The sequence below is a fragment of the Saccoglossus kowalevskii genome, chromosome 4, assembly GCF_978046115.1.
Source record: "Saccoglossus kowalevskii chromosome 4, keSacKowa6.1, whole genome shotgun sequence".
NCBI lineage: Eukaryota > Metazoa > Hemichordata > Enteropneusta > Harrimaniidae > Saccoglossus > Saccoglossus kowalevskii.
This window is the reverse complement of record NC_140644.1, coordinates 19295273-19367361: the sequence shown is the minus strand read 5'-3', so window position 1 is coordinate 19367361 and position 72089 is coordinate 19295273. Positions and strand designations below refer to the sequence as shown.

The following is a 72089-nucleotide window of genomic DNA, read 5'->3' as shown; positions in this document are numbered from 1 at the left end:
CACTTGCGCACGCACGGGAATTTAGTCTCAAGTTAAAGTGGGAGAGTCTTCACTTGCGCACGCGCGGGAATTTAGTCCCAAGCGACGATAACACACGCTAAAAAGGCTCATGGGTAGACGCATGTTTGTAAACAATGACACGCTATGGCCAATTGACGCATGCGCAGGTGACGACTCCCCCGCTTTAATTAAAGTAACACACGTAGTCGTGTTCAACGAACACTTTCGAACTGACATTCCAGATAAAGTAAGCCTGCCAAAACGACTTTGAAGCAAAGAAGTTGTCACAAATTAAAATAAATATTGTTTGCATAAACGACCCAACCTATAATATCCGACATTCGATCAAACTAGTGAACGTGTTACGTTTCGTCCAGCGTGACCTGTTGTACATTTAAAATTACCTTACTTTAATCTAAAATTTGGCTGTGAGCGAGTATCATTCAGTTTAAAATTACAACACGTCCAATCTAACGTTCTACGAATAAGTCCAAGAAAAAAATTTTGTACCCCGAAAATATGAGTGCAATTCACTTACCATGTCAACTATAGAAAGGGTACCATACGCAAACACAATTGCGTTAGGCGGCGTTGCTACTGGCAACATAAATGCAAACGAGCATGCAACCGTAGCTGGCACCATGAAATAAAACGGGTGTACACCAATGCTCGTTCCCTGAAAACAAAATCGTCGGGAGTTAATATGTTTAATATGGGAGGGGCACGGGAATAGAGAACAATTGAGACCGCTTTTGAAGGCACGTTGCGCAATGGCATATTTCCAAAAAGTTTCAATATTATTTTAATGGCGAATAGGAATCTCTCGTTTGACGTGAAATTTATAAATATTTATGAAAATTAAGGGAGTTGATTTGTTGTTTCTATAGTATATAATAATGAAAAAATAACAACATTCAACAGAATATCACACATCGAGAAAGCGTCTAGAGAGAAAACATATTTGGGAACACGTGTTGATTGGTTGAACGCACATTAGTAAAATACTTACAAGCTGACCGAGAATCGGTAAAAATATCGACGCAGTTGACGTATTGCTAGTAATCTCGGTAAACATGGCGATGATGACAGTGATTATTAAGACCATGGCGGCCGGTGGTATGACAGCAAGTACTACAAACTGAGAGCCAAGCCATTCAGATAGCCCAGATTCCTAGGAAACAAGAATTACGATGATATTGGGGCATATGAGCGTACGATTTCGTTGAGCAGCGATGAGTCGTATTATCGTATTATGCAACTATTATAAACGGTAATATATAACGACGCAAAGTCATAGGGGCTAGATACTGAAATGATGACGGTACGTGTGTATCCTCATATTGCTTTAATTTGATATCGGTTCTCATTTGAAAGTACAATTTCGAGTTTAATTGTCGTCATCTTACGATACTCACCTTACAGGCCTCAGCCAGTGCGAATCCACCGCCCAATAAGATCACAACATTCCACGGTAGCTTTGTATTCACTGTATGCCAGTCCAATAACGCTTGCTTTGGACCTGCTACCGAATCATCTGAAAACAACAACGCAACACATAACTACACATGCAGAACAACTACCGAACAACTTTGATGTAGCAAACAACGTACGTCGAATAGTTGTGTCATAGTATTCAACGATTACATGTATCAACTTTAATATCGCGGCAAAATCTTTGACCCTATAAAGGTGGACGTATAGGTTGGCGTCTTGTGAGTCAGTGTTCGAAATTACCAATGGTCTTGTGCCCAAAACATCGCATACTCAGTTTGAACCACAAGATTTACCTTTCAAATATTCCAGATTTTCAAATGCATGCAACTTGAGAAACATTTTGGACTGTGACTCGGATGGTGCGGCTGACAGTGTTGGTCAATGGCAGAGAGTTAGTACGAGATTGTGCGCAGAATTTATCTGATTCGTTGACAAATCACGTCAGAGAACTGCCGAGCGTGATCTACATAGATATCTCGTCAGATCTAAGACAACCCCTGAGGTCATATGTAGGGGGGGGGGGGCAAACCGGTGATCGCAGATTGAAAGCAACTAGAGCCACTACCGAAATCAGAGTGTATTAGAATTGGCCATTCATGATAATTACCAACCGTGGATGGCATACCATACCATGGGCAGGAAAACCGTACTGCGGCATACATGTGACAGGCTACACATTCACGTCAGCGACCTACCTTGACGCATTCTAAGACAACCGAAGTTTGGAGGACGGGCAGGAAAACAAAATAGTAAAATCGAGACAAACACGCCTGCAGTAGAATCGGTAACATACCTGAAATACGATAAAACATTGACATTATATGTATATGCATGAGTATTCCAGTCCTAGTTCGGATAATAGCTATATTCATATTTGTAATGACTTTTATGAGTATCTTACAAACAATCGAACTTGATTGAATTGATTCAGCGCACTTAAAGAAAAATAAATCCGTAAAAGGTAACGCTAGAGAAACAAAACAATGACAGTCATTAATTTTTTTAAAAACGTACACAACTTACCCGGGTATAAAAGCCGACACCCAACCAGGGGCAAATTTTGGGTCACGTGACAACCATAGAAACGCTAAAAGAATGAAGTGACCAAGTACAGCTTTTTCAGCCCACCTAAAATTTAATGAAGAAATGGTTATGGTATGTTGGGTCACATGACTGGGATATTTAAAGTGTCGGGTAGAGGTTTTGAGTACCAGTCTAGACCAGTCTCACCACAGTACAGTTTGCAATTTAATTTGTTTGAAATTATGTTATTTTATTTGTCGCCTTCCCTGGGCACGCCACCCAACAGTGCGACGGGTGCAGGTTTCCAGAAATGTTTTGTCAAAATTCATTTAGAAAAGGATCTTTTCATTCCCATTTTTCCCTATTCGGACGGCGTGCTAGAACAGGAGCTTTTTATTTTTGTAATGATTGTGTGATGAATGTGTTTACGCGTACCTGTTAATCGACTTATTTAGCTGATTACTAGCGAATGACTGTGTTATGTCTGTCATCGTTTAGACTCATGCGAGGTCCTGGATGGAACTCGACTCAGTGATTTGGAACTAATTGCGATATAACCGTCGCTATTCGAACTACTATTTCTAACAGTTGGTATTCGCAGTTACTAATATAGTGAACGATTAATCAAAAGATATGACGTATTCAGTACTTAGTGTGATTGGCTGTATGATTGAAGGTTACGCCCTAGAGTCTTTTAACTGCTTTGTAATTGGTTAAGGTTTTAAAAGTAAATAAAGTTGTTTTAGTTGGTCTTGGCGAGTACACCAGTTTAAGGCAGTCTAAGGGCAGTCTTGGGCTAGTCTTGGGTCAGCCTTGCTATAGTCTTGGGGACTTTTCCCCAGGGCGCTGTGTCTTATAGAGTGCTCGATAGATCGACTAAGACGAGAGTTGAAACATATTTCGCTGTGTGTGTCTTATTCGACTGTAAAGCTTAAGTGACGTTTCCGATCCCGTACCTCAAGGGGACGCGATAGAGAGACGAGACGAGATTCCCCCCTGGCAAGTGTGGAGAACCCTAGAAGAGAAGAATTTCCCCCCTCATAATTGCATCGTAATTTGTTTCCGTTATTTCTTTCCCTAATAATGTTAGTTGCATTGGCCGAGTGCCAGTGTTAAATTTTTCACACCCCATGTCGGCTTTTTCAGTGTTCAGAATTTTTTTTCCATTTAGTTTTTCTTTCAAGTAGTATATCTGACCAGAGGCGACGGAACGAAATTTTTCTGCTTACCAACCTCGCGCCGAAGACGAGACCTTACTAGGGGCCCGAGGACATGCTCCCCCTTAAACATTTTGAAATCCAGACCCTCTGAAACGCTATTTCCTGCATTTTGAAAGGCAAATTTTGCTGACACAAAGGATTTCAGCGTGATTTTGGAGTAGCGACGCCCCCAACATGTTTTCGAGGGGACCGCCCCCTCTGCTCTCTGCCCGTCCCCGTGCCGCCGCACTGCTGACGAAAGACAAATGCGCTCTCAGACGACAGCTAAAGTCCCAGTTGTTGATATTAGGCTGAGGGCGAACATCACTGGAAAACGAAACAATAAACTCTCATAAATAAAACGTCACACTTACGTCATCGGTCCAAGCTCATCATATTGTTTTTGTATAACAGCAGTAACGGGGTCATCTGCTTTTCCTTCTGTTCTTTTTTTACAGCAGCAGCAATTGCAAGAACACGCTTGCCGACAGCACTGACCTATTTGGCCATGGACACACTGGCTAAACCATCCACGAAGAATTTGTCTGGAAACAAGTGTATTGCAAATGCTTGTTTAACACGATCTTATACGTCTCTATATACATCTTATCAATTGGCGATTAATTCGATGGTATTATATAAAAGGATGGTTCAATTTTATCGATTTTTATTTGAGATACAATTTGAAAAACCATAGTTCTTCTGTGTCAATAACATCCCAATATCCCAAACTTGACAACAACTTTAGGGACACGAAATGCATCAAAAATTACTAAAATACCACTACTGTAATTGCTATCCAATTATCTGGGCGGACATCCGGGCATTTTTACCGCCTGGCACTGGCACCATCACTGCGAAAACAAAGGCCGAAAACTCCCAGAAATCTGTACTTGAACACTTCAAAATAACTTGAAGTGTTCAATCAGCCAATGGGGTGATCGGTATTGAATTGCACTTTGTGTATTTGTTTGTTGAGGGTCAACAACTTACTCACCTCAGGTTCAAGTAAACAACTCCTAACCACAACCATGCTAGAAATAGGCACACCAGCATACCAGGGAAAGCATACATGAACCACGAACCAAAGTCAATAACCGCGTCGGGTCCGTACAGACTGTGTGTAAGAAATTAAATTTAGTTAGCATAGTGACGATAAGTGGGGACAGGGACGATCAGCTTTGCCGTTGAATAGCATAAAAGTACCCATTAAATACCCAGAAGTATATAGATCCAAATAACCAACATTGGTCTTTGGTCTGAATACAATATGGGTATATGATTGATATATACCTATGTTTCTTATACTTCATGGTTGTATATGGTTAATATACCATATATGAATATATTCTTCATAACATTTTTGGTGCGTGATTCATGTACCATATATATGGATCTACGGTCATACCAGATACCGCACTGGTGAATGAACGTTCTGTTTACTAAATGTATCGATACAATGCGACACGGATAAATCCGACTGACCAAACCAAACGACCTGCCTTTCCACCTGTCCACTGATGACTAAGTTAGGACCAGTTCCAGTGAGTGTAGCTGTACCACCGATATTAGCAGCATACGCGATGCATAACGTTATGCCCTTAGCAAACTTTTTTTCCTCTTCTGACATCGTATCTAGAAAATCAGTCTTCCCGATCTTCTCTTCTTCGTCCGTTTCCGTTTCCTTCAGTCGTCTTGAATGACAAAATGCACACTCGATTAATTGATGGAAATGAATATTGCACAACAAAAAAACAACATTTCTCATACGCCGTCACGCGGCGCGGATTCGAATTCCACGCAGACAGTATATTATACACACGTTGTACGCGTCGCGTAGGACCCGTGTCGAACACGACCAGTGCGACGTTTTTAAACTGCAGGAATAATTCAAGCACTAATACACAATATATTCGATTGTCAGTAATTACAAATACACTCACTCGTCTACTTCGTCGGTATTCTTCAGTTCAATCTCTTCGAATTTCTCGACATCGTTGTTGGTCTCATCGTGGCGCTCTTTCTCGTTTAATAACTCCTCCCCAGCAGCTCCCGATTCCAACTACGTGATTCAAACCAAAACAATTACATATGATGCACACTCCGTTCTTAAACATAGTGCCCTTCGATTGTGAGTTCAATGGTATATAAACACAGCACATTTAAAATCTCCTTTTTTGAAAACTTTCAGGTCGACGATCAAAATGACGACCTAATTATTCAAATTTAGGCACTGGTCGTGAAATGCAGGATAACCGTTCATTGGTTCGTGACATTGTTGTATTTTTGTTGTTGTGAATAAGGTGTCAACGTGTACGACTCCCAACAAAAAGAAGTAGGTGAATGTTTATAGACAGCATATACACTTCAGCGGTATGTTTTAATGTTTTACTGAATAATCAATATACCATTTTCCGTTCATTGCGAGATCCCGCGTCCTGCGTGAAATTGAACGGAAAAATCAGGACAACCAAAAGCCATGATGGCGTCGTAGTGGTACTAAAACATCGCATGGGATTTGATAAATGCGATGATGGTCAATTTTGGTGAGATAGGAGTATCTCATTACCATATTCCTCTCCCCTCGCAGTGAATCACATTAGGCTACGGAAATTCACATAATGCAAAAAACAATAAAACTAGTAGCCGGAAAATGAGGAATCAAATGAAAACAAATACTGTAAAACATGTTGAAATAGCTACATGACATTTTAGCGAATTTGACTCCATGCATGAATTAACAGAATCTTAATTTAGCTAAAGTGTTAAAAATCTCATTGTGAGAATATACTTTATTTTAAATTATCTACATCTTGAATTAGCGAAATTACAGATTAGCTAAATCAGATAAAATAACATGCTAGATAAAAAGACATGTTTTATAGTACTACGTAAATGTATATATTTGTCAATGTTCTGGTAAAAGCACAAAACAAATCACAGTTTATATCCCCCACTTTCTCTGTCATGATACAAGTTATACTTTTTTGGATACTTACCTGTCGTTTCTTTTCCAGTAGTTCGACGATCACGGCATGCGCTATGGGCACCATCATGGCGGTGGTGGCGGTATTACTCATCCACATCGAAAGAAATGCCGTCGTTGACATGAATCCAAACATCAACCTGTAAATACAACTCTGTGCACGTGAGTGTCATAAATTCCCTAGGCTGCGCAATGCAATCTATTTAATGCGAGGGAGACGGCCTGCAGCCGAATTCGATTACCCAACTGGCGGATTTATGTGAACACCAATCTGGCACACTAAAATGGCCGCCAATCGGTCACCTCCAATCAACTTGCAAAACATTCTGGCGTGCATCCGTTAGTAGCGCACATCGTGCGTGATACATTCATACTTAGATGCTACGACTAAATGCACAGCTAGTCGGCCATATTGGATTGCGGCACAACAGAAAATTAGATTTTTTCCATACAGGATTTGAAAGTTACTTTTGTCAATCAAGGTTATTAGACTGGTGTGTCTGAACTTATTTGAAGGAATGTCACCAAGAAAGGAATCCATCACAGATGAGTTCTCGATTGATTTGGATACACTGACCATATTAGCAAAATTTGCCAAGTGTCAAAATAGCGTATTTACCAAGCTGGTTTCGATCCCACCAACAACAACACTCGCAGCGCTATCCTGCGATGTAGGTTCCATTTCTCTACAGCTGTGGCTACAATGAGACCACCAACAAACAACATGTTGGTGTCCTTCAGGTAGTTTGAACACGTCCTCTTGGAGTCCAGCACACCCAGTGTAGGAAATAGAACCATGGGTAGAAGGGCGGTCACCGCCAATGGTATTACCTCAGTCACCCAGTACACGGCCATTATGAGGATAGCATAGGCACATAGTGCAGCCTGGAATGCAGAAACAGTTATAACATTGAAACGCTTAAATTTAGCACGTATCTTCTCATTCATTATAATATCGTATAGACGTGAAATATGTTTACATATGATCAAATATATCCAATAAGTGAATATCAGTTATTTCGTATTAAGTCACACCAGTCGCGCACGTGAGATCGTGCCGTCATGGAACAGTACAGATAGTTGAAATATACGGGAGTTAGCAGTTGCTCAATCTCAGAGGTCAAACTCCTTGCTACATGTTTCTAATATCACTATTCTTATTAAATAGTTTGCGTGTGGACCAGTTCGAAACGTATTGTTTGTTTTGAATCACGGACAATCATATCATTGAGGTCACATTGAATACTTTCCTCTACCATAGAAATCATAATACAGTGTCATATTATATTTTTCTGTATATTTAAGCGATTGCTGATTGGTTGTTTGGGTCGCGTGGTTCGGGGGAGTAGCCAATGACGGTTGTTTTTGCAAGGTCTAACCGAATGGTTAGACTGTTATTTGAGTGAGTGGCATGTGACATTTAACCATTTACCAAAAGTAAAAATTTGCCAATTTCTTTTTTTTTCATTTGATATTATAAGAATAAAGATCATGAATTGAAAATATGAAAATTAATTAATAATATAATACATTTTAGTAGATTTTACTGTTGTTCATATAGAGCAATGGTATATTTGAAAATGGATATATAGTGTTTTAAAAGGTACTATTTGATGTCTAGAAGTATCTAAACAACAATTTAAATTTGTTTTCATTCTGGTCTATGGAAACCGCTGTTGAGATGGCATTTTATGTATATTATTTTACTTAAAAATGAATCGATAGTAAACATACAATTGTTGACTAACACTAAAACGATTAATTGAAGATGAAATTCGACACAAAGTACTGTCCCAGCTATGTGCGCTAAACTAAGTGAACATGTAACGAGTAGCGTTATACCTAAAAGGGCGGTTGTCGTCACGCCGCGCATGCGCAAGATATGCGTCTCATATAAACAAAGATGGCGATTTTGACTGTTGCGCACACCAACTAGTACAAACTGAGAGGTTACTGTGCTTTAATTAGGTATTTTTGGAGTGTTTTGAAGGCATCGAAGAAGTCGTCGGCGGTAATTGGTGCAAGTGGCACCCAAGGCAAAACTAGTACTCGTAAATTCATTAGAAACGCGCATTGGATTATGGAAAAATCAAAATTATCAACACACATGCGCGGCGCAACGACCACACTCCTTTAACTTAATAAACATGTTCAAATGCAGCGATGACGTCACTCAATTGGCACACAGTCGTATTTTAGTTTTGACAATCATCTACTAAAATAACTCTTTCAAACCCGAACAAAAAAATGTTCAGTACCAGTGAAAACGAGCAATTTAATTTACAGAATATATATTTATATACACAACGATATTAGAAGAAAACATTGTACTGGTAGGCATACCTTTCTCTATGGATATGAAATTTATAATGAACAGTGCATGCGTGTTGTAGTGCTAGTTTATGCACGTCAACGACGGTGAAAGAAAAAGGTAAATAGTTCAGAATTTCGTCAACCGTGTACATACCAGGGAACAAAACCCATATATCAATAAATAAAGCTGTCGTTAATTTCTTCGACCTTCCGATTCGGACTACGTGGTGTTTAAATGACCGTATCACTACATGGGTTCAATAATAAAATAAGAATCGACAGGTGAATCATGAAATTACTGAGTGGAAACATTTAGTCCAAGAAAAAAAATGATTTTTAATAATTAGCCACAAGTATAATATTAATCTCCTTGAATACTTTCCGAATAGCACTCTGATTGTTCGCCAGTGCCGATCGTCAATCTTTCCATTCAGGTCCATCATGCTGACAGCGACATTTGTCTAATGCCTTAGCCGGTGACTTACTCAGGGTCAAGAGAGTAACAAAAGAAACAATGCCTTCCACATCTCAATGGCAGTACTGTGGAGACTTCACTTGCAAGGTAATTTATTTGTTGTGGATTTGTTTACAATTAATTCACCAGTATATGTATATGGGTCGCAATGGACATACGGTTCAAGCCATAATGGTGCATTGGTGTCCGACATATATAGTCAATGTGTTATAATATGGCTGTGACTGTAACCTAAGACATGAACTATAAATACAGTTCCGGTTTAATTTGAAAACATTTTACCCAATGCAATCGGACAGTCCTAATAAGCGCCCTTCATTCGCCAGGCGACTAGAACGATGGGGTTGACAGTTATTTATACATCTTGTTCAGTGCGATTCGACGATCACTACAACCGACACTCGGTGACAAGGTCGATGTTCTACCTCTGCGATCGAACTTACCGTATCGTTTACCAGTATAGGCAGCGGTGCCAGCAATAGAGGGGTTGTCACCAGTATTAACGTGGAATTGAACTTCCATATGATTGCCAGGAATTCTCGACAGGACACTCGTACGCACTGCACAGGTGGGAGCGCCATGTTGAAAGTTACTGTCGGGATTTCACTTGAAACTGACAGAAGTTTATAACGTTGGGGGCAGATCCACTCAGTCATGGGAGGTTAAAGGTCAAAGCGGAAAGTTGTTGAACTGCAGAGAGTTTATTTAGGGTGGTCCCCTCAGCCCTAACCGTAACCTTAACGCTCCAGTCCCTCCAATGTAATTCGAGATGCTCCTCCAAATAACTATAAGTGACTCGAAAAGGGGTATATACAATTGAAATGGGAGAGTGACACTGGAGGGGCAGGATTAGGATTGGAGCTTTGGGTGAGGGGGCGCTGAACCACTGAACGTGTACATGTAATAACATATATACTTCACAATAAAACAATATTTCGGGAAAATCAGAATATTTCAAGTTTATTGCAATCATGATACATTGCTTTATCCGACCAACTGTCATTATTGATTGACAGTATTACTTCCATTGAATAACTGAACACAAATCCGGCTATATAAAAATACCTATTTTACCTGACTGTAAATATATATTTATATGAGGTCACCGCTACATGATACAAAATAAAAAAGGCTACACAGTATATGTAAAATAGTCAAGGTTACAATATATATATCTTGTTTGTAATATTATTTCCTTTGCCACGCCTGGCATCGTTTATTGTACAGTCACGGTAGCAGACGGGTCGATTCCTGTGACGTTGTAATATATGCAAGTGGTCAGCATTGGCGATGACGTAGGGGATCCTCCTGCCCAATCAGGATATGTATGCAAATCAAAGATGAGAACACCAAGAGTGTTTATGGTCAGATTCACTATCACGATGCTGGCTAAGTTCATAAGGAAACCGGATTTCGCCTAAAGATGGTAAAACAAATACATAAATAATGTTTCCATAAAATCTGAGGAGTTGGAAATAGGAATGTGTTACATACAAATTCGGTGAAACATTTTACTCATTTTTGTGTATTTGTTCTTTTAATGTTCAACCAGATACTAGTACTATTAGACGTAATTTTCCGATTGTTACAGGTGAACACGGCGAACGGTGACAAAAGTAGACTTTGACATTGAAATGGTTACAGCGCGTTTTCGAATTTCGTGCAAACAATGTATGTTACACACGTTGTATACGTTGCTATGGGTCCCATATCAAACACGACGCGAGGCAGGGTCTGTAACGCTTTAACTGTAGTGAATATATTTAATTCGTCCACCTTTTCCAAATTATGAATTTTATATATTTCGTAAATAATTCATACACAAGAGGGATGATAGTGAACTAGACAAGCCCATAACTATTTTAGAGCGGGTGAGTCGTCACCTGCGCATGCGTCAGATGGCCATAGCGTGTCATTGTTTACAAACAAGCGTCTACCCATGAGCCTTTGCATTTTTAGAGTGTGTTGTTATCGTCGCTTGGGACTCAATTTCCGCGCGTGCGCAGGTGACGACTCTCCTGCTTTAATTCGCCACAGTCCGCAATGAATATTGATATTGAATCATATACAATTCTGTGTATATCAACTATATACTGTAAAACACTTTCTTTCAGTTAGTCTAAGAATTTATTTTGACTGAAAAAACAACATTTTGGATGTTGTGTATGGAGTTTATTTTCACTGATTTCTGCGTCAATGTAAAATAAAGAAAGAGAAATGTTTTTACTGACTGGAATATATTATCGCTGATTCATCTCTTCATCGAAAAAGCAAAAATAAAATAAAGTGAAATTAAAGTACTTTTGAAAGCTTACCATATCTAGCACATTGAGAGTCCCATAGGAGAATGCGATAGCATTTGGTGGTGTTGCTATTGGTAACATAAAAGCAAATGAACTTGCCACAGTAGTAGGAATCATAAGATAGTGAGGGTTTATATCCACACTCTCAGCCTGGGGTAAAAACATCAAGTTTAAAAAGTAAGTTCAAACATTATTCAAAAACGACGAAGAAATAAAGTTCATATCAAGCAACACAGTCGCAGTGCAGCAAAGTAAAGAAACAAATTATTTCATATGTGTGGTGTATTGAATAATATTGGCATGATGCAGACCGGGTCATCTTGTAAACGAAGTAAATATTAGTGAACACCGCGAGGGCGTAATCTGATCTTACCATTTTCGCTATGATCGGTAGGAAGACTGCGGCCGTCGCCGTGTTACTGATGAATTCTGTTAGCACCGCGATAAGTACCGTACATACCAGAACGAGTGTCCATGGTGGTATATTGGCGAAGACAGCGAATTTTTCAGCCAGATAATCGGATAGCCCCGAGACCTACAATATAACAGTAGTGTCGGAAGGTAAGTTCATAAGTTCAAGTTTGAGGGCGCTAGAATTATACGATCGGCGTGATGGTAAGAGACCATTTCCTGCATGAAAATGATCACAATTCGGTGACTTTCTTAATCGGAATTCATGAATGAAACTTTAACCAAATTCCGACGTACTTCCTCGATTATTTATGTGTCTACAAAATCTGGTCGCCAGCCCCCCCCCCCAAGTAGCTTGCAAAAGGTTCGTTAAAACTTACGAATTCTTGGCATACCCAAGAAAATATACACGTTCAATTTAAGGCCACCTCTAGTCTATCATTTCCAGATATCTAGAACATTTTAGAGAGTGTTGAACAAAAATTCAATGATTAAATCACTAAAGATGATTACTGTGATTACCTGGAAAGCGTCTGCGATTGCATAGCCAGCCCCCATTAAAAATATAACTTCCCATTTCAGGTTAGATGAAGCACGTCGCCAATCAAGTAAAGTCTCCGATGACGAAGAATTCTCATCATCTGTATCGTACCCACAAAGAGAGATTATTAAAGAATGTTGTAGACACGTCAGTTTTATGTCATATTGAAATTACAGTAATCAAGCAAATATGTGATGCAACTACGTATGCACTGTACTGCTAACAGTACCCGACATCCATGAGCAAAGAAACAACTGCGAATTAAACCTAAATGTGTTCACGAACATCTCCGAAACACGCGGCTACATGGCTGTTACAAGTTCCTCCTATATGAGCTGTTAGGTCAGAGGAGGCGACTGTCTTAGTTTGCCAGTTACAGAACAAACTGGACACAATTACTGAATTCTCCCTATTACTATTTTACACTAATTTATTTGATGGCGAATAGCCAATTACGTCCTCAGCAACTGTTACTAGGTCATTCTTCCTAGTAAGTATGGATGCAGCGATCAATCGCAAATCTATCAATAATTATGTGAGGACCGAAACCAGAGTTTTTCGAGGAACACGCTCTTAATTGCAAGGAATATCCTCCAGCACGGATGTTACCCAATCCCCAGATGAGCTGAAGCACATATATAAGGCAAAATTTGATACGTCAAAAAAACTATCAACAAACAAGCTGTTTTCTGATTGGTCTGATCGTTAGGTGTTAGGGTTGAGTAGGGAAAAATTTGTAAGTAACTTTGCACTGACTTCCCAATTCAAGTGTGTGTTGTGAAAACAATGTGCCTATAGCTATTATGTTATTGTACACCGACCTTGAATAATGTGTGTCGCGCTCCCGTTACCACATTTCAGAAAAGCTGGACGCTTTGCGGGAAAGAGACATAGAGATACGACGACTGCAATGGTGGCTGTGGTCGCTGTGACGTATCTGAGAAAAATAATTGTATGATCGTAAGAATCAGACACCAATCCAAACAAAATCAGACACGATTTGATACGGCGACCCGTTAATATTGTTGCTGGTATCGCCACTAAACATTCAGCACCGATAAACCGCCGAGGATAGGCCGCTGACGTCGTTTTAGTCACTTACCCATGATCGAAGATTGACGCCCAGCCAGGTATAAATCGTGGAGAGTAACTCAGCCACAATAATGACAGCACCACGAAGTGAATGAGTACCACTACTTCAGCCCAACTAACAAATAACAAAATAAAATGTTGAGTATGTGGTCTGATGCAGGTTTTCACATCGCAATGTTTTCACGTTTGTCAAAATATATTCGTTGTCCTCAAACCTAGCCTGGTCAGGGTACCTTGCCTCTTATTTCGTCTCTCTCAATAATAGTCTGGAAATATTGACTAGATTTCGCTCATTAATCATGTAAATTTATTCCAACGTCACTAAAATCAGGGCGGTCACACTTTCGTCTCTGTCATAGCGTCTGTTGATGCAGCGCATGAGAACGTCGTATAACCGTCATCCATAGTTCCGAAAATCAATTATGACTACGCGGGGAACCGAATCCGCTCAAGCCAGGAATCAGTTGTCAATGTTTCCATCCCAGCTATATGAAAACAATACTGTTCTCCTGTTTTAGTGTATCGCGTGCGTCATTTTACTAACAATAACATTACCTTGCACAACATAGTCCGCGATAAAATTCTTCGCATTTACGTTTTTATAAAAGTCAGACATTAATAAATAGTTCGGTTGTCACTTTTTTGTGGGAACATTTTCGGGTGAAACAACTGCGGAACAATGACCGTGCGTAGTTAAGTGTTAAAGGTTGGCTGTGACGGAGGTACTTTTGCGTGAAGCGCACAGACCTACAGGGAGATTGGATCATCCACTTACCGTACGAGCGAAATACAAACAACATGTCCAGACTAAAAAGAAGAAAAGCAGGCTACATCGAACCAGGAAACCAACAAACATGTGATCGGAGCGCATACAGTTATGACGACAAACACCTGAGAACAGTTATTAATTTGATGCACTTGGTGCATATTGATGTTATACCGCGACAATCGTTAAAGTTGCATTTTTAGATCGTAAAATCTTTAAACAGACTATATGGGTTCGTACAAGCGATATATATATGCACGATGCGCGGTTGGCGAAAAATTGGTCCGTAACGACCGCCGATTCGAGTGATTTTTGTTAATGGGTGGACCACTCAATAACAGTAACCGGAGCGAGCGTCCTCGGTGATGCAGTTCAAATGGGATTCTTAGGGGGTCTCAAATTTTGAAACCGAGGCTTGCACCACCAAGTCTACATTCAAAAGACCTTCTTCCAAATTAATATTATGTAACATTGTTCAGACTTACGACATACTGCCCATTGCCTCGTACTGCTCTCGAATCACTAGTTGTGCATCTGACTCCTTCTTTGTAGTCTTACTACAGCAAGTCGAAAATCCACACCGACAATTCTTTAAAATACCTCTGTTTTGGGACAAAAGCGAAAACATATCAATATACAATAATATATGACCCAAGAATAGTACATTCATTAAAAAAATGTCAAATCTCAAATTAAAGTTCAAGTTGGTATCGTGGTACTAATGAACATCTTTATTTCAAGTTTCCAATTTGGGCTTCTTCCGAATTGTATATAACTTGAGTTTTTTTTTTTATGTTGATTGTTATTCTTGCATAGGTTTACGCAATTATGCTGCGCTCTAATACATTTCATACATGAGGTACTCGACTGGCCAACAGCGATGACACGGAAAGTACTTTTAAGGAAAAACAGACAAAATACACATTTTCTATGGACGTACCCACCTTAAGTCTAAAAATCTCCACTGCAGTACAAACCATGCGAATAATAAAATGATTAACTGATTTGGGAAGGCATAAAGAAACCAAGTGCCAAAGTCAATTACGGCCTCGTACCCATACAAGCTGCAAGACATAAAACATTATTTTTTGATGAGAAGAGAACTATTTTGGAACTGAAAAATAAATGTGAGGAAAGTTTACAAGAAATAAACTGCCACCGAACAGGAAAACAATATTGATACTAGAAAATAATTCACCTAACTGTCGGCAGTTCGTACAACGAAATGTAAAAAACGAAAAAACCAACAACAAATAAATTGTGCAAAACGTCCGACAAAGCAGCCAAGCAAAAGTAATGGTTCATTCATGAATATTTTCTACAAAACTCCCCACCAGACACACGAATCAAATTCTACAAAGTAAAGAAACAAACACGAAAATAAATCAATAAAGAACAACTACCTTTCCAGTTGCCCCGTCATAACGATGTTTGACGATGTACCATACAGTGTGGCAGTGCCGCCGATATTAGCTGCATACGCCACACACAGCACCATACCTTTACTGAGACGTGTGAACGCCTCGTCACCTGTTGGGTCGCTGTCACGTGACTTTCTCAGGGCCTCTACCTCCTCTGTGGACTTATCGTAGTCATGGACACTGAACGAAATGAACGTAAAAACGTATATATTCATGGAGACCGTGACATAACGCGTGAAATGCGATATTTACAATCATAATATCCAGCGCCTTTTGCAATTTTCTTCCGATGTACTGCTCTCTGCGTAACATTTATGCTACACCTGCGCACATTTCACGCTGTACAAAACAGCGCCACCTAGTGTCGTAGAACCGACCACTGCGCACACTTAAAGCGGGAGGGTCGTCACCTGCGCACGCGCGGGAATTGAGTCCCAAGCGACGATAACACACGCTAAAAACGCAAAGGTTCATGGGTAGGCGCTTGTTTGAAAACAATGACATGCTATGGCCATCTGACGCACGCACAGGTGACGACCCCCCGTTGCTTTAATGCAAATATACTAGTAATTATAGCTTACGAGTTATATTCTTTGATTTCTATACCCTCTTCAGTTCTTTCAACAATCACAGCACCATTTTCCATTCCTGAATGTTTGGTTTCCTATATCAACATTTCAAACATAGTAAGTAAATGGAATCGCCTTGTGATATCATGCATGTGTACACACGATAAGGGAACGCACTCGCGATTAGCCTGACATGTAGGCGTGAGTAGGCCCTCGCCGGCCGAACGGCATCAGACCTCACTGGTTCCCGCCTCAAGTGTCATGGCGTATCAAGCCACAGGAGGCCGGTAACTAGTAACGGTTGCAGTATTCTGATTGGTCCGTCACTCTCTCGTTGCTTGTTTTATTTCCCTAGGTTACCTGACGTCAGCGCTTAAGCTCGTGACCCTAAAGCAGGGGTTTCCTTTTACTCTCAAAAGTTGGGCAAATATAAAACTGTTTCTTTTGCTATAAACTCACGCGGCCTCGTCAGGCTAACCATAGAGCTAACATGGGCTAACTCGCGATATGCTGGGAACAATACCCCAGGAGGCGTTATGTAATGAAAAGCAAATCAAATATACGGTATAAATACCTTTCTTTTCGTATCAATTTCTTTGAGTATTGCGATGGTCAAAGGAACCATCATTGCTGTTACAACCGAATTGCTCATCCACATAGCCAAGAAACTGGTGGTCGCCATTAAGCCAAACATCAACCTTAAATCAAAATTACGATCATAATATGTCAATTAATCTATTCCTCACAAAATGTCTGGAGAATTTTGAAAATTATTACCCTTTAACACAAGGTATCGGCAATGCACTTATACATTCATACAGTGACAGGATTGCGTCATCACCACAGGAAAACAAATAATTCCAGCAACAATACTGTCAAGTTCAATCGACGTCGTCTGCATCGTGCGGAGGGCACGAGTTGAAATCAGTGGTAGGCTATTTAGGCGCATGCGCGTCCGATGTCTCCGGCATCACGTCGTTACACCTCAACATCGAACGTCGGCATGTCTGTCAACAGCCACTTCCGACTTATTTTTTATAAAGACACCACACACACTGCATGGACAAATAAAAACATTTAAATTGAAAAGCTCAATTTTAACACAGCTGTTCGCTTTTGATTCTTGTCATTTATAAAGTAAAATAATTAAAAATAGAATTACAATTCTGAATATCGTATTATACAGCAATATCATTTATAGGCGCTGTAACCGCAGACTGAATTTCCCCTATTACAAATTTATACATTGATGGCGAATGGCCAATCATGAATACAATGAAACGGACATTGATATCTCAGAGGTTACAAGAGGTTTGAAAATATATCTTGAGACCGGTGTATATATGTGGGTAGGAATTATGCACCAAAGCTGACGTGCAGCAAACAAACTCAAGTCATTCTTATCGCTATCTTAACTAATATGTAACATAGTGTATTGTTTTAAAATGTTAAATGTAATTTATATCGTCGCCAAGCGTTATGCAGAGATTATCTTTTCTCTGTGGTAATGTGATTATTCAAATACTTATTGTTGATTTACGTCTGGTACTATGGGGGAATTGTGTATATTTATTTAAACATTACATATTATCAGAGGTACATAACTTGGGGTTTGCAACTACGGTGACATGATACCAAGATCCCGTTTCAATCTCGCTCTCGCATAAGCGTTCCAACTCAGAAAAATGCGATTGCGCATACCCGAGGTAACTAGAATACTGGGATGTCCAGGTGGATCAAATTAGCTGCTCACGATATGACAGATTACGTTAACTATATTTTCGATGTATTACATTTTTTCACTATGAATGTGGTAATATATCTTTTATTACAAACCGCCTATGTCATGTCAGAAGGTCGTAGCATAAGTCTCGCTATCTACGAGATGAGACTTGAATGGGAACTTGGCATGATGTAATGTACCTCTGATATTATTTATAAAGTTATTTATTTCGATTCAATCATCCCAACAGGAAAAAAACAATTACGGTAGTGATTAACAGTTTACACTTTTTCTGTTCTCGAATTTAACTGAGTTGTCAGACACGTACGTAATTAGTATTCATGTGATACAATATGTGTGTTCATATTCATAGTAGCAATTTGTTAATAAAGGCCGGATTTTTGATATCCAAACAAGGAAATTATACATGCGTGTGCGAGTCCGCTATAGGACAGTAAAGACGCAAAACACTCACCAGCGAGGACTGGACGCAGTGTATAATAGAATCTTCAATGCAAATCGTCGATGCAAGTCCCAATACGCCAACGCATCGGCCACGAAGAAAGCGCCTATCATTGTCATAATTATGTCTTTCATATAGTTTGCAGAGACCCGACTGGAATGCATGATACCAAGTAGAGGAAACAGTAGTACGGGTAGGAGTGCTGTGACCGCCATCGGGAAAACCTCGGCCATCCAGTAAATAGAAATGATGAGTACGGCATAAGCACATGATGCTGCCTACAGGGTGAAACAAAATGAGATATCTTGCAATTCAGAAACAATTTACGTAACTAACTTGATCACGTGACCAAGATGTTACAGCGCGGAAGTTCTATTCTATGGGTCGACCTATCATAGAATATATATCATCAATTCCTGTAGGATTCTAACAGGTATTCCAAAGAAAGAAAAAAAAAACATTTTCCAGCGTGTAATAAGATGGGAATTAAAAAAACACGTTATCTGATAACAATATGTATAACAATAGAACCAAATGTGTGTTAGAATCGTGCCACGAAGACAGAAACGTAATTTGAGAACAATTAAAGTCTGGGACAGTTTTGAAAAAATCTAGATTAAAATCATAATGAACGTCAATCCCACAAAGACCATGATCAAATATGCAGCTGATTGCTTTGTGTGACGTATCCATTTCGCAATTTCACGCGCTAATAATTGTACAATATAAACGTCAATTCATTTAATTTAAAGCTGTGTCATTGTAAACAGTCGTAACTATTGCTATTTTATCGATTCTCGCCAATTCGTTGAACATCTTTGAATATTGCTCTGATGTTGATTTAGTTTGTTCTTTCTATATTGCATTGTTTTTATTTTTGGGTAACGTTCTACCTTAAATGACAACGGGGGGGGGGGGCAGACGATTGTCGTTTGTTCGGGGTTCTGTAATTGTATAGATTTATTTAGGCATGATGTCGCTGTGATGCAACTCGGGGAGGGAAAGTCATTTTGTTGTTGTTATTGGATGGATATTGACATGAAATCAAGATATTACTTGTCATGTGACCGGCAAGACAAATCATGTTGAAGATATCAAAATGCTGCACGACACTGACACCAACACGTGCGTCAATAAATAGATCTCTTGAACGAGATAAAGAAATCAATTGACCTTTCAACAAATATTTACTTCACCTATTGCTGGTGGTATCGTTATTTCAAATAAATAATACACAAATTAACCTTCGCATTTATCTAACTACTTTCACAAAATAGGCTACGCTTTTATTTCATTTATTTTTTTAAATTCACATATGTTAGTATGCAAATCTAATATAACCTGACATGTATATACTATTTCAGCTATATATACAAGATAAGGACTGAGCATTCGAACTGTTCGAGACATTCAGCGTGGGGATGACTCAATATCCCAGAAGGGTCCTGGCTCTGACCACCCCAGCCATCTATAAATATACATTTAGACATTCACGGAAAAAGAATCATACCCCAGTTTTAAAATGGAATATGCTATAACAATCCTATAATTTGTTCTCATAAAATTTGCATATTGAAATTATGGCAGGTGGACTTTGTAGCTGCATAAATAATCAACTTATGAATATCCATGATCTAAATCTAAACATGATGTAATCGAGCCGTGCTGGTTGGTTCTTAATACGGCAACACTTGATCTAGATTTCATTAAAAGCCAAATACAGTTACGCAATCTCTAAAAAGAAAGTCCGAGTACAATTAGTGAGAAGAAATAGATTTGGCCTGCAACGGGAATCATTTTATTTCTGAAAAGAAAATATATTCGCTTGGCATCAGTTTAAAGCGGGGGGAGTCGTCACCTGCGCACGATGAAGACGGTCATAGCGTATCATTGTTTACAAACAAGCGCCTACCCATGAACCTTTGCGTTTTTAGCGTGCGTTGTTATCGTCGCTTGGGTCTCAATTACAGTGCGCAGGTGACGACCCCTCCGCTTTAATTTCCCTCGTGGCGGTAGTCATAATTAGATAATTTGAAAAGTTTCGAGTGATACTAGTAATCAGTCGACAGTATCGGAAATTAAAAATATTGTCCACGGATGTTATCATTCAAAACGGTAACGCATTCTCGCTGGCCGGAATATGTTTCTGCCATGGACCAATTTGGTGCCGCCGCGAGAGGGCGTGGAAAACGACGAACGTGCGATAGCAAATAGTGCAAATTAATGTATATGTCCGTGAACTAATGCAAGTTTAATAAATCCCATTTTACACCTTGCATTTACCTTATTAAGTAACTTTATAAACAAAATTATGTCGAGTTTACAACAGGCCTATATCCGCCATTTTATATAAATATTTAAAAATTTCACGAGTAATATAGAAACGGGACCTCAGGTGGAAAGTGACATCAAGTATAAAAAATGACGATCTGATGTACTCAAATTTGTAAGTGTACGGCTCCTACAACTTCAAAGCCCCAGATGTCCCCAATAACGTCCAGACCCCACTGGGCAAACTGTACAATAAATACTAGTAAGCGAAAACGAACGTGCGTCCGTGTGCATGTGACCATCCAGCACAGTAGATATTTCAAAAATCATGTGCAAATAGCCTCGATTGAACGTTGTAACGACTAATTACTCGGAAGTGATTAGATGTGAATTAATATTAGAATAATAAGCACATAGCTTCACGTACTTTAGGCATGGAGGTACAACTGTATACCTTTAGGTACTTTCGACAATGATACCAACCTCGACCTGAAGTCAATTGTTGCGAATAATAAATAGGAATAATAAAACAATATAAGTTTTATAACGCAAATTCACTGTTTGTCGAGATCAAAATCGACGATTGGCAATGGCTATTCTGGCGGTTGTTACAGACAATATTTTCAGAAATCTGAGTGTATTGTTATAATGAAGCCACATCATATCACAGCAAGTAATTGTACTTATTTTTTTAAATTGTATTGTAGTTAGTATCATTCAGGGGTTACCCATTTAAATTACAAGAAAGGCGCCGGGGAATTACACCGGGAAATTACAGTGGAAATCGAGTCACCTCGAGAGTTCATCACGAGCAGCAGCGTGCAACAATAATAGGAAGCTTGTTAAATGTACAGGCGGTATTGTACAAATGCGATTTTTTTTTGTCAAATGGGTGGTGTCTAGTGTTTATCAACACCTACCGATGGCAAGTGAGAATTCTTGCATTTAGAGTAGTTAATGTCAACTTGAACCATATTTATAATACTCATCGGTTAAAATTATCTCTGATTTTTTTAGTCAGTTAGTGTTACGTCTGAACACTACTTTTATGACTCATTCAGTTAAAACTACAAATACAAAAAATACAAAAGCGTTCACTATTAATCGTCGAACTGCACTGATTATTGCTGTGCATTATTCTGTAAATACTAGTAGTATATTCAAGTTCACAAATACCTGACGAAAATGTTTTATTCACATTTTCCCAATTTCTCTTTCATTATGCAGTCGTCGTATATACTGTAAAACATGTCTTTTTAGCTAGCATGTTATTTTAGCTAATTTAGCTACTGTAAAACGACTAATTTTCAATAGGTTTAAATTTCGCTGACTTACCATTTCAGGCATATTCAGTGGGTTTTAAATTCACGGTTTTATCATTTAAAATGTGTTCTATGCTCAATTTTACATTCACTGGGTTTTAATTTAGCTGCGCTTTTTCCAGACAGCGAAATAAGCAAAATTAAAACCCAGTGAATAATTAATCCTTTTACAGTAATCAATAATTTCGCTATAAAAATTAAAAATTGTAATTGAAGTAAAAATAGGCCTACTATTTGCTGACTAAATCCGCTTGAAAGCAAGTCAGTCAAGCTTGCCGACAGTACTGCCGTGAATTACAGGTCGTCGTTTTTGCTCTATAACTCCTTACAATCGGAGTTTCGTTTAGTTCAGTTTTGTCGACTTGCAGTACGATTGTTATAAAATTATTACCAGCACAAAACAGTTTTCATTTCCAAGAGCTAAGAATGTACGTGTAACTGCTTTGTCTACGAATCACCGATGCGTCACTGAAATTTGAAAGTCAGTCTGCCGTCCCACATGACACAATGGACCTGATTAGTCTATTTTTGACTACCTCGTATTCTTAGCCAATCCGCGTGCATGTGCTATGTTCGAAAGGCCGCATGTGCACCGGAAACTAAAGTGAGATTCCCATCCACAACGAGATTCTTCATAGATATTTATTTTTCCCTTTTTACACCGAGAACATTTACAGTGGTCAGCCAGATTCGAAATCAATATATCCCGGTCGACGAGCCTCGTGTTATTCGCTTCACCGCAAGCGTTACCAGATACTGCAGACTTCGTTGGCGATATTTTTCGTTTCGACATCATGCTCATCCTGTATGTTGATGTTGTGTCGTCAGCCTCCAATGTCAGTATAGTGGTGTCCTCATCGTCAGCATTCGAGGTAGTTACGGTGGTGTCCTCAGTCTCCAGTGCGGTGGAGCAGATGTCACTTGGGTTTTCACTCGACTTGTCTGTTGTCGACTCGTCCGACTTTGTTTCGTAGAGGGACTGTGTTTCGTAGTAAAAAATACGGTTTCTGCTATTCATAAACTTGCAGGTTTCGCCTGTCATTGGAACACTCTTTTTCCAATTTTTTCCCTGTGCCATTTTCAAAATAAACTTGGTCAAAACAAAATAAATGAACAGTAATATACAGTAGAGAAGCGATGCAATGAACTATCAGCAACGAGTGAGTGTATCCAATCATTTGACCGGACGCGTACACGCGATGTTTATTTGCGGGATTAAGCTAATTACAAATGTTATTGTTTTGACTCAGAGGGGCTTAGCTGAAGTGCACATTCCCGGGGTTTCAGTTAATTGTAAATTATTTTTTATTTTTTAAAAAGCCGTTTTTTTCTTGAAATAAAAACGTGATTTAATAAAAAAGCAAGGTCGTATGGCTGCCTATAGGTATAAGTCACCATTTAATGAAAGAAAAAAAATGAAGAAAAAAAATCACCACGAAAGTCTTCTACATCCTTAAGATGTCGCTAATTAGAATAGAGTATATTCTCACAGTATGATTATTGCCACTTTACCGAAATTAAGATTCAGTTAATTCATGCATTGAGTCAAATTCGCTAAAATGATATGTAGCTATTTCAAAGTGTTTTACAGTATTTTTTGTCGCTTCACCCTGGACATTTTTCTTTTAATTTTACCCCTCATTTAAATCTAGCGCTGTTTAGAGACTGTAAGCTGTGAGTATCAAATTAAAGACGATGTGTGTACGATATACTAAGTAACCTATTATTATCAAACGCTCACAGCTTTCTTTGTTCACATGATCCCGAAGGATTTGACTGAACTCGCGCTTGGTTCACATATACGTAACAGGCGGCGTGCTAATTAACATAAACGAGGTCATAAGATCGGTACATGTGACAGACCCTTTCCATATCCATCATCAGCCGACCGTGATCTCGGCCGTGATCAGCTGTTGTCCGATTTCGTTTCGAGCGACACGGGCGCATTTAAAACGGTGGATTCACCTTTGGCATACGTACTGCTTATAGATTCCAATACACTTACCGCTGTTTGCACTTTGATGAGGAGAGGACTGAGTATAACAGGAGTTAGTACCAGTACAATGCGTTTACGCTGATTCCATATAGTCCGGCCTGCAGCTCGAACGGAAGCCATGTTGTTCCGATTCTCTGTATATTCGTCTTATCAAGAGTCTGTCACATCGGTCGATTCTTCCTTACAGCCGGCGGTGAGAACACAGCCACTTCCCCCAACGCTAAAACATGTCTACCTAGAGTACCGGTTTTAATGCTGCGGCAGTAGCCGGGAGTACAGTAGCAAACACGAGGTCAAATGTTACTATGATTTCACGTGTGACGTCTAGTACCCAGGGTATAATTCCTCAGAGATTATCACGCTAATAAAAACTACCGTACCGTTATAATGATTTAGTGGTTATTTATAGTGGGTAACATAACTGACTTGTGATTCCAGTGGCGCTCCTCAGTACAGGCCTTCAGTGAAAAAGCATTTTCCAATCACCATGCATTATTACACACTCACACACCACGCCATCGCAAAAAAGGGACGGTTCAAATTCTATTGCGTGGGCGGGACAAGACCGGGGTACAAGGTAGAATGACGGTTAGCATGACTGTCATTTCGAGTTCAAGGGCAATTCATGCAAAATTCGACCCCCTAGGTTACTGGATTTCAATAGTTTGAAATTTTAATGGTTCTTAACACGTGGGTTCTTAATTTAATTCTTTCCACTTATGTTGACCTTAGTACATGTTTTATCCATTAGAGTAGTCATATTTGACCGTTGATGGCGCTAACTATCACTATTTTTCGATTTAAAAACATCTGTGTTTAACCACAATTAGTAACCGTGGCTTTACTTTCCGAGCTATAAAATTTTAGTTCATTAATTGGCAATTTTAATTTAATTAATTGGCATAATGTTTTTTTGACAAAATGCCTCGCGCCGAATATCAAGTGATTGTACAAACTTGTTATTTTATGTTTTTTTCTTTAAAGCAGCTGTATTATATGGTCAATCTTCATCTTAGTTTATCTGAAATTCATTAAAAATATGAATATATGAAATATCAAGGTATTTTTTAAACAAATCTGAGAGTAAAATCCTGGTTGCATATTATAGACGGTTTGAAGTACTAGAAGGAAACACGATTTTACTCGAGCTTGACAGGAACGAAATAATCCTTATTGTTTAGAAGCCTATATATCCTTATTTTGGCCTTTAAAGACACTTGCAACTAGAAATGGGACTGGGATATGTTATACGCTTACACGTGAAAAACTCAAGCTCCTCCTATACACAATTTTAGATCAAACGCAACACGACAGAGGTCACACGTGTTTGCTTGGTATATACGACTTTATTGTATTTTATGTCAAGATCTCAAATGAGATACGATAGCAATAAAGATTTACTTACTTACTTACGATTTAAATCATACAATCTGTCAGTTGTGATCTCAGTTGCTCTGGATCATTAAAGGTTGACAATAGTGGTAAACATTGTAGCAGTTTACGTTTTTCTTTGTTACCTCCAATTCAGCAGCCAGTGAACAACCTCTGAAATAACTCGTACACACTAGATCCTACAATAGAGGCACATTGCCAGTAAATACCTCTCTTCTTTTTAAGGTAAGGTCAAATTGTTTGGATTTAGAAGGGAATAAATTAAATCACAGAGTGTTCATATTGTTTCGTGGGTCCCCGGGTGTTGTGGTAATGAACAAAACAATATGAAGGCAACCTGGCTGGGCCTTACGTGACGTAAGCAACGCGTACTATACATTGTTTACACGTTAATTAGACGTGCGTCCCGTGACGACTGTGACGCTTCAACGCTTTTTCACGCAAATATTGATATTTCTGGCAGTGGCGGCGGCACAGGGGGCGATCGCTCCCTCGAAAAAGATGTTAGGGAGGGCGTCGCCCCTTCAAAATCGAAATCCTTTGTGTCAGCAACATTTGCCCCTCAAAATGCAGGAAATAGCGTTTCAGAGGGTCAAGATTTAAAAGGTGTAAAATGTAATCAGCTATTTTATTCGTTCGTAATTTGCACAAAGATATTATTTTTTGTAAGCGTATAAAGCATTTTCCTTCTATTAAGGTCGTGCCTTTGGCGCGAGGTTGGTGAGGAGATCTCACCCCTCCATGTAACATTTCGTGCCGCCGCCTCTGTCTTGTCACCATGCGTGTCAGTTAAAATGTGCGTGTCAAGGCTTTTTAAAATGAATTTTCGAGCGCGCTTTGATTTTGAGAACAAATTGGCCGAAAAGTTATTTCTTTGCTTTAAAAGATGAGAGTACTGTAGGAATGGTCAAAGTTTATCTGTCCTAGTACTGATTCCAAAAAGACTAAAAGGATAAAAGACTGACTGTTTCATGCTCAACTGATAGTAAAACCTAATTTCCTGTTCACTTTTTACATCTTTTTATTTAATAAAGTTTTTTTTTTTTGCAATTATTCACTAACACTGAAATGATTTGTGCCGATTTTCATAATTAATTTTATGATATTTAAATAAATAATAACGTCCATGCACAGTCCAACAATTAAATTATTTTGAAATTTAGAAAAAGTTTAAGGAATATATACTCTGATAGAGTAATTCGGCCGCTCATTAAAAGTATATAAATAAATAAATTAAATAAATAAATCACACATCATGTTAATATCAATACACCTTACATTCTCAAATATTCGTTATCTGTACAGCCTGTATGGACAGTATTTCTAATACAGTTGTTAACTTAAATAGTTAAATGCAAACACTAGCTGTATGTGAATTCTGGCTGCGAGTGCAAACAGGGATGATGACTTAAATATGAGTTACAAATTAGTCATAGAGCGATGGATGTTCATGAACATGTGTTAGAAGGTCAAGTACGGGAATAATAAATGATGACCATGAAATGACGATGTAGATTACGCACATCCCCCGCCTTAGTCAGGTTATTAAATAGTTATGCGCTGTGTGTATCCATTTCTTCCTGATTATCATATGTAAAAAATGGTAGATGGTCCTTCAACATATCCAGACTTCTCGGACCCTCGCTTGCCCCACTTACGTGTCGTGTTAGATTTGTCAACAACTAACCAATAAAACATTTATTGTGTGTTGTAAATGTTGAATTGTATTGTATAGCGAAAGTACAATCACCTGTTGAATGATATACATCTCCGACCATTGGCACAAAGCCTTCATTATAATTACCTTTGTCGACAGACTTAACGCAAAGGCTCGTGGGTAGACGCTTGTTTGTATACAATGACACGCTATGGCCATCTGGGGGAAAGGGCAGGTGACGACACCCCAGCTTGGTTCACTGATTCGAAACTTTCCTCGAGTGAAATGTTGTTGGTTGGTTCTGTTGGTCCAGTTATTCACAATTATAATAACCGAATATTGAAAACCACACATATACATCCACCCTTGCCCTGTTGTTTAAACAATATTGAATGAGGAGCAAAGGTATATGATAACATAATGTGTAATACAATGCCGAACACGTTATCACGTCTAGACCGTCATTCGAATCCAATATGGCGCTGTCACCACCTGACTTATAAATTAGTTAAAATTAGTTAATATAATTAAATTTGGGGGCTTCATGTTGAAACGAATTAACTTGCGAATAGGTTTATATTATCGCGTGATAACCTAAAGCAATGACGTCATAAAAACCTCTTATTCTGATATTGGTGATTTATAATACTATACAATGGGCAATGTGGTGCCCTTTATCCCCCAAAGCACAAATGATTTTGCAGTAAATCAATATTTCGATAATAAATTCAGGTTTTTGGCATAATACCACATAAAAAGGAGTTCACTAAATGGGCCTGTTGAATGACTACCGTCTGATTTATTCGGTAAGTGGGTGATAAAATTGGAGCCAACGCCCTCTTGTGCTTGTATTTGAAACTGTTTTATTCATTGTAATAGTTGACCATAAATTTATTGATGGCATTTTAGCTAAAAATGATTCCGAAATGATCAAAAGGGTCAAATGATTAAATATTGCCAATGTGAAGTTGAATCGACTTTTAGTACTTTCAACATATGTGATGATGTTGTGCACTTTTTGACTACTTAACTTTATGGTTTTTATTTTCAAGTTTTAGAATTGTTTGCTATGGGGTCCGATAAGAATTGGGGAACTTATTAACCACTTGCACTGTAGAACATATTAAGAAAGTCGTTAAAAGAATAAACAAATTAGTACCCAAACAAACTAGTATCCATTATTATGCCAGTATATCTAACAATGGATATACTGTTCAACAATATTCACTCTTACGTCAAATTACTTTATATGCATATTATAAGACATAAATATCGTAAATCCACCCAAAATACGGTGCCGATTTAATTTAATTTTTCAAACACTCAATTGAGTAGATGTTAACTATATATAAGGATATTGACTTGAAAAAGTTGGAGATTATCAGCGTGTGATAGTTGTATTTTAGTAAAAGGCAACCATCAGAGTTGTATAACATTTTCATCATTGTCTTCTATCATATAGGTGCTATGTCATATCTCAAATTGTAGGCTGACGTCACGATGTAAAAGGATCGTCTATCGTGACCTATTATTATCCTAAATTATTTCAAAATTCTGTATTTCAAAAAGTGACAGAATCTTTTTTTTAACATTGTGTTCTATGGAATTGTTCTGAACATTTTCGAATAACATTCCACAGATTTTCTCAAAATACAGCATTGTAATGTTGTTTTTTTGTTTTACCATGGAACAAGAGCATCCTAATTATACATGACCAACTTTCCCGAAAACTAAGTGTAGGCTTCTACCTTAAGAAGAACTTTTCAAAATATATGGGCTTTATATTAGAAAACGTGGAGCACGACTTGTTAACTGTGACGTTGGCAGAGACTGAAGCATCAAGAGCAAAATGTTCCCCGTGTCTCGCGTGTGTCGCAATACCTGACATACTCGTTCATTCGCTTTCGATATGGATTGTTTTTTTTTTTTTAATTAGGTCTATGATATAGAACACCACTTGGATCTGTTCCTCAATTTCAGCGATTTTTTTTTAAATTTTATATTGTTTATTTTAACCGAGCGTGTTTTTTTTTTGTTTAAAAAGTGGGTAACTGAATTGTTGAATTAATTTTAATTAACATACATCTTGATAATCGAATTAACGTCAAAATAAATGTTGTTTTGACTGAAAACATTACATTACGTTTTATCTGTATGTATTACATATACCATGGAGGCATGGGTATACCAAGAACGTATTTTAAATTAAGAAAACGAATACTGCATTTATGAACTATTTTAGAACATAGTTAATACTATGAGTTGGATAGTCAAGCTAACCTGGGGGGGGGGAATATGGGATAATTGAATTTAGGCTCAATCGAGCTCAATAGGTTCGGAAACGTTTGGATGCATACATCGTGCTAGGTCGGGATAATGCCTCGTTTAGTCGCGCTTAGATGAGGTAAGGGATGAACCTGGTGGTGGGGTACCACTTAGTTAACAACTTCGGGGATGTCCTTATTCCGGGGTGCGAGTGGTCGGGGCTTATATTGACGAGAGCATTTACATGGTTTAGATATTCGACATAATGGTAGGATAATGTACCGAGAGTACCTCGAGGACCAATTTGTCCGTTTTCATAACGTTGGATGAGAAAGTGTCTGCTTTAAATAATCCATCAAACCGAGTGCTCATTTTTTGTATGTTTAACATTTACACATATGACCCGCAAGACGGCAGCAGAGCATATATTGCGAGAAAAAGAAAAAGGAGCAGGCCGAGCAGCGCTGAACCGCGTGTGTCGAATCCGTTCAGTTTGTTTTCAAAAGAGCGCCCTCATCATTGAAAGTAAACGACACTAAATGACCTCATTTACGTGTAGTCTACACTACAAGCGCAACACAACACAGACACGCAATGCTGGTAAATATTCAGTACCTTCACGGGACGGCTGCTATTTTTTCTTTACGTTGGTAGGGTTTTCTGTCAGAGCAGTACGTCAGGAGTTCCCCTGAGTATACTGAGCGACTGGATATCGTCTTGGGATGTTCCAGTGACGTACTAGGTAAACCCGGTGTACACAGAAGGTCAATTTCGTCGTTGCGACGACTGTCGTTATTATACACTTACATCATGTTGCGGTGTTTGTTTGCCGGCTTTGTGGTCACCATTGCTGCGATCTTTCACCTCTGTTCTGGGTGTAGTCTCACTGGTTTATGGACGAAGCAGACATTTCTAGAACGGGCGTCACAGGCTGATATCATTGTCAACGGTGTAGTGACAAACCTGTATCCAATACCAGAACATCCGACTTCGTTCCCCGACGCGTACGTGGCGGAGTTTGAGATATTGTGTATTTTCAGAGGTATGTACACTTTCATATTTTGGTGAATGTGACACGAATTGATAGTTTTCCTAGATGTCAATATTTAAATGTTGTGCCAGAAATTAGGTTTTATATATACATAACCAATGATACATAGGATGTATTAGTTTCGGAGTTTAATATAATGGTCGTGTTAAAAAAAAAGTGAAACTACTCTACGAAAAAAAAAACAACTCAATAAATCACTCAGAGTTAACATATATTGTCACAGGCATGTCAGATGTCAAAATAATTACTGGAATTGTAACCGGGTCACATTAGCGCGAAACCAGGTCACTCGCGTATTACTCTGACAGCGTTTTTCGCTTAAATTGATACTCCCAAGAAACATATTTCAGTGTGTTCCTTTTTTATTGTAATATAAAATGTTACAGCTATGTTACAATGTATGCACTACATTGTATCACACTACCAAGTACGCTGCTAGTTTGCCATTTCACAATACACGTAAAACACAAACCAATCCGCCTATCCCGTAAGCCATACATCTCCGAAAAGTTCAACGTCGATATTGTGCCTATATCCACACTGTCAACTCAATAAAATAGTAAACGAACTTGTAGTCTTGAATAGATAATAGCACTAAAGGTAACACGTCACGATTTAAAATAAATACTAGGTTTTAAAAAAAAATACAAACGGTCAACCCCCTTATTTGCATTGATCGTTATTGACGCTTTAACACAACAGTGATCGTAAATAGCATCTATAGATAAACGCAGGCCATATATATTTACTGTAATTTCGTATGTGTGACAAAAATGAGTATTACAACATTACCAAGAAAAGCCTTTAAAAGAAAGAAAAAACACTTCATATTACAACACAGCAAACTCAGTTTAAATAAATAAATTATAATGTGCAGTCTGCGCTGTCTTCCAAACACGTAGTTTGCTTTTTGGTAGAAAAATAGCGCCAAAAACAATAAAACGTCAGAATAAACAACAGTGACTTCAATATACGGAAATGTCACTATATTAGATAAAAAAGAATGATTAACTATTATCATTCATTTGACACGCCTTTTAAATCTACTACCCCCTCTACATTTTCTATTTCTATAGGTGTGTTGTTTCCCAAATATTAGTAATGTGCGGGTCTAGGTAATTCAAGTATTGTTTTCACATGCAACAGGTGGTTTGTCATAATCTTGTATCAAATATGATATCTTCTCGGATGGATGCTTTTTTATTGTTTCTCCGTTAGAAACTAGTTTATTATGACTAGGCTAAGTGGCCCCTTAGTGTATGGCGGATGTCGCGTGTCAAGGTGTGCCCACGTGTTCAGAAATACCAAATATTTTTTTTTTTATATTTTGTGGAGCGATATGGCGATGTGGCCTATGAATTGTTTATCATACATGTTTAGTTATTGCTGATTTCTTTTTAATAGACCCCCGTGTCAAATGTCCCGAACGGGAGCCGTACCAGGTGGGCACATGTGTGGAGGAGTGTTCACGTGACAATAACTGCAGTGATAACATGTTGTGTTGCTCCAATGGATGCGGTCATACGTGTCAACCATTTGAAACAGGTAAGCCAATCAGAGATACGGAGAATAACTGCTGTTTTGTAAAGTAGGGGTGTACTTGAACTCATTATAGTCCACGTGAGTCAGCCATAGAATATATGCCCGGTGGGTATACCTGTTAAAAATGATGTACGTCACTCGTGTTTTGAATTGCAGTGGGTCCTTCCAAATTACCCATATTTTAGTTTGCTTTGTGATTTTCTGTAAATCACGTGACTTGTTTTTCACAAATATTTAACGACAAAGCTGAAAAAATAGAGTTGGTCTTCCGGTCGAAAATTGCGACAGCGCGTGTACATTTCGCAACAAATCCAGTCACAGGTCGGGTCGCCTTTGTGATATAGAAATGCAATTGTCAATTAGCTAAACTGGAACGGATACGAATAAAATTTATAAAATAGTGACGTTGCAGAGATGCTGAATTGTTACGAACATCGAGTTACACAAATGACCACGTCCATTTTTTAGAAACCACGCCCACTTATGAGGAACCACGCCATGTTTAATTAACAGTTAACAGAACTTCGAGTTACGAGCAATATATATATATTTTTTTGTTAAACGTAATTTAATGCTAGAAATACAATTCTTGCTACATTCGTTCGACTTAGAATCTGAGAAAATATTTTTTATTCAGCTCCCTGTTTTATAACGTACCACTTCATATATGGGACTAAGTTCAGATCATGCCTATTTATGTGTATGTTCACTAGGCTTGCAACCCGTTATCTTAAGGTAAATACCCAGACATAAATACATGAATACACAGGATTCATTCATTTTTACTCCAAGTGTAAAGATACTAACCTAAATAAGTTGGGGGTCACCAGCCTAATTTTCGAGAACACAGTGATTGTATTTTAGTGATTAGTTGCCATTTTGGCCTTTTCCCTTGTTATGCCATATCTCAAATTGTAACATAAGTAGTAGTTTTAAGTAGTACTGTAGTTTTTGTTGTCCTGAATTATGCAATTTTTTTTCTTGAACAATGCGTTTTTCAAAAAAACATCAACTGTAACACACAAACGAATGTAATTTCATGGTGCAATAACGACTTGATCATACATAATAAACCAATGAACATTGACTAGCTTCTCGTACGCGACTTTTTGTCTTACTGCTGCGGTGAGCCTATTTTTGTTTTTTTAGAGGCTAATCCAAGTGGAACTGTACCTAAATTATAATAGAGTAACATTTGCCCTATACTCAAATATTTCAACATATTTTGGTCAACCTCTTACAAGTGAATACGTAATAAAACAGACTCTTCGATTATGTTATGCAAATGTCTGTCGACCTGTTCCCGTGATCCCTTGCGTGAAACAAGGTGAAAACGTTCCGGACCCGAACATTTGTAATCGAGAATTGAACGTATTAACAACATATACAACACATCGTATATTTTGGGAGAACAACAGAACCTATTCTTATCACAATATACGTTTGCATGACAGAAGGCAAAAATGACAAACTTTTGGAGACATTTGAGTTTCTTGCACTCCGAGGACTGCCGTCTGTCCGCCATCTTTAATCACTACAGTCACGATCCAGGGCGTGATTGTTAGAATTAGCCAATCACGCTCGTGAATGGACGAAACAAACGCGTATCAGGTCTGCGCCACAGAAAGGTTGATTCTCTAGAAATTGTGGCGTAAAAAGAAAAGGTATATGGAGATTTTAAATATATTTGTTTTATATATACAGATACAGATTTGGGAAAGTATGTAAATGTGACATATATGGGGATGTTGCATTCTTGTTCGGCGACCACAGTGGACATATATTATGAATACATTATGTTATTAACAATGAACGATGCTGGGGAGTTAGAACCAGATGAAATCAACTTACAGACAGCTGCATTCGTTGCTGACGAGGAACACTGGCGTGACTTAGGAGTGCTTTGTAACATTGCTACAACGCCCCCAATTGGAGAGCGAACTTGCGACGAGAAAGTAGAATCCCGGCAGATCCAAGTCGTGGATGGATGTTACATGTATTCAGGCAGTGTGTCGACTTATGTTGGTCGTAGTATTGTCGCTTCCCTGTTATTGTTCGTCTTACAAAGCAGCATGGTTTTTTTTAACTAAACATTGCTTGAATATTGCAAATAGTATTTTAATGTGTACATATCTTGTAAATACTTTTACTCAGAGAGTAGCGCAACGGCGTGCGCAGGTTAGTTGGTGTCTAGGGTGTTCTTCTCACCGACTGGATGGAAACTGATCTGCTTCGTTCGGCGCATTTCCTGATTGTTCGCCATGGGATTGAGATATTCACACCTACTGTCACTCAGGTCTTCAGTCAAGGCACTTAGTAGTAAGTTGAATGACAACATTATGTGATTAAGTCAGTGTCTCGATTATTTGACTGAACACAGTGCATGTCTATGACATTCCATAGTGAATTTATGCAATGCATTATACACATATGTCCATTAATATGGTTTGATTTGTTTATTTGTACATTCACTGCTCCACTGTAAGATATAAATAGCCATCTTAACATATTATAACACAGAGCAACATATCTAGATTTTATTCAATATTTTGTGGATCAAATTTAGTCTATATTAACTATATTTTTTATTATCTGGATTTTAATTATTCATCTATAGCAGTTAAGAATTAATATAATGTACACTATGGTTAATGGGTTAATTTTAACTTTGTGTCCCGTGACGAACTGAATATCACAGTCTGTTTAACTGAGGTAGCTTATATGCTGTACGTGTTTTTTTTGGTGGGGGCTTTGATATTTTGTATAATTTTAAAGTGCACTTAAAACAGAATTTTAACAACCAAGATGACAATTTGTACATTTTATATTTTTTCCATAAAGCTGGATATTCGTAAAATTGTAATGTATGATTTGGTTTGAATAAACGGTATGTAAATCTGAAATGGTTGACAGTGATTCTGATAATTATTTGGTCATTCAGTTGGCAAGATTTACTTGCAACTTTTCAAAACACGTTTCTTGTTGTTCAATCTAGCTATGACGGTGCCGTTCAAATTAGTCACGTGCTAGACGAGGGTAAATCGCAGTTTTTCTAAATAATACGCGTTTGTTAGAATACATGAACAGGTTAATTTGTATTGTTATAATATTTCTTGAATCACATACAATGTAGATATTCAAGAAATGAAGGATTGTTATTGAATACGTTGATCAAACTGTCAACATGAAATAGTGAATATCACACAGCACGCTATCAGTCAAATGGTGCCATCAAGGCGAGAATAAAGCAAACGCCGTAGTTTACATGCCATCTTGCTGACTGATTGTGCGAATAATTCTCACTCCGTACCGGTGTGAATCTATTTTGTGTTGATACTTTTGTCGACACGGTTCACGGTATCTGCCATTGCATATTTCAGATTTTTCTCTCCGTTGGGCTTATTATTTACATATTTATTCAGCTCTTGTGAAATTTTGTTTTATTGTTGGGTGTTGTTTTTGGTGAAATAAATTTATTCATTCATGTTTATGTACTTTTAAACTGTGCCATGGAATTCTTCAAGTCATTATTCTGATAATGGCCACCTAGTATAGCCAACCAGTGTCATGACAGATTTAACGTATTGAATATGCCATAATAATCACCGCTAACATTCCGAATCCGTGGCGTTTTTCGGCCAACTGAATAACCAATATAAAATACGATTAAAATAAGCGAATTATCGCACTTGGTTTTTCACTCAGCGTAATTCATCTTGCTAATGAAAACTTTAAAAATTATGTTTTCCCCTCCGACGATAGCGTTTCTCGGCCACATCAATAATCAATTATATATTACTATACATATACTTAATATTAGAGTAATTACCTACTAGTATTTTCAACTCCAATCCACAGAATTCTGTATGGGTTAATATATTACCGTATACTTGAATTTATCCGGCTTGTTGAAAACTTTAAAACATATTTTTCCTCGCCCTCGATAGCGCCACCAAGCGAACTGAATATATATAATATATTCTATACCACAGTCTGTATCTATACTAATTATTTTAATGCAACAGTTTGCCAAATCGAATATATTTCTTTCTACAATGTCTTTGTTAGTTTTGGACCAAATAGATTTAAATTCTTTATTATTTTTGATCCAACGTTAAATAAGCAATTATACATAAATCGATGTCACCATTTTTTCTTCATTATTTGCCAAATTATAGTTATTTAATTTGCATATTATTAAAGCATTAATTTTCTAAAAGTTCTGACTGTTTCAGTTCAGAGGTTTAAAAGCGTTGCAATTTATATTTGCTGTTGTAATTAGTTTTCCATTTTAATTAAAATTATCAAACCGTGTTTTTATTTGAGATTTATTCAGGGACCGATGACAGCATTGCTTATACCGGGAATATTACTGAATGAGGAAGTACCATTTTAACCTATCGTTGCCGCATATAGGCATGAATGCGTTTGATATAATTGTAGATGTTTTTATAAATTTTTAATGACGGCTGAAAACAACTTAGCCAATCACAGTGCAGTAGTAAATGCGTACCACTCGTTTAAATGTTCTTTCCTGTGCCTGGCAGTGAATCTGCCAATAATTGAAGAAAATCTGCCAAGACTCGTAGGGAAACTTGGGCGTTACCGAATGGCTTCCGTATTCTATGCATGGGTTTTCGAGAAAAAAATGTTGAATACGTAGGTACAAAAATTCCACAAACCACCAATGCCTATATGAAGTGTAGTTTCGTTATTACAATTTATTCAAATCTAAAATTAGCCTGTATTCAAAAACCATCAAAATAATGCTGGCAATAGTTTTGTTTTTAATAGAGCGCCATCAACGACAGTGAAAAGAAACTATAAGACCTTGACGACATTCATTACAGGCAAACAAACAAATGTACTTGTATGTGACAGCTTCTTTCTCATTTATGTTCACACGTCCTGTCTCATAGTTGTACTAACCGACCGGACAGCCTCTTGCTACGTACACGGCAGCTTGAGTTGCTGACTGTCGAGGCAACACACACATGTAAGACAATGTTCCGTCATTTGCTTGTCGGTTTCGTGGTCACCATTGTTGTGTTCATTCACCCCTGTTCTGGGTGTACTCCCCTCGATTCGTGGAGGGAACAGACATTTCTGGAGAGGGCGTCACAAGCCGATATCATTGTCAATGGTGTAGTAACAAATCTGTACCCAATACCAGAACATCCGACTTCGTTCCCAGAACAGTACCTAGCAGAATTTGAAATCGGTTGCATTGTCAGAGGTATGTATTTAGGTATTATTAGTTTTATTTATTTCAAGTATAAGTTTGGTTGTCTGTTCTATGATGGTCAGGGTTAGGGTTATCGTAACGCTGTTACGTGCAATACGCTGATATAATTGTAACACACAGTGTTACACACACATCTACTTTACAAAAATACGTGTTTAAAGCGGGAGGGTCGTCACCTGCGCACGCGCGGGAATTGAGTCCCAAGTGACGATAACAACACACGCTAAAAAGCAAAGACTCATGGGTGGACGCTTGTAAACATTGACACGCTATGGCCATCTGACGCATGCGCGGGTGACGACTCCCCGCTTTAAATTACCACTAAGCAGTTGTCAAAAATGCAATATGTATCAATTGATACATTCCACATACGTTTTAGAATTATAATGTATATATCAATGTATCCATGTATCAATATAACCGATATAACGTGGTCTCTTGATTTCTCTTTTTGCAGCAACTGAGCAAATCCCCGCTATCACCAACGTAACGGGCTTTGGAACATACAGTGGATTGTGTACAGCAACTCTCGTGGAAGAAGGGAGCGACTATATATTGTTTTTGCGAGATGATGACGGACAGCTTGCTCAGGATGACATCAACATCCAGTCCAGTGCTGTGCTTGCCACTGATGAAATCCTAGGCGAGACGGCGACTTTGTGTTATATTGATCTCAGATCACCAGAAGGAAGTGAGAGACAGTGTCCAGCTGTATTAGTACGCGATGACGATACAGAAAAATGTTATTCAGGTTCCAGGTCCTACCATGACTTTGCAGTTACTATATTTATACTATTTGTTGTATATTTCTCGCAAACATTGTGAACTTGACGTTGAAGAAGATATGGAATATGAATTCTACATAGAAGCACAACAGTCTTTGCGCAGCGCGTGCTCGAATTTCGAATAAACAATGTATTACACGTATTACACACGTTCAAAGTTGTACTTGTCGCGGACCCCATATCGAGCACGACGCGATACTACGACTGTGGAATTTTAAAATAGCTGTGTTTGGAGTTGGACTATTTATATATTTTTAGACCGTGATGCCAACTACTCTTATCTTGAGATCTGCCATCAGTCAACAACATGCATTCACAGAAAGGTGAATGCCCGGGGAGGGGCGTACTTGCAAAAAATACTGACAGAGGTGTGTGTAGCTGGTTGTTTGAAACCCCTACCTCTTATCAGACAGAAATAAACTCAAATTGCTTACCCCTTTTCAGACAAACTGTGGATATTTAACACCCACTTCTAGACAGTAAGCATAAATGGTATCAAGGAAAAAGCAGACGGACTCCCGGGGATGGGCTTCGACGATCGAAATGAAGTTACAGAAAAAAAAAATCATCTTCATTCTCCTGATTGTTGGATCACTCACGCTCTAGAGACAGTCTTTGGAAAATATGGACCCCTTTTCAGACAGAAATAATGAAAAAAAAACTGAAGGATACCCCTTTTCAGACAGACACAGGGTTAAATAACATACCCGTTTTCAGATAGATGTGGTAAATTTAGGACCCCTTTTGGCGACACATATACATATAGCACTTCAATGTGAGTACCCCCCTTCCGGGGGGGGGGGGTTAAATGTCACATTTAATGAGTAAATGAGGTGTGTCTGTTCGCACAGCGTGCACAGGCCCGTGCCAGCACTTTAGAATAGGGGGTTCGAAAACAACAATAACATGTTTGACGTGAAACGTGTGAATTTTATAATTTTCAAAAACAAAAAGAGCGGATTCTTTAGTGTCTTAGAGCTATGTTACAGACATTTTTATGTTTTGGGTTTTAAATTATATTGACTTACTTTGTGTAACGTAGTATTAGTCAATTTATGATCATGTAGTTTTACTAGTATTTCAGTACAGGGCCTCAACCAATCGTACAAAATGTAATGGGTAGAAAAGTGCATAACATGTTTTAAAACAATACAACATTCATGTAAACATATGGTACTAATTTAAGCGGGATTCATATTCATCTTGTCGCTTAAAAACGTTTAAAAGATACAGAGCTAGTTGATAAATGGTGGGACAGTTTGTGTAGCGAAAAAGTAATCACAGATTGTCAGTATTTGCATAATTGCATAGGGTTATTGACAAAAGATCAGCCCTTAGATCATTATAAAATGGGTATATAAACACAAAGTGAATTTCATTTTCTACCATACTAAATTCATTACGTATCACTGCAAAAACTAAAAATGTAATGATCTAACGTTGTTTTGTGTGTCTGCCTCAACTCAACATTAAGTTTATGACCAAAACAGCGAAAACTCTTCAGTATATATTTTAGTCTGTAATTGCTTGCCAATAAATTTAAGTATATCTCATGTTCTAATATTAATTTGATTAATACTACACAGCCTGGGTGGTTGTGAAATTGAGGCATGCCATTCAGGCTTGCTGACAACAACCTTTTATTATTTGGGTAAATAGCTCCAAGAAATTTGCAGAGCTCCAACTTGTTTTTTTTAAACCAGACAAGGCCGAAACCATATTTGAACAGGAGATTTTGTATGTGGGTTTTATCGAGTAAGTCTGCCGGTCTCGTCTAAATGTTTAAGCATTATATAACATGTTTTGGGGTTCCAGCTATTTTTTTACTTCAAATAATTGTAACCAAGAATATGAGATACAGCACTTGACAGCCTTCTACATTCATCCAACATTGCTACATTGTTTGTACAACTATTAACGCTAAGTAGATATCTAGATATGTAGTCTGTACCCCCTCGATGATCTCCAAATATTCGTACCCCCATATCTGGCTGACCCATAAAAATATAGTAACTTTTCTAAGACACCAAAAAGAAACATGTCAGGCACTATATATATATCTTTTTCATCATAAGTTACCGAAAAAAAGAGATATTGGGATATATGCTTGCCATATCCCATATTTGTACATGATATATCATTTATGTAAAAATGAAACTGACAATGGTTTGTGTGGCACACTACTCTGATAACGCAGACTTTGGCATATCACACAGTGCATTACATAAGTTATCCTTCTTGGGTGTAAGTTTGCGAACGTATCCAAAACAGGATCAATATCGATTTCTCGATGAATGTGGAGTAAAGCTAGAGATGTCAATCTCTCTTGCCCCATATATGTATTCAACCTTCTCAATGCGGAGAAACTATGCTGATACTTGCAGCTTGTCGCAGATTTTGTAGTACAATATAAAAATGTTTGAAAATTATGATTCATCGCATAGTTTCAGTGCTGAAGCAACACTGTGGCAGTGGCGGATCCAGCAAAATGTATTGGGGGGGGGGGCAAGATTCGCAGAGAAGCTATGCGTTATTCAATCTGATTAAAATCTGATATAGTGTACGGGCTTTAATTATTTTGGCTATAAACTTATTTTAATTTTATTTTTTATTACTTTTGTTATTAATGCCCTTTTATTTTATTATTTTACTTTGATTTTGATTTTGTAATTTTTTTTTAATTCCGCCCTACCTACATCTGATCCGACGCCTATGTAACGAGATTTCAATGAGACCCACTATCGACGATTTTAGTCAACGAATCACAGACCTCCTTCTATAGCGCACATGATGACGTCACCGGGCGGAGTCGGGTGACAAACACACTCAAATAAAATGGCAGATTATACTGACGTTAGCGACCGAGAATAACACGGCTTTTCGATAAGTTTATCATTGTCAAATGCAACGAAAGTCATTTTTATGTTAAAATTGTGGTTCGAATGGTTCGACTTTAGATCGTTATTTTGCATAGTTATTCTGGGAGTGACGATTTTGTTTCCACCGTTTCGACCGAACACCAGTGTCTTTTTCCAGTCGCCTGCCCTGGAGACGGGTGATGTTTTGTTGACGATCGGGCCAACATCGTCTACGGCATTGAAGCAGTAGCTGTAAATATTCATCAAATTGTATCAACATTTTGTACATTATAAAATAACTCTTTATTAAAGTAATTGAGCTGATTTGGACTGGAATAAAATATTTTTTATTGGAACACAACGCAATTGATCAGGAAATATTTTTTGCTCCAATTTTCTGCGTCGATGCCGTGGGCCGGTGACCGTTATACAATTTAAAATCAGTTTGCATTGTTTACTATAGCTGTTTACAGTGTTCTAATCATTACGATTTACTTATTTTTTTGCTTCCATTCTAGATAATTATGCTCAGTGATGTAAAATTGAAGCGATGACTCAGTGAATGAACGAACCTTGGCTGGCGAAGATGTATCTGGAAGTGTACACATTTGTTGGAAGTGAAAAAAATATTCAATGTAATGACAAAAATTGTAAAATGCTGTGGAATTTCTTTTGCAAATAAAAATATACTAGCAATTTTCTATTAATGGTTTATTCAAGTGGGCAAAATATAATGTACAAAAAGATTGCCCATAGAGTGTCGCTACACTGAAAAGTAAGCAACCGACAGCCTGTATAAAAGGGGGGCTGTGATTGGCTGTTACTTACGCGAGATTTGAACCACAGGGAGCCCAGGAACTATAATCAACTGTAGTACGCAGTGTTTATGAGCGGGGGGGGGGGGGGTTATCGGCTGGTATCTAGTGTAAGAAATAGACAAGGGATGAAGGCTCCAGCCAGCTCACATTTTTTAAACTCGAAAAAAAAAACAGACGAAAAGAATGAAAGATAAAATCTAAAAAAAATACCAGGTTGAAGAATATTAGTTGCTCCTTCAAATTTCGCCAAAGCCTTGCCTACATTTTACCGATATCTGCAGAATAAATCAAGAAAACTACACAAATTGACTCCATTTAGGAATTCCTAACGGTTTGCCCGAACGCACGGCAAAGTTTGGAGGCGTGGCCTGTAAGCATTTGGCAACAACCAATCACAAAACTGGTTACGAACCACATCGAGGTCACGACTCGGTTAGCCTTGCTCAACCGATGGCATCTTTAGAGGTGTTTACATTCTATATTTTTCCGTCTCCGTACGGTTGTCTGTTGTCGTGAGCGATCGGTTAATAAAACGAGATAAGCGGGTTTTTTTGCTGTTTTCACAGACTTGTTCGAGTCTTGTTGGTCACTAGTAGGGTCATGGTTCAGGGTCGTCGTAACATTATTGTCGGTAAATGGATAATGTAAAATGTTTATTTCTTTATTTAAAGCGGGAGGGTCGTCACCTGCGCACGCGCGGGGATTGAGTCCCAAGCGACGATAACAACACACACTAAAAACGCAAAGGCTCATGGGTAGACGCTTGTTTGTAAACATTTACACGTTATGGCCATCTGACTCCCGCTTTAATATGTTCATAACAAAATTACTGTTTTCTTCCTTGTATGCAGGGACAACCATACGAAAGTATGTGAATATAACAAATATGGGGTATCTGACGTCATGTTCAAGGACCCTCGTTGACAATGGAACTGAATACATCATATTGTTAAGAATGAACGACGCTGGGGAGTTAGAACCAGATGAAATCAATATACAGACAGCTGCATTCGTTGCTGACGAGGAACACTGGAGTGACTTAGGGGCGTTATGTAACATTACCGCAGCGCCCCCAGTCGGAGAGCAGAGTTGTTCACCGAACGTAGAATCCAAGCACATACAAGTCGTAGACAGGTGTTATTCAGGCACTATGTCGACATATCTTGGCCATAGTGTTATTTTCCTATTAATATCATCATTTACCGTGAATATTCAGCTGAATATTACTTGAATATTAGAGTAGTGGTGACATTTGTAAATATTGTTTGAATTTGTAAAAAAAAATGTCTACATGTTTTAATATTGTAAATATCAAGTTGTTTGTAAATAAATCTCTGGTATTTGTAATACGCAGATCGCGACCTCTATTGACAGACTTTCATATGTACGTCATCAATAAAAAGAATGCTATTGAGAGATTTAGTATATGCCCTCGTGCTGTGACGTCATTTGTTTTCATTTTTGTCAACCAGCATACCAAAAATAATTATGTCTGATAACAAATACCGCTCACTGATCAGCACTAGGTCATGATCTGCTGTTACAACATTGCCCATAATTTGTCTTATTAACATCATCACTTACATGTTATTTATATTTGATAGCGAAAGGGTTGTTTTATTTTTCGGGTGAGAATGACCGGCTCTTGTCAACCAGTCACTGCACTCGCCCAAGAACGCAAAACGTAACTTGAAGAATTCAAAACTAATGAACTAAACTATGAAAGTACATTGTCGTGTTGTGCTTGAAAATTACGGGACCGATCAATCCCGTTCGATCCCACACTTTACTAACTGAGCGAACACTAGCACAAGACAAACGGACCTATTCAGGGTCACCACATCCTTCAGAGAGTGACTACCATTACATTATTGTTTCAATGTTGCTTTAATATTTAACATCAGCTGCTTGAACGCGATCTTCATTACACCATCGCGGAATCACCGAATAAAAGCTTGCCCATTTATAACAATCTTTTTTAAATGGCTGCTATTTAGCTGAGACGGCGTAACTTTAAGATTGACATTTAAGCTCGTTGCCACCAAATTGCTCATTACTATGCAATGACAATTTGATTTATTATAATATCGTCCGGGATATTAATACCAGTGACATTTTATTATATTTTCGAATGCGGTATGTAGCGAATATACTGTAAGTACACAGTCATGTCAGGTTATAATAATACTAATAAAATATAATAATAATATATATTATTATTATTATTATTATTATTATTATTATTATTATTATTATTATTATTATTATTATTATTATTATTATTATTATTATTATTAATAAGTTAATTAGTAAGGTAAAGAGAATAACAAGACAAGAATAAACACATGTATTAAAACAAACAATAAAAAAAAAACTCTGGTTTATCATTATCAATTTGAGAACGCAAATTTTTGAGTATTTACCAGTACTCATTTTGGTTTGATTTATTCATTTTCTCAAGTTCATTAACCACTGACTGCTTGAATTTTTCTTTTTTATCTTTTATAGTGTGTTTATAAGTTTTTTTAACATGAAAATATCTCTGTTTGTCAAAATTGTTGTTTGGTCGTTTTGTGAATAATTCGGAGGCCATAATCAAATCTTTTTTCAGATCATTACATGATCTGTCAAACCAAGGCTGTTTATAATTCTTTTTAAATTTATAACTAACAGCTTCGCGGTAAGTGGCTTTTGCGTTAAGTGGGTTTCGCGTTAAGTGGGTTTAGTATTGGGTGGGTCTTGCGGGGAATAGGGCTTTGTCGCAGTAACTGTTCCTTTCATCGTTGTTGAGAATTAAAGTTTTATGTTTCTTTAACAACTCACGCTATTCTGGGAATACCATCCTTAGAAGCTATTAATCTGCCTTCATGGTTTGTACAGTTGCTCTGGCAAGAGTTCCAAAATACGACCCATTACATTGTCATTATGATCTTATTGGTGTTGCAAAGGATAGTTGAATATTGTTTATTAAAATTAATACTCCCCATAACCGTTTTCCAATATAGATAAACTATAGTACGTAACAAATATATAACCCAGTCTCAACAATGAAATAAAGAAAAGTATATATATATATTTACATTATTACTAATGCATTGCAATACAACTAATTAAAATTGAAAGAAATTGCAATATAAAATATTCCGTCAGTAACACTTCTCAAAGGGGTATTTCACGGTCAGTGTTATTTACGAAAATATTTGTTTATATATAATTTTATAAATTGGCTTGGCAATTCCCACCCCAATTAGTTATAATGTGTACATATTTTAATAAATAAAATTAAAGATACACTAACAAAAATGACAAAATTAATCAATATTTTTCCTTGCTAGAATGATGTGTAACTTCATATGGGAATCCTGATAAAGTTCACAGCTGGCGATTTAGCAATACCCGTATCAGGGATAGTCAACTTCTTGTGATTTTGATTACATAACGTTTTTAGGTTCATGTGCTGCAAGTTACAGAGCACGTACCTAATCGGTCGTTCCTTGGCAAACAATTAAGCCAAGGCAAGGCAATTCTCCGTTTTTACGCAATCTGAGAAGTTCAAATTACTAAAATGAAGTACAGGACGACGAAGCTGAACTTTCCGAGAACGAACACATACCAAAAATCAGAATCTCAAAAATGAATATTTGACATGTAGGTCGTACCGTCACTGATTAGGAAAAAATCCTCGCCCACCACTGCCATTGCAACAGCCAAAAACTGATTTTTGAATGCTTTCGCTCCAAATGTATTACCTCCTACCAGTTTTGTAATAGCTGTGTTCAAATAATCATGCTTTTTATTTTGGCTACTTTGCGCATTAGCTCCGACATTGTTACACTGTATCAACGTAATCCCAACGCAACTTTGAACTTTGAATGAACTGTAAATGCTGCCTTCATTCTAGAAAATATCAAACGGTTGGAAATAATAAATGTAACAGCAGAATACGTCCTAGTAATAAACTAAGTGACTTTTAAAGACTGAATGGTTTTTGCAAACTTCGTATACGGGACCCATTTAGTTATGAACTTATATTATAGCTTCACGTTCATGTCCTACAATGGAAACAGCCACAAACACTTACTTGTCAGTGTCTGACTGTTATATACAGCCCAGAACACGTCAGAATAGTAAAAAAAAAGTCAGAAAATGTCAGTTGCCCGTGCCTTGAGAGCCGTTGAATCAAAACAATCTGTTACCCTTCGCCGCCCACAGCATCGATATAATTTTATATTGCATAGAAAAGAACACTAAATGCAGCTATCCCGGTCAGCAATCGAATGGTCAATCTTCATGATTTATGCAACTGGTATTTCCATCTATTTGCTTAATGGTCTGAACTTTAAAATTGTCAAGTTCGAGAATGTGTTTTTACGTACAGTGACGCGAACATTCAACAACGTGTTATATGTGATTTGAACTTATTATATTTTATTTACTTTTCAAAATTCTTACTAACTTGTTATAGTTTATTTTATTTTTCTGTATTGATTAATATTCCTATTGCTATAAACTGAAAGAAATGTATATTTCTAAAGATGCAATAAACAATTATTATTATATTATTCAACAACGTGTTGAACAAGAAGTACATCTTGGGCTAGTGGCATCCTAAAATTTTAGAGAGTACAGGAAATGCTTCAGTAAGGTATTGTTATGCATATGAAAATCCTTTATTGGAACAGAGCATGTTATATATTCCCCCAAAACAACGTTGCTATGTTTCTAGGCGTACAACGAATTCGAAACAAAAAAGAAATCGTCCAATCCAAACGACCTGCGTCCTTGAGAATCTAGTCTTATAGCATTTCCCTTTGAGCGAAAAAGGTCGAGGCCAAAAACAAGATAGGTTATTTACCAAATCCAAAATTTATCATGAATACCTGCTACCTCAGTTTGATTTTAGTAATCAAAGGTAAAAACCGTGTTCATGCTATGAGAAAGTGCAGATCTTGAACGTACTTTAGTGGAAATAAATATTTGCCTAGCGAACGCAATTTAATGGGAGTGAATTTCCCTAGTTGTAACATAGGGAGCCCAGGAACTATAATCAACTGTAGTACGCAGTCTCTATGAGCGGGGGGGGGGGGTATCGGCTGGTATTTAGTGTAAGAAATAGACAAGGGATGAAGGCTCGAGCCAGCTCACATTTTTTAAACTCGAAAAAACGGACGAAAAGAATGAAAAATAAAATCTAAAAAAATACCAGGTTGAAGAATATTAGTTGCTCCTTCAAATTTCGCCAAAGCATTACCTACATTTTACGATATCTGCAGAACAAATCAAGAAAACTACACAAATTGACTCCATTTAGTTGGAGGCGTGGCCTGTTCAGCATTTTGTCAACAAACAATCACAAGACTGGTTACAAACCAGTTGAGCAAGGCTAACTTATATATAGTGCAAGCTGATCGGCCGGAAACAAGTATTAGTGATTTTCGTTGTTTCGGAGCGTGATGATTAAATTTAATAACATATGCTTGCTTTACATTACTAAACTGTTTTAATTCTATAATTTCTATTATTTTGAGCAAGGACAATGTCCTGTACCGGGACATAGTCGCTCGGTCCCATAGACGTCCATGCGATGAGACGAATAGATCGTCAGGGCCCTGTGCTTCAGCCCTTGTCTATTTCTTACACTAGATACCAGCCGATACCCCCCCCCCCCGCTCATATAGACTGCGTACTACAGGTGATTATAGTTCCTGGGCTCCCTGTGGTTGTAAGCATGTCCAGTATGGCTATCAAGGGGAAAAACATTGTTATGAGTTTTCTCGTCGACAGCTATGTGAATTTGAACCAAAATGTTATCGGCAAGACTCAGAGTAGGACAGCCACAGCCACTGAAACGTTATTGAAGGCAAATGAACACGCCAGGCAAAAAAAGACTGTTCGAGTCCTGGCGTACAATGAAGGCACATACCATTTTGACTCTTGAGGGGAATAGAAATCAGTTGATTTGAGGGTGTCACAATAAGCGAGGTAGTAAATCGTTTTTATGGTACGAAAAAATGCAGACCTTGAACGTACTTTTTGGACTTTAGTACAACGTAATTTTTGTTTGATTACCTAACGTTTTTTAGGTCCATGTGCTGCAATTTACAGAGCACATACCCAAGCGGCCGTCCCTCAGAAAATAATGAAGCAAAAGGCATTTTCGATGCGGAAATCGCGAAATTCGCCGTTTTTACGCAAACTGGGAAGTTCGAATTATTAAACGAAGTACAGGACGACGAAGATGAAATATCCAAGAATCAACACATATCAAAAATTATATCTCAAAAGTGAATATTCGTGGTGTATTTTAAGTCTTACCGGGCCATACATGCTAATGTGCTAGTACTCTAATTATCCAAACATATTTTAGTATTAGGGAGTAATTTTATTAACACTTACACATTCCCCGGAGGGATTGGCAATGGTTACAAAAGTTTAAAAAGGAATAAAAGGTTACAAAACAGAAAATAGATAATAAAAAAAAAAACAAAAAAAACAATCTAAGCTAATACATTACAGATAATAGCTAGTATAAAATTATGATACTACGATAGATAGAAAACAAAATGCAAAACTTAAATAGTGAGAGAAGGTTGTCACTGGGGTTGCTGTCTTATTTCAAAACACTTCTTTAGGTACCTTGCTACGGGGAGTGTTATGCCACTGTTGTTTAGCAAGGCTATGAATTGAGTCTTTAGCGGCAAATTTTTAAAGTTTTGGATTTTGGTTTTTGCTATTTTGAATAGGACATTTCTTTCGGGGGTATATCTTTTACATGACATCATGAGGTGATACTCATCTTCTACTTCATTTTTATCACAAAGGTTGCATAATCTATTAGCAAGGGGTATTCTTTTGTGTCTGCCAGTCTCAATTTTCAAGTTATGGTCACTGAGGCGGAATTTAGTTAAATTTTCGCGCATATCAATGTTTTTCAGGGTAACAAGGTATGTTTCGAAAGCAAAATTGTTTTTTAATTCTCTGTATGTTCTTAATTTATTTTTTTCATTTTGTTTTGATCGATTGTCATTATGTAATTCACTTTTCCAAGTTGATATGAATGATGTTTGTATATTTTTGTTGATTTGTCCTAATTGTCTTGCAGTTAGAGTTTCATCGCTGTCGATCAGGTAAGAATGGTTGATGTTATTTAAAAGGGAATCTATATTGGTGTACCATTTACTATTAATTTCTTTATTTTCTTGGAAAGCTAGTTTTAGTAATGGATTTGACGAGTTCTTTATACGATTAAAATATTTTATCATTTGTTTTTCGATAAAAGTCTCCAATGGGTAACGTCCAAGTTCGCCGTATAAACCCATTGTTGTAGTGTTTTGGGATGTACCCAAAAGAAAACGAAGATAATTTATATGTACATCTTCAATTGGTGATTTTAGTGAAATTTCATCTCCCCATACATCACTACCATATGTGAGAATTGGTCTGATTAGTTTATCAAACAGAGAGAGTGACAGTGGTATACTTAGATTTTTGCCTGTTTTTTCCTTTAAGGAAAATAAGGCCTTTAAAGCTTTTCTTTTTATGCTTTTTAGGCCTTCCTTGAATTTTCCATTAGCGCTTACTATTAATCCTAGGTAATTGGTTGATTTTACAGTAATTAACTCACAACCTTCAAAGAAGGGAGTAATGATGTTTTGAAATAGCGCCCTCACTGAGAGTAATACGATATTGTGACCTCATTTACGTGTTTGTCACAAGACAGTGAAGCATAGCACAGACACAAATACAAGAAACTTGTATGAGACAGCTGCTTTCTTCTTTCTGGTAGTCGTGTTTCCGGTATAATTTATATCAGTGTAGTACGGAGTGGAACCTTGCTGTATTAACCGTCTCTACGGCTTATTTGTGGTCCCCTCGCCGCGGAAAACATATTATTAGTACTCAACGGCGGCGTACACGGCAGCCTGACCTGTAAGTTATATGAGCGGTTGATTGCGACAGACCGGACGCGACACACACAGTAGTTAGTAGATCATGACTCATTATTTGCTTGTCGGTTTTGTGATCACTACTTCTTTCATTCACCTCTGTCCTGGGTGTAGCCCAGCGTATCCATGGAATTCATTAACATTTCTAGAGAGAGCGTCACGAGCCGATACCATTGTCAACGGTGTAGTGACAAACCTGTTTCCAATACCAGAACATCCGACTTCTTTCCCAGAAGCGTACGTTGCAGAGTTTGAGACAGATTGCATCTTTAGAGGTGTGTATTACATTCTATATTTTTCCGTCTCCGTACAAGTGCTGTTTTCACAGACTTGTCCGAGTCTTGTTGGTCACTAGTAGGGTCATGGTTCAGAGTCGTCGTAACATTGTTGTCAGTAAAAGGATAATGTAAAATGTTTATTCATCGGTTTAAAGCGGGAGGGTCGTCACCTGCGCACGCGCGGGAATTGAGTCCCAAGCGATGATAACAACACACACTAAAAACGCAAAGGCTCATGGGTAGACGCTTGTTTGTAAACATTTACACGTTATGGCCATTTGACTCCCGCTTTAATACGTTCATAACAAAATTACCGTTTTCTTCCTTGTATGCAGGGACAACCATACGAAAGTATGTGAATATAACAAATATGGGGTATCTGACGTCATGTTCAAGGACCCTCGTTGACAATGGAACTGAATACATCATATTGTTAAGAATGAACGACGCTGGGGAGTTAGAACCAGATGAAATCAATATACAGACAGCTGCATTCGTTGCTGACGAGGAACACTGGAGTGACTTAGGGGTGTTATGTAACATTACCGCAGCGCCCCCAGTCGGAGAGCAAAGTTGTTCACCGAACGTAGAATCCAAGCACATACAAGTCGTAGACGGGTGTTATTCAGGCACTATGTCGACATATCTTGGCCATAATGTTATTTTCCTATTAATATCATTTATCTTAAATACCGTGAATATGCAGCTGAATATAACTTGAATATTAGAGTAGTGGTGACATTTGTAAATATTATTTGAATTTGTAAAAACAAATTGTCGACATGTTTTAATATTGTAAATATCAAGTTGTTTGTAAATAATTCTCTGGTACTTGTAATACTCAGATCGCGACCTCTATTGACAGACTTTCATATGTACGTCATCAATAAAAAGAATGCTATTGAGAGATTTAGTATATGTCCTCGTGCTGTGACGTCATTTATTTTCATTTTTGTCAACCTGCATACCAAAAAAAATATGTCTGATATTAAACAAATACCGTTCACTGATCAGCACTAGACATGATCTGCTGTTACAACATTGCCCATAATTTGTCTTATTAACATCATCACTTACATGTTACTTATATTTGATAGCGAAGCAGCGAACAACAGGGTTGTTTTATTTTTTGGGCGAGAATGACCGGCTCTTGTCAACCAGTTACTGCACTCGCCCACGAACGCAAAACGTAATGACGACGTAAAATGTGTGAAGGTTGAGGCGGCGGCACGCTATTTCCTGCATTTTGAGAGGCAAATTTTGCTGACACAAAGGTTTTCAGCTTGATTTTCGAGGGGCGACGCCCCCGTGCCGCCGCCACTGGAAGGCCTACTAGTATATTCTATCCGATAATCGACTACACAACCGTCACGTGACATTCGTCGAACGACATTGTGTTCACCCTTACGTTATTCAGTGCCACAGAAACGCTTCCTAGAATATACTACCGGTAGTACATGATATTTCTCAAAGACAGTGTTTATATTGATGGACGACTTCAGGTGAGAAGAGTAGCGGACGTCCTTTCAGCCCTATAGAGGGCGTCGACATCAAAAACGCCACAGCATGGCGATTAAATCAAATGGATATATAAATGTCTCAAACACATTATTTACGTTGATGATTAAAACGTCGTTTTTTTCATTTATCTACTACATCATCTAAGCGCCCTTGTCATCGGGAGACTTATTGAAAAGTTTGTTCGAAACAAAATGTTTTTCTCAGAAATGACATGTGACTCAACTTCTACCCATTTTCCCACGGTCTTGTCAACAGATTTGGGTTCCCACATCAATCTATACTTCCACTGGCCTACAATGATTGAGTGATTGCTAAATGGCCATGGGTCTAAAAAGAGGTTTATTTTTTAAAATACTATTTTAACTTTTATTTTTGCATTTCGTGTCATTTTCTGGATTTTCCAAATGTGTTTGATAAATATATTGTGCCGTGTGTGTCCCCTTTGACCTTTGATTGCGTTCAGATATATGTAGTTTTGATGGAATGCACCCAGAATGCAATGCATACTTGTAAGGTTCAGTACAAAGTATATGTATTTATTAAGATAATTTAGGTCTACTTTTAATATGCCAAGACCGTACTTTGATGTAAAATGGTGTCTGTCTGGCAACTGTTTGGTCTAAGATTGGGTATACATTTTTGGTTCAAATTGGTCTAAAAAGGGCTCTGGGTTTCACAGTGCGTGGTACACACCTATACCATATCGGTATTAACTCCATAATCCGCATACAGTACTATCACGTTTACTAGTATCTAAAAAGTTAGGCCCGTGACGCCATTTCTTCCACAATCACCATGAACAGCAATAAGCAATCTATTCACAAAATATAAATTAAACAAACCCAAAGACGTTCATTAGTGGATTAATTTTCACTTTAATTTTTAGTGGATTAAAAGGACAACAGAACACAATAGACGGAGTTAAAATATTATAAATTAACAAGAAGAACAATTGTATCCCATGATATCGTGATGCAATCTCGGGGATTGAGGAGCCTCGGTTTAAAGTGGCAAGTTGGCACGATAACGGAAATAAACGAATCATTTTTAGCAATAATATCAACAGTACGCCATTACTGGCTTAGTCAAGGGTGTGCTTTCCGCGTATTTCCTATCAGGGACAGCATCAGACTGTAGGGCGTTAAGTGAGCTTCACACCGGGGGAAAACAAATATTGCTTCTGTAACGCAGAAAAATACACATCACATGTATTGCATTCTTTGTTCAAGGATTCACATGTAAACAAAACAAAACATGTATGAAGAAATCAAAAAATATATGTAAATACAATAAAAAAATGTAAGTAAATGTACATCGATGGAAATATAAACGAGACGAGATATACCGAATAAATAAATAAACTAGATGTATATACAAGTACAATAAACGTATTCTTAATAAATGTATACAGATATTTCATTAAATAAAATAGGATTTTGCAATGTACAAAGACTCACCCTGAAAGGACATAAACTTAAAACTTTAGAAAATAAATCACAAAACGTGGAAGAAATGCTATTCAAACCACTCCTATTATAGAAATAAAATAGGAGTATAAAAATGTGAACTAAAATATTAGGATAAAAATGATTAATAAAACTTGATTGACCATGTAAATATTTGTAACAAACAGAATCGTTTTTCAGAAAATGAGGCAATAATCATAAAAAAATGTCTCCTAAATGGGTTATGAATGACTTGATGTCATTCCAAATAGCAACACTCTTTATATAACAGTAAAACACCAAGAAAGTTCAAAAACATTACAAATCTAAAATTATATATCGAGCAGACGATATTGTAGAAAACGATAATGTAAACAAAGTTTCGTAACTCGAAAAATATGCAAGATTTCTATAAAATCAATAAAAATCAATAAGCATATCAAACATAAATTTTGTGGAAAATAACATCAGACAGCAAAGGAAACCGGAAAATTTAATAGAATTGTTTCGAGAAATATAGTTAACCGCGTTTCGCAGTATAGCGGGTAACTATTGTCTGTGCGAGATGCCAAACAGACGGGTATGGTATGTGGGGTCATGTGACGAGGGTATTTAAGTGGAGGACAGAAGGTTGAATGTCAATCTAGGCCAGTCTCGCTACAGTGCAGTTTTCGGCGGTTTCCTTTTTTAGTCACACTTTGTTCATTCCTGTGCTTCTCGTGTGAATCATCATGAATCAGACAGTACGGCACTATCAGCCCAGCAGTAAAACTTTAACATCACGACTAGGTTTTTTCAAGTGCAAGTAGAAAAGACGGTTGATAGAACTAGCAGATCCAGTAGTGTCGGGAATGCACGACAACGTTCACTTCGGTTAGTCGATTGGGAAGACCTTGGACGAGATGTCAAAACATACAAGACGTACATTTCGGCCTATGTTTTGGGCGGCTGAAAAGCAGGCAAGAAACATTCTGAAGCCGAGAAGAAACAGACTGCAATATTAATTTTATTTACTATGCAGCCTCGTTGGCATCATATCCGGCACCACAGCAAGATTGCTTACAAATGGCATCGAGTACTGTTTCGAGAGCGGAGAATTCAAAGAAACCATGAGCATCTTTCACGTGCCGTATTCGTTACGTGTTCTCCAATCCAAAGATGTCGAACATTAAGTTAAGTAACTCTTTATTGTAACTATTTAAACACTTATGCTGATCTTGATTGTTCGTTTTTTGTGAGGTAGCATCCCAATTGTCGCGGCAAAAAAAAAAAAAAAAAAAAATTCCTGTATGCATTGAGTTGTACGATGTGAGTGGTGTTACAGTCACTCTATTTGGCTGACTTACTATTTTGAGATTTGCGTCCCTTTGCCAGGGACTCTTGTGAGCAGGTTTAGAGTTTGGTAATTTGTTTGTAAAGTGACAACCACTTGGTCTAAACTGTTGGACGTGTATGCCGGTTATGGCTACTTCTCCACGGTATGTATTTGCGTCAATCGGAATTGATAATTCGATCTTGGAGTACTGAAGAAATATGTATTCTCCCACGTTGTTCGTTGATTGTCGATATAATAAGGCAGGTAAACGTTGACTGGTGTTAGATTGTAGAAACGTTATTTTTTTTTGTTCTTGTTCAAATTCAACGTTCGTTGTTAAGACGCGTCTCTCGCTTGACAATTGTTCGTTCGTGTGGAAAAATCAGGGCTATTTTGGATTCTCCCAAGATTCTAGTTACGGTCGTAGGTATTGTGTATCCAAGGCGTTTTACTTTGGAAATTGGCATTTCCATCGCGCCATGTTTCTTCACAAAAATACCAAAGCGAAGGTAAGTTGTTGGTCAGTTGCGTGTGTGTGACTTGGTTTTTGGTGAGCTTGCATCAACGTATCGATGAAATTAAAGCTGGTAACGATTTATTCAAATCTAGAGCTATTTCAAACCGTGCATGTTTGAAGGAATCAGTAAAACACTGTAATTCCACAATAGGTATATTTGTGCCTGTTTTCATCATGTTAGATAAGCGAGTTAGTAATTTAATGCGCATGAATGGGACTACGCCATGCTTCCGTACATGACGGCCATGACGGCCATGGTGGTTTATAATGTTAAACAAGAAGGTAAAAGTGTATGTGGTAAGTGTTCTGTATAGCATTGTTGAAAGTTCAACCTGGCGAGCACTCGTTGAAGCTCACTGTTTGTTATTAGGAAAGATTTGAGCGGATAACCAGTGGTGAGGATTGCATGTAACAGTAAATACTTAGGTCATACACCGTGTGTGTTTTTTATACTGACACGTCCTCAATTGGCCATGGCAGATGTATTGATCAAGAAGGTAAGTGGTCTCTATAAGGACACGTTGGAAGTTCAACCTAGAAGGAACTCGTTGCAGTTCACCGTATATTATTATGAAACAGTCAAGTTTTGAAGGCTTAAACGTGCAATTGTGCACAAATAACTAGATCGTGGCGAAGATGGCGAGAGTCTAAAGTAGAGTACCTGAGTTACAGGATATAGCGTTATGCAATTTGATTTATGCGATAGCATATACGCTGCTATGCAAGGTGTGCGCCTCTGGGGCAGAATGCTCTAGCCAATGGGCTTAGTAAACATGTTGTTTACAACGATTGTAGTATTTGGTTTTGATGTTTTCAATGAGCTTGATGCCCTGTGGGATCCACATTTCAGTGGATATGTTTGCTTTTTGACAGCAACAGTAAATTACAGAAGGAGTATCAGTAATGATGCTTTCCAGGAGCTTTGATGCCCTGCGGGATCCATATTTCAGTGGATATGCGGATAACCAGGAAGTAGTGAGGATTGTATGTAACAGTAAATACTTTGAAGGTGTTTTTTCATACACCGTGTGTGTTTTTATACTGGCACGTCCTCAATTGGCTATGGAAGGTATATTGGCCAAGAAGGTAAGTGGTCTCTATAAGGACACGTTGGAAGTTCAACCTGGAAGGAACTCGTTGCAGTTCACCGTATGTTATTATGAAACAGTGAAAGTTTTGAAGGCTTAAACGTGCAATTGTGCACAAATGACTAGATCGTGGCGAAGATTGCGAGAGTCGAAAGTGGAGTGCCTGAGTTACGGGATATAGTGTTATGCAATTTGATTTATGCGATAGCATATACGCTGGTATGCCCAAGGTGTGCGCCCCTGGGGCAGAATGTTCTAGCCGATGGGCTTAGTAAACATGTTGTTTACAACGATTGTAGTATTCAGTTTTGATGCCTTCCAGGAGCTTGATGCCCTGTGGGATCCACATTTCAGTGGATATGTTTGCTTTTTTTGACAGCAACAGTAAATTGCGACTGGAGCAACAGTAGTGATGCTGTCCAGGAGCTTGAACCTCTGAGTTCTACATTTCAGTGGATGGGGTTGCTTTTGACAGCAACAGTCAACGACGACAAGATCATCAATATTTATGCTTTTCCAGGAGCTTAAAGCTATGTGAGATCTACATTTCAGTGAATGGGGTCGCGTTTGACAGCAACAGTAAATTACGACTGGAGCATCAGTAGTGATGCTGCCCAGAAGCTGGATGCTCAGAGATCTACATTTCAGTGGATAAAGATGCTTTTGACAGCATTAGTACATTATGCGAGGTTCAACCCTAGCTGAAAATGTCCCAATACTGAGACAATTGATGTCCTTTCCCAAAGTTGGGATGGGAAACAAGCACTCAAAATGGCTTTACAAAATTAATGAACAAGGTATGTGCGAAGTTGAGATGAGACCAAGCTCGTGGCACATTATTCATTCCCATGTGGCAGTCGGCCTCTTTCGGACAGTGATATGCCCGGTTGACAATATATATGCAATTAAAGTGGAACGAATGGTAAGATTAATACTTGTATGCCACCATGGCGTATTTAATGAAACTTTCAATTTTTTATCTGGTGGCGTTACACATTTGTTTTGTTGAAAACGTTTTGGCATGAGAAGCCATGATGTAAGAGTTATTAACAGAGTGTTTTTTGTTTCAGGGGTGAGCCTGGACGACGTCCTATTAGGCTGACGAAGTATTACTTTGTGAATCGCGCAGCGAAAATACTATGGTAACAATCAAGAACTTCGCGTACATCAATAATGGAAACACTATTATCGGCAAGGAAGGGTCACTTTTGTATTTTTTTTCATATTTGTTTGAATATTTGCTTAGTCCCCAACAGTCATGTTTACACAATTACCTATTACGGTTATCCAACCATCCATCTTTTCACTGATAGTCTATCCCAGCATATATAGCATAAGTATGAAATACTCATTATGTACAGTTTTGTTAATTTGAAGAGTTTTTATTTTGCTATGTTATTTACGAAAACCACAAGTCATTTTTTATTTTCTCAGTTAAAGCTGAGCAGTGCAAACATGGGGTAATACAGTCGTTATTTCTAGACTCATTGAGTTGTGTGCCGTTATTTCCGCAGATACAGAGTCTTATGCTATATATGCTTGGATAGACTATCGGTGAAAAGACACAACCAATAACGATATATTCTAAACTGTTAAAATACAACGGTATAACTTTTATCGTCACATGCAATTTATGTTATTATTTGTTTTTTTAAATCCAGAACTTGGGGAAAACGGCAAGATATTAGATCCCAATGTTATTAGTATTTTCATTGTAACATTTTAAATATTCACTTGTCTCTACCAGAAAGATAGCCACGAATAATTGAAACCTTGAGAAGACTCTCTCTCTGGGTTCATGGTGAAAAGAGAAAATACAAAGACGCAACAATGAGAAACATTCTAATCGTCCCACGCGATTGTCCACGCTCTATTCTCTAAAGTTTAACAAGAGGAATGAATTACGGCATTTATTTCCGCGGTTAGACTGCCATAATGTAACTTAGCCCTCTCATTTAGGAATTACCCTCTTGACAATTATGGGATTCGGTGTTTTTGGTGATGAGAAAACGAGAACAAACTTCTACGACGTCTCCATAATGTAAAAAGATAGGAAAAACGTGAATTAAAAAAATGTCGTCTGACAAATGGAAATAACGTATTTGATAAGTGACGTCACTGGCATGCTAACCCAGTCCATTTGTCTCTCTGTGAAGTTCTTTATTTCTTTAGTCATTTATGCCACTAAATTGAATTTTATTAGTATCAGATAACTATGAAAGCTTCAACCAGTAATAGGTATGGAGGATGACGATTGTTTTGTTTTTTTACATCAACAATCTTGGAGGTCATTATTTATTGGAGCAGTTTAGACCAATCACCATGTAACATTAACAGACAATATATTTAAAATCAGTTACCAATCCCCTTATTTCTCGATTGTTGTTTCTGTCCGGTGACGTGGAATTGAACCCTGGACTGGGAGAGCTGATATGAAAGATTTAAAGAAAGAAATGAAGAATGTTACTAAGACTGTCGAAAATATACAGGCGAAACAGAATGAACTAATTCGGGGAATATTTGCAAAAAAAAAGAAGAAGAAATTCCTACAAGACTTGAAATGTACAACGTTATATTGCTACACATCTGTGTATTGCCATGTATGGTAAATCCCAGGAACCATACCGCTATAGAAAACGTATCTGTGATCGATTGTAGTTTTAAAAATATTTACGAATGCCTTGGTGTTTTGTACTGGTAATTATAGTTATCAGTCATTTCATCTATTGGAATTTGTAAAATCACTACATAAATAATTATTTTGACGCAAGTCATCAACTTTTTTTTACTCAGTACGAAAAAGCACTTCAGAGGATAAAACTAAAATTTAGAAATTCATTTTTACGATTTTTTTCTTATATTTCGTGACAACTACTCATCAGTCATCTAGTATTTAGGTATCCACAATCACAATGTGTCGTAAACATGTTCTTCATCTCAGTCCCTGTATATGAACATTTTGCTCCAGAGTATTATTCAAATTTGTTATTATAAAAAACGTTAACGTCAAATTGTTACTAAAGACACAGTTCCTCTATCCTCTATCAGTGGGACCGTGCCAAAGACAATTTCATTGATACAGGGAGGTGCTCCATTTATTCAACACGTCTGAGTCGGCACATTCAAGGAAACTGATCTTTGTTTTTGCAATTATCGCTGGTATCTGATCGCAGTGAACAGTGATGTTAATTACAGATGCATTGCCATTTTGAAAATATGTGAAACATAAAAATATATGGGATAGTATTTTTATTGTAATCGAATCCACTCTGGGATATTGATGCGAATGAACAATAAAATGTAAATAATTATGAGATAACAAATATATATATATATATATGAAATGTGTATCTACTGTAAGTAATAATATTATGTATGTGATTATTATTATTTACCTCACAGATGTGCCAGGTGGCAATGTGTCTCAAAAAGACAGTAGTCGTCGTTTTGATATGTGCGGCGACATATACAACCCGAGAACAATACATTTGTTGCATGTGATGTGTGATAGCAGCACTATAACAACATATGGTCACTTTAAAAATACAAAGACATTATTCTGACCTTACCTCTTATGACACATGATATTTGGATTGTTGCATCGTATAAGTCAGGCCACGACTCAGCACCACCGAAATTCGCCGGGAATTTGTCAAGTATCGTCCCGTACACTATAATAATGGCCCATGTCGCACGATTGAGAAACGTGGTTGCTTCCCGGGGGTTGCTTTCCAGTCCGTTATTGGATCACACGCCAAACTATAAGAGATGTAAACTACGGGGAAAAGAAAACAAACGCCGAAGATTGTGCATGCCATTGTGTTTGCCAACTCGGTAAACGAGAGAGTACTGTACAGTGTTAACAAGAGCATTGTTATGTTCGTGCGCCTGGTCCTATTCCAGAGAAAGCTCTGTCTGATTTGTGGATCACAAATTCTGCTTCAACATCTGGGTGTGTATCTTTCATTGCGACCATGTCATCCAGATGAACTCTCAGCCATCTAGAGTAGTAAATATTGTCAATTGAAAAAAATAGCGGGATCAAATTTGCTAATGCCCTCTTGTATTTATCAAAGTTGCCTTCACGTAGTGTACGGATAAAAACTAATATCAACAGCTCTATCTGAAGAACCATATCCCAGTATTTGAAGGATTGGTGTGTTGTACATCTGGATTGACGCCACTCTTCAAAATCCTCAGAATCGTCTATATTATCTTTTTTCTCTTTCGCAAATACTGCTATCATAAAATTATACAGTACACAAGCTGTAATTTGATGGGCTCTGAGTGTTTTGGCAATATGGTGAGCAACAAGAAATGAATCAGCTGTCCCGGAAGAGGTGACTCCAGATTCTTCAATGGCAACTGTCCAACCACTGTTTTTTAGAATGTTGCCAATCATCTTGAGAGCAGCCATTTCTACATGTAAATCTCCAAACATGACAACATAGTTGCCATACTCTGTTGGCCATGCCCATTGAATTTGCTTTGCTAAAGCAAAGAGTGGCTGGTCAGCTGTTATCACAGGGGTTTGATAGGGATTTAGGTATGTGATGGCTTCTTTAACTTTACCCATTGCATGCTCGATGGTAGCAATATCATGTGCACTATCTCTGAGAAGTGGAAGAAGTACTGAGATACCAACTTCAAATGCATTATTTCTTGTCTGGGCTGCATGATGAGCTGACCAAGTAATTTTCACAGTATTTTCAAATATTTCAGTGTGGTGAACTTTTTCCAACCATTTGTACTCTTGTTTTATGCACACTGTTGATGGTTCTGGCAAAAGAGGCACAGGGGAAGCCAGTGGCATAGGTTTAGTATCACTAGGTCTTACATTAGTGTATGATGGTATTAGGTTAGGTATTTTCTTGATGTTATTTTTCAATACCAGTTTTTCCTGGGTTGTGCCAGTTCGTGTCTGGTGTTGAAATACGGATATGTTTGTTCAATGAAAAGATGACATGGTAGTTGTTGCAGAGGTGTTGTGGTCAACATTATCATAAGCTGATATTGTGAAGATACCCTTCCTCAGCTTTGAGGGACACACAACCACGCTTTCAGCATATTTGGACACCACTGCTTCACCTAGTTGATTCGAAATTTGTAGAACCCGGTCATATGAAATACTTATTCCATGTTCATAAAGTGTGTTCACTAACTGTTCTTTCCTAGTCTTTGAGTATACAGAGAGTCTTATATAGACAGGGAAAGCAGGTTCCCGCTTTGCCTGTGGAAAAATTGCACTTTCTTTGTATGTTTTAGAACAATTGAACTGTAGTAAATGAGAAGGAGCAATATCGGCTTTAGATGCACCAAATTCCATCAATGACTTAATATCTGTTCCATGTGAAAGACTTGCAACAAATTGCAATAGTTGCTGTGGAACAGAATCGTCCACATAATCGGCATCAAAGTTGCCCTAGAAGCTAGCTCTACATTGTAGCATTTGCTTTCTTAGAATCTGTGCATCATCATACTCACTTGCTTTGGCTAAAACTGGTCCAATATCCACATTGAATGCAAGCAAAGTATCTCGGCCTCTTCTGTATGCTTCTAATCCAGGAATGTGGTGCAGGAGTCACTCTTTGAGTCTGGATACATTTATTGATGGTTGCTCAACACCCAGCTGCAACAGTCGTTGAGAATACAAATTTGACAATTCTGCCAAACAAAATACAGAAGATTGTTTATCAGATGACAGTTTTGCTTCATGAATAAATGTTACTAGTTCTGAAAATGCAACTGGATATACGTCTTTGTTCACTGTAAGCTGTTCTTCTTGTTCTTGGTGATTCAATGATCTTACCTTGTTATGAATGCCTGCTAAACACCTTGGATGATATTTTAGCTCTCAAGCAATAGGGTCGACACAAACTCTCTTTAGAAGCTTAACATCATTTAGTTCATGGGCCATATCCTCCAGGTTTTTGCATGCTTGAGTGGTTTCTATCTGACTAAGGTTTGCTTTTATGTCTTTTCACAAATAAAACTCTTTTTAACTCGTTCCCTACTGGTTGCATCAAGCATTTCTTGAAATGGTTTTCTTTTCTGTGTATCAGCTTTCTGTTTAGCTCTCTCCAATTTAGTATCTTTAAACTTCAATCTACAGCTTTCATGATATTGTTTTTTCTATTCCACCACCATCATCCAGTCTTAGGGGATTAATAGGAATAGGAGATGAATTGAGACTGTGAAAAATTGGTATATTCTTTGCAAGCGTCTTGTAGCCTGATGTGTCCGAATCAAGTTGCTCTTTTTTTGGTTTCCTCAATGCTTCTCTTGGCACTTCTTGACAGAGACATTTTGACCAGCCTGTTCTACACATACTACTTGTATTACTTGTGCTTGCCATTGCTTCAAATTAGGTCTAAAATGCAAAGAAAAAACGATGCAAATACATGACTAATACGTCTAAACCAGTTAAGGAAACTAAATGGAAGAATACATGCAGTAAATAGCCGCAAATGATGGTTAACCATCTTAAATATTGAAAAAATCTTGAAATCATTATATGAGTTCACAAATATTTATTCATCCAATGTTTGGTCAGTTTTAACATTATGAACACATTATAAAATTATTTATTACAAATATAATGCAGATATAAAGTGAGATTATTATCACCAGGCGGCCATCTTGAATTTGGCAGCCATTTTGAAAATATTTTTTGGCAAACACATTTTTCTTAAAGTGTGACCCCAAAGATTGACTGTACCAAGGATGACACTTCTATCACTATCTGAACGATTTCTCTGTTATATTGAATTATCAAGTACACTATTCCATGAGGACACAGGACAGCACAAGAAAAGTGAAACTGCAAACAAAAATGATATAATATGAAACGTAAACTTCCTATTGCACCCATTCATTCATTTTTTCATTAATTTAAGATTATTTTCGCATAAAATAGGTTGTCATGGCAACAGGACACCTGATGCGATGCGGTTGCTTGGAGAGAATCATTGGACAGTTATGAATAAAATCCTGTTACAGTTACAGCAGATATTTGTATAAGTAACTTCACAACGGTTACATGGTATTATCAACCACAATATTGACGGATTATTAGTAGCTGCAGTTCTGTAGCTCGCTTGGTTTCGCTGTCGGTTATTTTGTTCGTCGTGGTGTTAACGCGAAACCAGGGAGCTACAGTTCCATCCTATGCGAGTTACCATATTTTACCGACCTGAAATCAGGTCGGGCCGTAACAGCCGTTTTTTTTTATTATTTTCGCCTCAAGTTTCTACTTTTCTACTGTCGATGGGTCCCGAAACTATTTCATCAATTATTTTGAGGGCGATGGTCCGAAATTGGTCGTTTTCACGACGAAAACTGCGTGAAATGGGAAAACTGTGACGCCTTGTGACGTCACGATAACTTATTCAAGATGGCGGCAAACGAGGGGATTTCGCTGTAGTTTTCCGCGGTTTTCGTCGCGAAATCGACCAATTTCGGACCATCGCCCTCAAAATAATTGATGAAATAGTTTCGAGACCCATCGACAGTAGAAAAGTAGAAACTTGAGGCGAAAATGCTAAAAAAAAAAAACGGCTGTTACGGCCCGACCTGATTTCAGGTCGGTAAAATATGGTAACTCGCATAGGATGGAACTGTAGCTCCCTGGTTTCGCGTTAACACCACGACGAACAAAATAACCGACAGCGAAACCAAGCGAGCTACAGAACTGCAGCTAGATTATTAGCTGCATATTCAATTAATCACAGAAAAAATGTGCATAACGAGGCATTTTTACCACAACAATAATACAGTGCAGGTTACGTTTTTTCACTCATTCCTCCACTTCACAGCGCCCTCTGTTGACGAAATGTGCGTGCTGACTAACGTTTTAGGCAAAACTGATCGCCCAAAACTGTGAATTTAGTATTTTCAGTTATTTTTTCACACATTCCATGTAAATCATGGGAAAACGAATTTTGTCACTGATTTTAGTGAAAAATAAGGTATTGTACAAGTAGTCAATGTGAGAGATTACTATCCGTGGATCAGCCAGATTTATCATCGCGTTCGGTGCGGTTCATTATTGACGCATACATACACACAGTGATTTCTCAAAATGCATACTAATTAGGTAACTAAATATTTTGAGCAATTTTGAGCAATAGTACTAGAGTGAAATGTTAACGTGCTTCTGCATTCTCCATGAATTTCGGAACTTTCTATGATCACGTTAAAGAAAAACACTGGCTAGTTTAAACAGTTTGCTGGAGTCTGTTCAAAAACATTTTTACATCAGTTTTTCGATTATTTTTTCCAGCTCGTAATGATAGAATCCGTCAATTAGAACTATCATGTAAGCTATCGAAAAGCATTTTGGCACAATTTTACTGAAAAGTCGAGTTCATGAATATTAATTTATGCAAATGAACGATTACCGGTAGTCCTACCAATCACGTCATACACCCTCTGTCATGGTGTTATAGCGCCAGCTACGGTTTATAATTTATGTGTTCGTTCTGCACATGCTCAATAAAGACACTTTCTAACCGGACACCATCTTGTCTGAGTTATTTATAGTTTACATGGTGTCAGAAGTCGCTGATTACTGCGAATATGGAAGGCCTCCGTCCACCTAAACCTCTTAAATTAGAAGTTAACGTTGCTGAGAACTGGAGAAAGTGGAAGCAGCAATTCGAATGGTATCAAACGGCCACAGATCTCAAGTCAAAGGGCGAGGACCTACAATGCGCCATGCTACTCCACTGTATTGGCGAGGAAGCCATGGAAATTTACCAAACCTTCACGTTCACACAAGCAGAAAAAAATAAATATGATCCGCTGGTAAGCAAATTTGAAGCATTCTGTTCTTCACAAAAGAATGTGACATTCAAACGCCAAGTGTTTAATTCAAGAACACAGCTAGAAGGTGAAACTTTCGACAATTTTCTGACTGATCTTTGGAACTAAGTGAAAACATGTGAGTACGGAACACTGTCTAATTCGTTGATCAAAGACCGTATAGTACAAAGTATTAGGTCAAATCAGATAAGAGAGAGACTGGATTTAGTCAAAGCTTTTGATATTTGCCGTGCATCAGAACTATCAAAGTCGCATCTCGAGACAATGATAAATACAGGCGCCAGTGCTAGTGCTGTAAGTGTGAATAGGGTCAACAGTCGCCGTGTAGTCAGGCCCAAGAAATCGACGGGGTCTAAACATACATCAAATTCTGATCAGCAGAATAACTGTGGAAATTGTGGGATGCAACACCCAGCAAAACAATGTCCAGCGTATAGGAAAAAATGTCACAGATGTGGCAAAATGAATCATTATCAACGTGTTTGCCGATCATCAAACCCCAAACAATGCAATAGTACGACCAAACGTGAAAAACAAGTACACACAGTAGAACAAGATGACGAATATGATGAAATACAACAACTCTTTATTGGAACAATATAGTCAAAACCGACTACATTATAATGTAGGAGAATCACAGTGGAATGTTACATTACCAATTTGTCCCAAACATGACAAAATCTCATTCAAAATAGATTCTGGAGCCCAAACAAGGGGGTACCATACTACATATAGTACGTAAAGCTCCTCCACTGTCCAAGGCCAACATCAAGTTATCAACATATAATGGATCAAAAATCAAAGTCCGTGGAAAATGTATGCTGCAAGGTACGCATAAATCATGTGACTACCAAGTTGAATTCATACTGAAGCATATTCACAACATAAATGACGACATACAACCAAAGTGTGGCACAAAGCCCACTAGTGAATCACAATCAATTCTTGAAGAATATAAAGATCTATTTCACGGGATTGGATGTCTCAAAACACCAGTTCATCATTAACTTGCAGTGCCAATCATATATCCTCCTAGAAAAATGTCAGAATCATTGAAACCGCATCTCAAGGATGAGTTGTCCAGATAGCAACAACAGGACATCATCAGTAGCGTGGATGAACCCACTGACTGGGTAATTCCACTAATGAAATTAGTGCAAAGTTAGCAGGTGCACAATATTTCTCTGTGTTGGATGCCTCTAGTTCATTTTGGCAAATAAAACTGGACATAGAAAGTTCAAGCCTATGTTTTGGTCGTTAAAGATTCAACAGATTACCATTTGGGATCTCAAGTGCCTCAGAAGTCTTCCAGAAAATTTTAGCACAACATTTAGAAGGTCTAGAAGGTTGCTGCAACTCAGTAGATGATATCTTAGTATACACAAAAACAAAGGAAGAACACAATGAGGGACTTTTAAAAGTTCTTGATCCTCTTTGTAAAATTGAAATACGTCTAAAACAAACGAAATGCGTCGTTGGTGCAACAGAAGTAGTGTATGTGGGTCTACTGCTAACACAACAAGGCGTCAAACCCAACCCTGCGAAGGTGGAGGCAATTATCAAAATGCCACGCCCACAAGACAAACATTCGCTAATGAGATTCATGGGCATGATACAGTATTTTGGCAAATTTATACCAAACCTGTCTCAAATAAGCGCGCCACTACGTGAATAACTACAGAAAGACACTAGTTGGCATTGGGATGAACCGCACAAGAAAGCAACAGAAATTCTCAAGTCAAAATTAACAGAAACACCAGTGCTTAGTTAGTTAGTATGATCCACACAGTTAACTGTTACAGCTGATGCATCCAAAGACAGTCAGAGCAGCATTACTTCAAGAAAATCATCCGATTGCATTTGCTTCAAGGGCATTGACCCCATGTGAACAAAACTATGCGCAAATAGAAAAGGAGGCTTTGGCAGCCATTTTTGCATGTGAAAAATTTCATATGTACGTGTATGGGAGAGATTTCAGTTAGAATCGGACCACAAACCATTAGAAACAATCGCTAAGAAACCACTTTTCAAAGCACCACCACGCTTTCTACTCCGTCTACAGAAGTACAGATATACACTAGTGCATGTGCCAGGGAAACAGCTCATTGTTGCCGATGCGCTATCCAGTACTAATTTTCCAAGCCAATAGGAAAGTGACATGGAAAAGGAAGTGAACTGCCAAGTACACTTACTCACAAGCTCACTTGCAGTATTCGAAGCAAAATTAAAATAACTTCAGACTGCAACAAAACAAGACACTGAACTACAGAAACTCAAGGATGTAATCAGTAACGGATTTCAATCACACAGACGAAACCTTGATAGTTTGCTAGGACCATACTGGCAAGATCAACACGAATACCATGAGTCAGAGTACTGATATTCAAAGGAAATCGCATTGTCGTACCACAATCTCGCAGATCTGAAATGATAGATATTGTTCATCAGGGACACCTAGGTATCAAAATGTGCAAACGTCGAGCGAAAAGCTTGTTATTTTGGCCAGGCATACTGACCGATCTTACCGACAAGATAACAAAATGTGGTGTTTGTCAGAAATACTCACGAAAACAACAGAAAGAGCCATTGAAACCCCAAGAAACACCAACTAGACCATGGCAACATACAGCCAGTGATTCGTTCTATTTCCATTGCAAAGACTATTTGTTAATAGTGGATGCATACTCAGGCTTTTTCGAAGTCGACATGTTAGAAGACACAAGCTCAGAAACCATCATAAGACACATTGAACAGTCATTTGCACGTCACGGTATCCCAGAAACATGTCAGACAACGGTCTACAATTTACAAGTCGTAAATTCAAAGACTTTAGTACAAAATGGACATTTACCCATAAAACATCCCAACTATCCGAGATCAAACGGTCGTGCTGAAAAAATCGTCCAAACAGTTAAGAATTTGTTAAAGAAAGCTAAGGAGGCTGGTCAGGACCCCTATCTTGCTTTATTAACATACCGCGACACACCTCGTGAGAGTGATTTAGAGTCACCAGCACAACTACTCCTAGGTCGCCGATTAAGGTCACAACAACCCATACTCGCTGAGAAACTACAACCAAAACACCCACATAGCGATATAGTGCACAAGAAACTACTCGATTGCAAAAATGTGATGAAGAAAATGCATAATCATCATTCCAGGCAGTTGCCATACCAACCATTGAAACCAGGTGACCAAGTTCGTGTCCAAAATGACAAAATCTGGACACCGGGAGAGGTAGTAGCAGCAACAGAACAACCCAGATCATACCAGATCCTAACACCCAATGGAAAAGTACTCAGGAGAAACAGAAGTCATATTAGGAAAATTCCAGGCAGCAGTGAGAAAACCAGCAGTGAACAATTACCACCAGTTTCCATAGAAGACAATATTGAATCCAATCGAAACACTATAAATGTTCAGAAGCCCAGTCCTAGAAAAATTGCAAAACCGGCAATTGTAACTAAGTCTGGTAGAGTTGTGAAACCAAACAGAAAATATCACGATTTCGTTAAATAGAAGTTGACTTAGTCATAACAGGGCAGAATAATCTCTTACTGAGTCACATGAAGTTAAGGCAGTCTACCCTTATCTCCAAGACATGTTTAAACATATTTTGAGTGTTACTACATAGACAAGTTTATTACTAAGTTGATAGAGTTAAGATGTTTCCAAAATTATAAATTTCGAGTTTAGCTTATTTATGAGTTCAAGTTTAAATATAAAGAATTCCAGAACTATATGAAAACTTTATATGACACATCAAACAACAAGACTCTTAAACTGTCAGTCACTTTTTATTAGTCCCGTTCTGTCCGTGCGTCCGTCCAGAGTCATATCTCTGAATCCCTTGGACCGATTCCGTTCATTCTTTGCATGTGCCTAGTATCTTAAGTGGTTCATATGCACATGCAGTGGTTTAGGGATTCGATTCAAAATGGCCGACTGGCAGCCATCTTGTTTTTTGAAAATGTTGTATTTTGGACATGCTTTGTCAGTTGTCATTCAAAGTTGGTACATAGATTATACATGTTAGGATACATGTCCATGGCGATTTATTTCGCAATTGGATCAAAGATGGTCGACTGGTAGGCATCTAGTTTTTTTTTTATGCGGTATCTTGGACATGCTTTGTCAGTTTTCATTCAAAATTTGGCACATACATGTACTTTATACATGTTAGGATGCATGTCCATGACAATTTGTTTAAAATCTGGTCAAGGATGGCCGATTGACAGCCATCTGACTTTTTGGCCTTACTACTTCCACAATTTCTGTACCATTTTCATTCGTATTTGGCACATACATCATACATATCAGTGTGTTTAATAATCAGATCAAAGATGGCCGAATAACGGCTGTTTTTATTTTTGGCCATATTACTATTACACGGAACACATGTTTTGATGTAAATAAACAATCTGTTGTATACGCCACTTGGAACTCAAGTTTCAAGGACACGCTTGCGACAACCCCTCCGCTTTAATATGACGAGCTCAAAGAGAACTTTCAAAAATTTAACGGGGACTGTGTCATTTTCAATGACTTTTTCATCTTCAAACTAAAGGGGATGTCATGGTGTTTTAGCGCCACCTACAGCTTATACTTGTAATTTATATGTGTTCGTTCTGCACATGCTCAATAAAGAAACTTTCCAACCGGACACCATCTTGTCTGAGTTATTTATAGTTTACACCCCCACCCCCCCGGTAGAAATAGAACTCTGTGTAGGAGATTGATTGACCCCTTTTATGACAGTGGGTTGCATTCCGCCTGGAACCAGCTAATCCTCATGCTGAGATTGGTCGCAGAAGTCATATTGTCTCTTGGGTAATTGCGGTCAGAAAATTTAAGGAAACATATCCAAATATTACGATAGTCGAAAATCAGGTACGTGATACGAATACAACCGAATTCGGCCAGATTTCAACTCGGCCAAGAAAAAAATGTACAACTCGGCCAGTTGTGAATGTCGAGGTGTAAACTGGTCATTGGTCAACAATTGTCACCTTCTTTCACGTCTGTTGCCGTGGCGGCATTTTATTTCCGGATGTTATATGCTACACAACATACTCAGTGACGCATCCGTTTCACTGACTGTTTTTGACTACTGTAACTCCCATGACTGATTTCAACAACGCAAGTTTACATACACACACAAACGCTACTGGTTCTCCGACATGTTCAAGTTGTTGATTTCAACATTGGCTGAACATTGTCGATTTCAGTGACGCAAATTTTCTTTTCAAAGAAAAAACACAGACATTACATCGGAATCACAGACATCACATCGGCGACCGTCTGGCTACGCTGTGTAACAACACAACACACAAAAAAAGAAACGCTCCTGTTTCCCCGACTGTTGTCGATTTCAGTGATGCAAGTTTTCAAAGAAAAGGCTCTGCTATGTAAAAACACTAAAACTAATGTTTCAATTTGTAGCAGTTTTGTATGGCGCAACATTTTATTGTGTGATCCTTAATGCATTTTATTTTTCAGATCCATTACAAAATATTGTGAAGATTTACGAGTTGCATTTAATAAATCACTTCTGTTATAGATAAACTTTATGTTACGGTAAAATAAACTACTAGTATATCTGCACCATCTCATGTGCAACAGGTTCAAAAGATGAAACCTTCTGAGCAAATACTGCAGCTATCGAATTGGAAAATAATTCTAAAATCGATCTATATCGCGTGTGTATACATATTTCTGAATCTGAAGGCATTCATCACATTAATAAACTATAAGGTTGTTGGATTTTTTAAAATTCACTAGTGTAATAATTGCATAGATTAACGGCTGACTAAATAGGGGAACATGTAAAAATTGTTAATGTACTATACTAAGTTTCGGGCATATTTCAAAGTAATCATGGTGTAATTGCGTCGATTAACGACTTGTACAACAGCGAAATAGTGTGAAGGTACCACACAGTCAGTTTTAAAAGTAAATGTGGAAATACTGTGGAAATTTACTATGCTAAGTTGCAAGGTTTTTTCTCTAAAAAAAACAACAGGTCGCAATGACAATGAATACACTATTGATATTCGTCGTGCTACATGCTCTCTGTTATAAGCTCACTTTCAATTATAAAACCTGTTTTATTATTCGGATAAAATAACTTGGGTTTTCATTCGTACAGTCGATGGCCTCGTCGTCATAATTCAAAGTATCACCTGTTGCATATTATTGAATATTGGTAATTTCCAGTTACATTTAACATTAACCATTTCTCTGACTGTAAAAAAGAGGAAATAATATATTATTGGTACTATATTAATTTTAGTTAAAACTTTAAAAATACGGTAACGACGCCGTAATTTGCGAGTTTTACTAGATTGATAAACGCCGAGGTTGGCTTTAGGTAAACGTAGTGTTCCAAGTTCCCAACACCGGAGGGCGTACGAAGTTTCCGTCAATGGTTGGACTTCGCATTTTCGTATAAAATGCGCGAATTGAAATTATTTCTGACAACGACACCACTGTGAAAGTATTTTATTCAAACACCGATGGTAAAACAAGTGAAAAATCTGTATATGACGACCGAAACTACACATAGAACGTCGGTACGTTTACTTCCGGGGCGTGGCATATAGCCACATTGTCTCCTGCCACGGGCGTGGCACGAGACTCGGCCATATAATAATGGACTATGCTTGAGTATGATTCACATGCGTCTTGACTCATGTCACCGTGATAATAATCCATTTGACAAGGCTACAAGTGTGATTCACAATCGGCGCTAACCCACGGTGTGTTTAAATGAACTAAGGCAGTAGTGTTTTAGATCATGGAACTATAGTTCCATGTTTAGATCGATTCACGGATGGCTTTGTAGTGGGTAAACAAGATTTATGCAAGATTTACTCACCAAAAGTTCTTTATTTTTAACTTGTCACTGTGCTTGGCAAACAGGAAAAGGCTACAATGCTTCATGCGCGGAACCAAGCTATGTATACATTGCATATATATTTAAAAACACAACGCGGTTATTACCAGATTGTTACATCATCTATACCATTTTTCTCACCCAATGTGATTACACTCACACATATATATTGTCTGTAGCTGGGGGAGCAGTATATATGAATGAAAATAAAAATAATAAGAACATTATAACGGTTAATCGCTGGAAAAAAAACCATGGATTTAATAAGATACCTCCAAGG

At 37.9% G+C, this 72089-nt stretch overlaps 6 protein-coding genes across 7 annotated transcripts in view; 4 read left to right on the top strand and 2 right to left on the bottom strand.

Annotated features, from left to right (window-relative positions):
• LOC102804735 (Na(+)/citrate cotransporter-like) overlaps window positions 1-10125 on the bottom strand; it is a 10391-nt gene extending 266 nt beyond the window's left edge. Inside the window, exons 1-12 of the mRNA XM_085498291.1 lie at window positions 9934-10125; window positions 7322-7587; window positions 6716-6842; window positions 5660-5778; window positions 5219-5410; window positions 4714-4833; window positions 4091-4261; window positions 2518-2622; window positions 2190-2287; window positions 1416-1534; window positions 1010-1171; window positions 539-676 (exon numbers count right to left, since the gene is read on the bottom strand). Of these exons, the coding sequence (XP_085354417.1) occupies window positions 539-676; window positions 1010-1171; window positions 1416-1534; window positions 2190-2287; window positions 2518-2622; window positions 4091-4261; window positions 4714-4833; window positions 5219-5410; window positions 5660-5778; window positions 6716-6842; window positions 7322-7587; window positions 9934-10071 (1755 nt within the window). The 5' untranslated portion in view covers window positions 10072-10125. The remainder of the gene's footprint in view (window positions 1-538; window positions 677-1009; window positions 1172-1415; window positions 1535-2189; window positions 2288-2517; window positions 2623-4090; window positions 4262-4713; window positions 4834-5218; window positions 5411-5659; window positions 5779-6715; window positions 6843-7321; window positions 7588-9933) is intronic.
• Window positions 10126-10423: 298 nt separating this feature from the next.
• Window positions 10424-24887, bottom strand: LOC100376564 (Na(+)/citrate cotransporter-like). Its single transcript, XM_085497915.1, has 13 exons — window positions 24378-24887; window positions 18792-19057; window positions 17168-17291; window positions 16606-16688; window positions 16007-16204; window positions 15548-15667; window positions 15089-15205; window positions 13848-13952; window positions 13567-13682; window positions 12727-12845; window positions 12167-12328; window positions 11806-11943; window positions 10424-10907 (listed from the first exon to the last, which is right to left on the bottom strand). Exons 1-13 carry the CDS (start codon window positions 24486-24488, stop codon window positions 10707-10709), a joined length of 1860 nt encoding a protein of 619 aa, XP_085354041.1. The 5' UTR covers window positions 24489-24887; the 3' UTR covers window positions 10424-10706.
• Window positions 24888-30248: 5361 nt separating this feature from the next.
• LOC102802968 (uncharacterized) lies at window positions 30249-35777 on the top strand. The gene is made up of 3 exons (XM_006814638.3): window positions 30249-30724; window positions 32138-32278; window positions 33980-35777. The coding sequence occupies exons 1-3, from the start codon at window positions 30493-30495 to the stop codon at window positions 34363-34365; spliced, it is 759 nt and encodes a 252-aa protein (XP_006814701.2). The 5' UTR covers window positions 30249-30492; the 3' UTR covers window positions 34366-35777.
• Window positions 35778-37114: 1337 nt separating this feature from the next.
• LOC146746818 (uncharacterized) lies at window positions 37115-41864 on the top strand. Of its 2 annotated transcripts, XR_014929097.1 has the most exons (3): window positions 37115-37511; window positions 37978-38673; window positions 41682-41864. XR_014929097.1 is itself a non-coding variant. In XM_085497914.1 (2 exons), exons 1-2 carry the CDS (start codon window positions 37280-37282, stop codon window positions 38343-38345), a joined length of 600 nt encoding a protein of 199 aa, XP_085354040.1. In that variant the 5' UTR covers window positions 37115-37279; the 3' UTR covers window positions 38346-39858. The 2 variants fall into 2 exon arrangements, 1 of the variants encoding a protein (XP_085354040.1); XM_085497914.1 differs by lacking the exon at window positions 41682-41864 and having other exon boundaries at window positions 37978-39858.
• Window positions 41865-49711: 7847 nt separating this feature from the next.
• Window positions 49712-51123, top strand: LOC102802853 (uncharacterized). The gene is made up of 2 exons (XM_006814637.3): window positions 49712-50202; window positions 50541-51123. Exons 1-2 carry the CDS (start codon window positions 49974-49976, stop codon window positions 50924-50926), a joined length of 615 nt encoding a protein of 204 aa, XP_006814700.2. The 5' UTR covers window positions 49712-49973; the 3' UTR covers window positions 50927-51123.
• An 18468-nt stretch (window positions 51124-69591) lies between these two features.
• Window positions 69592-72089, top strand: part of LOC102805646 (uncharacterized) — a 19707-nt gene continuing 17209 nt past the window's right edge. The window contains exon 1 of the mRNA XM_085497913.1: window positions 69592-69804. The gene's annotated coding sequence lies outside the window, so the exon portion shown is untranslated. The remainder of the gene's footprint in view (window positions 69805-72089) is intronic.

Excerpts from the sequence above, each read along its gene's own strand:
- LOC100376564 (XM_085497915.1), bottom strand. The coding sequence starts at position 24,488 with ATGGCTTCCGTTCGAGCTGCAGGCCGGACTATATGGAATCAGCGTAAA. Across the intron at positions 15,668-16,006 it reads ATGACGGGGCAACTGGAAAG|CTTGTATGGGTACGAGGCCG; the intron begins GTAGTTGTTCTT and ends TATGTCTTGCAG. Across the intron at positions 12,846-13,566 it reads CGCGACACACATTATTCAAG|ATGATGAGAATTCTTCGTCA; the intron begins GTCGGTGTACAA and ends GGTACGATACAG.
- LOC102802968 (XM_006814638.3), top strand. The coding sequence starts at position 30,493 with ATGTTGCGGTGTTTGTTTGCCGGCTTTGTGGTCACCATTGCTGCGATC. Across the intron at positions 30,725-32,137 it reads GATATTGTGTATTTTCAGAG|ACCCCCGTGTCAAATGTCCC; the intron begins GTATGTACACTT and ends TCTTTTTAATAG. Across the intron at positions 32,279-33,979 it reads GTGTCAACCATTTGAAACAG|ATACAGATTTGGGAAAGTAT; the intron begins GTAAGCCAATCA and ends TTATATATACAG.
- LOC146746818 (XM_085497914.1), top strand. The coding sequence starts at position 37,280 with ATGTTCCGTCATTTGCTTGTCGGTTTCGTGGTCACCATTGTTGTGTTC. Across the intron at positions 37,512-37,977 it reads AATCGGTTGCATTGTCAGAG|CAACTGAGCAAATCCCCGCT; the intron begins GTATGTATTTAG and ends CTCTTTTTGCAG.
- LOC102802853 (XM_006814637.3), top strand. The coding sequence starts at position 49,974 with ATGACTCATTATTTGCTTGTCGGTTTTGTGATCACTACTTCTTTCATT. Across the intron at positions 50,203-50,540 it reads GACAGATTGCATCTTTAGAG|GGACAACCATACGAAAGTAT; the intron begins GTGTGTATTACA and ends CCTTGTATGCAG.